Below are 70,371 nucleotides of genomic sequence, written 5' to 3' on the forward strand. Positions count from 1 at the left end.
TTCGTTTGTTTCGGTATAAGTTGATTACTAAAATAGTGTGAAATTCTACAGTACTTTAGGCAAGTCCTAAGTACAAGTTTCAGGCAGTCTTTTGTACTTGCCAAGTTTGTACCCATGCGGGTCTTTTCATTTTAGTTTCAACTTTTACCTCGGCGATTTATTTTCCATCGTTTGTTTATTTGATAAGTCTAGTAGTGCATGTTGATGCCTTCTAGATTTATCCTTTTACTGTATAAAAAGAAAACAATTTGTTGGAAAAATATCTGCCAATTTGTTTGTTTCGGTATTAGTTGATTACTAAAATATTGTGAATTTTTACAGTACTTTAGGCAAGTCCTAGGTACAAGTTTCAGGCAGTCTTTTGTACTTGACATTTAGCCGTTTTGGTTTTTAATTCATGTTAGGCCCACTTTTACCTTGATGATTTTTATATCGATTTCACTTCAAGTTGATTTACCTAATCATGTTCGATTCAATGGTCCAGATTATGGAGGAATTAAAATTAAAAAAAAAAAAAAAAAAAAAAAAAAAAAAAATTTTTTAAAGTACAAGTTTAATGTTTTTATTTGCTAACCCCTTTATATGATATTGAGTCTTGTACAAATAGTTGTTTTTCATTATTCATTTATTAAGGTTTTATTGTTCTGCAACTGCGCTTAGATACATTACAAGCCCTTCAAGTACCTCGTTTGTAGTAGTGATGAAAACAAATAACAACAGCCGAACAGGTTGTTATCTGTGGGAAAGGCACTACAGCCTTCTTGGGAATTTGACACGGTGCGAGGGTTGTCGGCTTCAAAGGTGGTGATTTATAACTTATGTCAACTTTTCGTTTTACGCGGCGGATAGTTCTTACTGATCAGCATCGGCTTAGTGATGTTGACTAATGGCTTTTGCAGTCGCACAATGGACCCCGTGCTTTTATTGGCTTACGGCAATTCGGGAAATACAGATCTGTTCCAAAACACTTTTGGTTCTACTATTTACTCTATTTCCGGAAAATTTTTGTCAACAACTGTAGGTGATACAGGGTGTTTTATCGAAAAGCGGCAGAATCAATGAAGGGAAAAATGAATTGTAAGAAAAGGTTCATCACTTTCTAGTTTGTTGTATTAGATTTACACATTGTACTGAGCGATGAAAGTGGTTATATAATGTAATGTTAAATATCAATATGCTCAAATACGTTGTCATGTAGGCTAACTGACTCTTACAGTTGGGGCCTACACTGGCTACAGTGAGGTCTTACAATTCTTGTTCATTGTCAATTAAGGCCGAAGCCTTTTACAGTTTATATTTATACATAATATATTGGATACATACTTCTTCCTTAATTGTAAATTTATATAGGTATATATTTACCAGCATTATGCCAGGCAAAAGGAATAAAGCCCAACAGTCCAAAACAAGTCAGGTGAAAAGACCACGTCGTGCACAGAACGGAACTGGAGAGTCCAATACCAATGATGCTGTGGCTGTCGATACAAGCACTCAACCCCTTGATGTTCCTCCTGAAACCTTGGCTGCATTAACCCAAACCATAACAAAGGCAGTCACGGAGAAGGTGTTAGCAGAGATAAAACCATTACTGCAACATCAGGGGAGTATCTCTGTTCATAATATGGGGGAGAAAAGGGAAATAATGCTTCCACTACATCAAGCAATAGCTTAACAGCAGGTCCTTCTGGGTCAGTTTGTCAAATAACAAATAAGTCAGTGGATGCAAGTATCTCAGGATTGGTATCAGGTGCTGTAATCGAACACAGTTCACAGATTGTAGGTACTGAACTTCCACCTGCAGCAAATGTCGGTAAGAAATCAGGTTTTGTAAGCTCATCAGTACCGATAGAGGCAACTGTTTCTGACAAAATAAAATCTAAAATTTGGTCAAAACAATATGTTGATATGGCTCTGTTGTTAAAAAAGGAAAAGGGGAAAAGTAAGTATTCTATCAAGGTAGAGGAACAGGATCAGACAGGTAAGGTGGTAATCCACAATATGCGATCCACAGATGACGACGAAGTTAGGGATGGTTCGTTATCCCTGCATGACTGGGTAACTGCGTGGAATAGGTATATGACAATATATTGCATTAAAGATTCACTTGCACAGCCAAAGCTTGCAAAACACATGGAATCAGTAAGGCAAATTGCAGAGGAAAAGGGGGACTGGAGAAAATATGATAAGGAGTTCAGGGAACTCATAGAACAAGGTGAGGTAGAATGGGGTGATGTCCATATGGAGATATATGTTAATGCTCGCCTCAAACAATCAGAAAAGAAGTCAAGCAAAATAACAGCAGACCGTTCGTCATTTGGTACGTATGAGGAAGTTCCTCAGGGCTCATGCTTTGCCTATCACAAAACTGGAAGGTATTGTAGGCTTGGTTCATCATGCAAATTCCAGCACAGATGTTATAACTGTGGTGGTTTCCATCCAATCTATATATGTAAAAAACCAATTCAACGGCCATTTCGTTTCTTGGACAAATCCAGAACCCAAAAACCATTTCAAGGAAATGGCACATCAACCAACACAGGTAATGCTAAATTCTCAAAGCCAACCTATCCCACAAAAGGGTCCAACTCCAGTAAATCCCAGTAAATTAGAGTACTGGTTGGTGGGGTATGACAAGGTAGAAACAGAATTTTTAGTTAATGGTTTTCGATATGGGTTCCACATTGGTTACACAGGGGAAAGTAGAAATACTCTTTCAAAAAATTTAAAATCGGCACTGGACTTACCAGAAGTTATTAGCAAAAAGTTAGAAAAGGAGATAAATTTGGGTAGAATTATGGATCCTTTCAAAGGGAAACAACTGCCAATTATAAATTGTTCCCCTTTAGGTCTAGTTAGCAAGAAAACAGAGTGTGAGTACTGTATGATCCATCATTTGTCATATCCGGAAGGTGAGTCTGTCAATGATGGCATACCCGAGGAAGAGTCATTTGTTCAATACTCTTCTGTAGAGGATGCTATTCAAAACATTAAGCAGTGTGGGAAAGGATCATATTGTTGCAAAACAGATATTTCTAATGCATTTCGAATTATCAACTTACATGCATCACAGTTTGAATACTTTGGTTTCACTTGGCAAGGTCATTGGTATTTTGACACATGTCTTCAGATGGGTTGCAGTTCTTCCTGTCGTATATTTGAAAGGTTTAGTACAGCACTTCAGTGGATTGCACAAGAAAAATTAGGAATTAAATTTATGACTCATGTATTAGATGGTTTTCTAATTGTTGACAAATCTGCGACAGAGTGCCACAAAAAACTTGTGGCATTTTTAACAGTTTGCGCCGACATAGGTGTACCTATGGCTAAGGATAAGACATTTGGTCCTAACAAGGTAATGACTTTTCTGGGATATGAATTAGACACCGAGATGATGGAGGCAAGGTTACCTATTGATAAAGTTAAAAAATGTAGAGATACAATTGAACAGCTTTCACCAAGCAGAAAGATTACTTTGAAGGACATGCAGTCAGTGATTGGTCTTCTTAATTTTGCGTGTAATGTAGTCTTGCCAGGTAGAGCGTTCTTAAGGCGACTTATCAACACTACTGTTGGCGTTACAAAAGCATATTATCGCATTAGACTAAACAAAGAAGTAAAAGCAGATTTATGTACTTGGTTAGCCTTCTTGGAAAAATTTAATGGTAGGTCAGTTTTCTTACCAGATAGGTGGGTTGATTCCAATGAATTAAAACTGTATACAGACGCTTCAGGATCTATAGGATACGGGGCAGTGTTAGGTGGGCACTGGTTCTATGGGACTTGGAATGATAATTGGAAAAAATGTAATATTACTCTCTTGGAATTTTACCCAATAGTGTTAGCTCTTAAAGTTTGGAGTCATATTTTTAAAAACAAATGCATTTACTTTTACACAGACAATTATGCCCTTGTGCATATCATTAACAAGCAATCGTCTAAGGATAAAAGTATAATGTATTTGGTTAGAGAGTTAGTGCTAATTTGTTTGCAGTCTAACATTTTGTTTAAAGCTAGGCATCTGGGTACCAAGGAAAATATTCTATGTGATTGCTTGTCTCGTTTGAAGGTGCAGCAGTTCCATCAACTTGCTCCTTGGATGGACAAAGAACCAACGGTGATTCCCAATCTGCCAACATTACCTCCTTAGAACCAGTCTTGAGGAACCTGTTGACTTCAACATTGGCACCAGCTTCCACTCAAGCATATAAACGGGCATGGTCTATTTATAGAAATTTTGCAAACAAATTTGATATGAGTAATGATCTTCCGTTGTCTCAGGAAACTTTGGCTTTGTTTATCTCTTATTTATTTGCTGAAGGTTATGCAGCCTCCTCTATCGTGTCATTTATTTCATCAATAGCATATATACATAAAATTAATAATTTGCCTGACAATACATCATGCTTTCTCATTCAGAAACTATTAAGTTCCTGTCGCAAATCAAGACCTTCAATGGATATTCGTTTACCAATAACCATAGTAGTTCTGCATAAAATTTGTGATGCTTTAGAACATACAATATTGAACATATATAAAAGGGCATTATTTCAAACAATGTTTTTATTGGCTTTTCACGGCTTCCTCAGAATAGGAGAGATAACATCAGTTGGCACTGCTAATAAGGTTTTACAAGTTTCACAGATTACTTTTCAAAAAAGTAAAGTTTTGATTCACTTTCAAAATTATAAACATTCTGATGGTAAAGTTTTTACTCTTACAATCAATTCTTGCAACTCTTTAAAATATTGTCCAGTGGGGGCATTAGAACACTACATTAAGATGAGAGGGAGGACCGATGGGCCCCTTTTTTGCTACCCCCAAAACACTGCAGTCACAAGGCAAGAATTTTCAAACATATTAAAGCAAAGCCTCATGTTTTGTAATTTGGATGTCAATAGATTCAAAGGACATTCCTTTCGAATCGGAATGGCCTCTTACTGTGCATCACGAGGAATGAGCGATAGTCAGATTAGATTCCTGGGTAGATGAAAATCGGATGCATTTAAATATTATATAAGACATGTGACACCATGTTGATATATGCTTGAGTGGAAGTGGATCCTCGGAGCAGATTTGTTTTGTTATTTGTGTAGGATCTCGACTTTGAAGTGATTTTCAAGAGTATTAACGTATGGGGGCATATTTATCCCTCATCCAGAACAATAGTGCCTAAGTCATTTGTTAATACTTAGGCTGGTAGGTGACAAGATCGCGTGCATATAAACATTTAAAATGGTGCGGAAGCTTACAGTGTTAAATATTTTCCAATATGGGGGCATATGTCTATCCCTCATCTAAAACATTGCTCGAGACAGTCCTTAAATGAATACCACATACATGTGAACTTAGTAAAAAACAGCGAATAAGATGATGATTTGCGACTATAAGGGCATATGTTTATCCCTTATCGGACATTCTACATAGTGATTCGTTAAATGAAGTTTGTTTAATTTATTTTATTTATTCATCATTATTAATTATCAAAACATTCTATAAAATCATCATAAAATACAGATGAAGTTTATGAACTTCTTCACCTTGCATTATGAGTAATCCTTTAGTTGCGGAGAAACACATGGAGATGGACTAAATAAATTGTAAATATGTGTGATATGAAAGTGAAACAGTGTTATTTCATATATAATGTGAAAATCAGTGCTGCTAATCATTAGAACTTCAAGATGATTTATAGTTTTTAATATGTTTTTGTAGTAGAGGTACTTTTATTTAAAATAATTAAAGTTGGAGTGATTTTAAATGAAATAAAATAAATATTAAATATAAATTAATTAAACTAAATAAACTGTTAAATATGTTATAAATGATAGTTTTCCGTTAAAGCTATATTCTTTTCTTTCTTTACTAACTTGGGTATTTAGTTATATAGTTATACGCCCCTTTGGATCCACACCTGTACATACACTTTTTATACATGATCACACGCATAGCTATTGGTCAAGTTTTGAAATGCTTAGTTTTCATTGGTTAGTGTTTTGGTCTTTGTGGTGTAGGGAGTTTTATTCAGTTTAGACTCTGAAATTTTGATTTTGAATGGAGAAGACGTAATTTACTTTGTTTGCTGACTGTTATTTATTTCCTAAGACCTTGAGACCTAAGACACTTCCAGAAATGTAAGTTTTTACTTGTTTTATGCTACAAAATATGTTTTCTATAATATTTAGTTAAAAATGTGGAAAACAACAGGCGCGGATCCAGGATTTGGAGTTAGGGGGGGCGCCAAAATTAGGCAAGGGGTCTGGGGGCCGCCTTGAGGCCCCCAGTGGGTCCAGGGCAAAGCCCTGGTGGGGGCTCAGGGGGCGAAGCCCCCGGAAGCTCCTGGATTCTAGAGATTTTGAAGGGTTAAAATGAGGTCTACCAAAGCCCTGGTGGGGGCCCAGGGGGCGAAGCCCCCGGAAGCTCCTGGATTCTAGAGATTTTGAAGGGTGAAAATGAGGTCTACCAAGTAGACATATTTGATTTACGCTAACTTTGACAATTTTAGGGGGGGGGGGCGCGCGCCGGGTGCGCCCCCCTTAAATCCGCCACTGAACAAGATATTTTACTTTTAATTGTTAACATATTGAGTTATCTGTCTATCTATTCAGATATTGATAAATCTGATGGAATTTTTCTTGTAAATTAATTTGTATATAAACCTAGATATAATTTGAAGTGAAGATTTTGATAATGAAGATAATTTAAATAATTATTTATTTTGAGAAAGGTATTTGTATAGAGCAAGTCCTTAGTACTATATTTATTGTACATAGGTAACACCATAAAATAAAGATATGTAAACTTGCATTGGAGACAGTTCAATTCCATAGATTGGTATGTCTATCTGTATATATATTTTTATGATTTGTAAAGAAATATCAAAGAAAGATAACTCTTCACAAGATTGTAAAGTGTAATTGCATTATAAGAGTTATTTCCCTTATATCATGGGTAAAATATATTTCATGTGCTATCATTGTGAATGATGATAATTAATTGTAATAGGGAAGACAGATAATTTGTTATATTTTATAATCGGAATGTTTAATTGAAATACTATTTTGTATATATTTTTATGACGCAATTTGTATATTGCAGGACTTCCTTATTATATTCCATTATTCCAATCAACTAAAGATATCATCAAAATGAACGTATAAATTATCAAGTGGTGTTTTCCATCATATGCCGGGAATACCCGCTACATTTTGTGCTTGTAAAATTATTTATTTAAAAAAAATGTATAAAAAATATTTATTCGTAATAGTGATCAAATTAAAAAAAAAGAAAAATACATTTTATTTTGTTTCAATTCTGGTAGACTATACATACAGGTATATCTACCTGTATCCCTAAGAGGGCCCCTTAATTGAGTACGTGTGATAATTACTTGTTTTTTTTTTTCGAGTAGCCATTCGGAGAATAAACCCAGAATTGAACCTGTCACGTAATGATTAACACTCTGACATTGCGGTTTATTCCCCGAACCCAATTCTGACTGCGGGACGTGGACAGACCTTATGGAAAAGGAATTCATCCCATATAGACAGCGTTCCTCTCAGAAACTGTACTATAGAGTAGGGAAATCTCACAACAGTGTTCATTAGTGTGTAATTAACATATCGGCAATATTTTGGTTAAAACTTATGAACTATATAAAGATAAGAAACAGTGTTAAAGACAACAAAATCTGGATTCTACATTGTAGATTGAGGTATATACCCCGGTACAAAGAAAAACCCGCTAATGAATTCCATTCAAGTAGAATTAAGCTAGGAACTAAATTCCGTGTGGCGGAAGATTTTTTTTTTCAAAATTAAAGAAAATGATCACGCAGTGTTTTTCCCTTTTGAACTATAAAGGTTTACAGTATACTGTTAATTTTAGATTCCTATTTACCATGCTGGTACTCATTAAGCTGTTTTTTTAGGCAGTGAAATAATTATGTTATATTGTTTTTTCTGAAATATCTATTAAATTATTTCTTTTGAATTCATTCAACAAAGTGTAACAAAGATATTAGAATATAATTATTATGAAATCTCGGGAAATAATTGAGCCAATTCTAACATAAAATTATACACTTTTTAGTACATGTAATATATAATATCTGATAATTTACATCATATATAGCCCCACTTTTGATGTTTTTTTTTTTAAATATTTAAGATTACTTTGACCCATTTGCTTAAATTCAGAAAAAGCTTAAACTAAAAAAAATCTTGCTTATTAAATTTTCAATGCCAGAAAAATAACATTTAATCAGTGCAGAAAGGTCAAATAATTGATTATGCGAAGCACTTTGAATAGTAATTTTTGATAGTCATAATTATAAAGTGTCTTTTTAAAAAAATACACTTAGAGTACATTTTGTTTCATGCTTTTTAAAATTGTGTAAAAACATTAGAGGGAAAACGTCGAAAATGTATTTTTAAAATGAAGACAAAATTTCAGTGCAAAAAACACGAAAAAATCATATTAAATGTACTGTATCACCAAATGAAGTATATCGACCTCCAGTTGATCTGATTTTTAATTAAGTTAAGTATGTAGAAACTAAAAAAATATAATAGGTAAAACAAGTTTAAGACAGTCACTTTAAATATCAGGATCGAACGTCGATAAATGGAAGTATGATTGTATTCGATTCAATAACTGTCAAATTTAGTACATAAAATCTAAAATATAAATTCAAGTCATTACGTCACACTAACAGAAATAGTAAATTTTAAAATAAACTTCCACATACCAATTTGTAAGTATTTTATTCTAGTAGTTCTTCAAAGAAAAGAAAATCAAACCAAAAAACATTATTTATATCCCTGAAATTTTCTTTCCACTCCCTGACGTTCTCCTAGGATTCCTATGATGTCGTTGTCCATCCACTCTCAGAGTTCCCTGACTATCCTGTCCACTCCCTTTCGTCCCCTGTCGTTGTCCCTGTTTACTCTAACTTCATCCTGTCGTCCTTTGGCATTTATTTTGGCCAAGAAAAGATTTTAAATATATTCTTTTTGCAAATTGGGAGTGAAAATGCCATTGACTTGAAAATTCTCAAGTTTTGTAAAGTTCTAAAGTATTAATTGTTTAAGTTTTGAAGTTATTCGGAAAAATCTAACTGCAAACATTTTATTCCGAAGATAAAATATATTTCCAAATGTGAAATTAAGCCAGGCGGTACATGAATGTATTTCATAAACCTTTTATTATATTTTTTCGTTTTTTTTTCATTTCTTTATCGTATTACTTTGACATTTCTTTTAACGTTATAGCTGATTATGTAAAAGAACTAAATTTAAATATTCTCGAGTAAATTATCAAATCTATGCATTGTACGTAATTTTCTTCATGCAGAAAATATCTTATACAAACGTTGTTCCATAGTTAGGAGAATTTAAACAGAAAGGAAGTTGGGAGCTTCAGTCGAACTTGAGAATTTATTTTAAATGGCGGTCTCAAAGAAAGAAACCCCTGTCAATGAACAGGAGAATGATACATGCCACTGTCCAATATGTCTAGAGAAGGTAAGAAAACCGAAGTATTTGTCGTGTTACCACACCTTTTGTGAGGCGTGTATTGGGACTTACATTTCAAGTACGGCTACACATAAAGAAAATGAAACATTAAAGTCAATCGAATGTCCCGTGTGTCGTACGTGTATCAAGGCGCCGAAGAATGACATTTCGGACGAGGAGTGGGCATCAGAACTACCCCAGAATAAACTCGTACTTAGTGTGTCTGTAGATCCCGAGCAAGATGAAAATAAATATTGTATGATTTGCAAACGACTGGAGAAAACCGTTTCTGCAAAATACTGGTGCAAAGCATGTATGGAAGCTATTTGTGAAGATTGCAAATCATTGCATAGAGCTGTGCCAATTCTGAAGAGTCATAAAATTGTAAATCTTTCCGACATCAAGGAGATGAACAATGAAGTTGAGATAGAAGAGTCTTGCAATTTGCATGAAGGGAAAATACTCGATGTGTTTTGCCACGATCATCAAGAGCTATGTTGTAGTGTTTGCCATGTCAAGCAGCATAAATTGTGCAAGCATGTGGACACAGTTGAAGATATTGCTTTTGAGACAGACAGAAATGCCATGCAAAACATTGCTTTAAAATATGGTGATCTGGAGAAGATTCTCGAAGATATGCTGTCAGAAAACCTAAATAAAACAGAAAAACTCAATACCAAGAAGCACGAAATTTGTATGAACACGGAAGAAAAAGTTGAAGAAATCAAATCTCTAATGGAGAATGCACATGCAAAGTGGCTTAAACGATTTGAACAGAATCATGCTGATTCCATTGGAAACATTGAAATTGCATCTGATGAGCTGAAACGTTTTTCCACTACAGTTCATGAAGTTAGGATGATTCTTAACTCAGTGTTAAAATGTGGGTCTTCAAAACAATTAGTCATAACAAATCATAAACTGAAAAAGCAGATTTCTGATCACATCACTCGTTTAAGGTCTTTGGATGTTTGGAATTTTTCTGAAGATTACAAGCAGCACAACTTGGATTTTTTTGGTCAGATTTCCAAGACAAAAGAGTTTGAAGACGTAAAACTGACTAAACAACAATCATGGATAGTGGAGAGAATTATGTGTAGTACTCCAGAAAAAATTGATGAAGACAATATTATACAGAGGAGAAAAACTATGGCTAGAAAAGACTGGATGAACGTTGGCTTTAGAAAATTATCACAAATCAACGGTTTGTCAGAAAGAGTATTTTATGGCTTGTTTATACATGACACAAGAATACTGTTATCTTTGACTAGCCCACCTTCGCTGAAGATTTATGATATCAGTAATTCCACTGGAAAATGCAAACACACTGAGGTGTGTCAGGATAAACCATATGGTCTTTGTCACTCCGGATTGTGCTTGAATGAAGTATTTGTTTCTTTTGAAAACTTCATCTGTCATTATCGAATTGAGTTCAACGGAGAAACTGCGAGTTGTTTAAAACTTGGAATAATTCACTTGAAAGAACCCATGATAGCTATATCCCGTGGACCAACAACAGCGTTTGCTGCCAATCGTTCTAAGAGGATGATCTGTTCATTGAACTTTTGCATAAATCATACTTCAGCATATAAACCTAGTGGATCAGTGCCTTTTGTGTCCTCGTCGTTGATATCAGACTTTCATTGTTTCATACAAGAAAGGATAGTAAAGGTTGTGGATAAGAATAACGAAGATATTCTTGACAGTCCTCGAGATTCAAATCTCAGGGGACTCACCTTTGACCTTCAAGATAATATTTTGGTTTGCGATAAGACATCAAAATTAGGACAGGTTAAGCATGGAGAAGGAGAGAGAAGGAATATTAGTTTGGCGGACATTACCGAAAGTTACAATGTAATAATGCATCCGACAGGAGAAAAGATAATGGTGTTAGACAATACAGCAAAATGTGTTGTTTACCAAGTATGCTAAAACTGGGTGGATTGTCGCAGTCGCAGTTCTCAAACTGTGAAAAAAATCGAATGAAAGGCTAATTAGCTAACAAAAGCTCACTTTGCACGTCTTATGCTGCAATATATTTGATACATTGCAATGAATAATAAACATATTATATGATACTAAAATACACATTGTGTTATATTATTTTAGGTATACTCATATATGCAAAGGACAATTTAATTTGTAAATTCTGCATTTTTAATACCAAACATAAAAATGATATATAGGCTATAGCCGCAAAAGCAAAAATATATAAGATATATTTCCTTCCCAATAATAGCAAGGAAATAATTAAATGAATAAGCAAGCATCCGAAGATAGGGTAGATTTTTTTTATAATTTGTTTAAACCATGATCCCTAGGGTGGGACTAGAATAGAGATCCCAACCATGGTCGTGCTAAAACTGTCTTAAAAATTAAAAACATAACATTGCGGAGAAACATGTGGAGATGGACTAAATAAATTGCAAATATTGTAAATATGTGTGATATGAAAGTGAAACAGTGTTATTTCATATATAATGTGAAAATCAGTGCTGCTAATCAATAGAACTTCAAGATCATTTAATATTTTTAATATGTTTTGTGCTTGTAAAATTATTTATTTAAAAAATATGTATACAAAATATTTATTCATAATAGTGATCAAATAAAAAAAAAAGAAGAAAAATACATGCATTTTTTTTGTTTCAATTCTGGTAGATTATACATACAGGTAAGTCTACCTGTAACCTTTAACGGGCCCCTTTATTGAGTGTGACAATTACTTGTTTTTAGCTCAACTCAACGAAGTTGGGGGAGCTTATGTAATACCCTCGGCGTCGGTGTCGGTGTCAGCGTCGGCGTCCCGGGTTAAGGTTAAGTTTTTTGGAGCAGTTTTCTTTTTAGTTACTCCTATGTCCTATATTGATAAGACATGCATAGAAGATGTTTCTAGTGGGTTTCATTGTACCAGTCTGAGTTTCAGATGCTGCAATTTCAGCAAAGGAATGACCAGGTTAATGTTTTTGGAGCAGGTTAACATTTTTGGTGCAGTTTTTGGTGTAGGTCTCATTTCCGAGTAACTATAAGCCGTATATTGACCAAACTTGCAGGGATGATACATCTAAGGATGCACATTACAAGGCTTGCTTCGGATGCTGAATCTGACTTACATTTTCCGGTTGAGTGAACAGGTTAAAGTTTTTGGTGCAGTTTTCATTTCAAAGGTACTATAAACCCTATAATGACCAAACTTGCATGAATGGTACATCTAGGATGCATATTACCCGACTTGCTTCGGATGCTGAATCTGACCTTCATTTTCCGGTTGAGTGAACAGGTTAAAGTTATTGGTGCAGTCTTCATTTCAAAGATACTGTGAGCCCTATAATGACCAAACTTACATGGATGGTACATCTTAGGATGCATACTACCCGACCTGATTCGGATGCTGAATCTGACTTACATTTTCCGGTTGAGTGAACAGGTTAAAGTTTTTGGTGCAGTTTTCATTTTAAAGATACTATGAGCCCTATAATGACCAAACTTGCATGAATGGTACATCTTAGGATGCATATTACCCGACTTGCTTCGGACGCTGAATCTGACCTACATTTTCCGGTTGAGTGAACAGGTTAAAGTTTTTGGTGCAGTTTTCATTTCAAAGATACTATGAACCCTATAATGTCTAAACTTGCATTGATGGTATATAGATGCATACTACCGACTTGTTTCAGATGTTGGATCTGACCTACATTTTCCGGTTGAATGAACAGGTTAAAATTTTGGGTGCAGGATTCATTTCCAAGTAACTTTGAGCTCTACAGTAACCAAACTTGCATGGATTATAATTCTAAAGGTGCATTCTACCAGGCTGGCTTCAGATGCTGAATCTGACATACATTTTCTGGATTAGTGAAAAGGTTATTTTTTTATACCCCCCGCTTGAAAAGCGGGAGGGTATATAGTAATCGTTAATTCCGTCCGTCCGTCCGTCCGTCTGTACGTCCGTCTGTCCGTCCGTCTGTTACGCTTTGGGGTACCCATCTCTTATCCGTAACTCCTCTCATACCACTGAATGAAATTTGATGAAACTTTCACAGAATCTTTATTACATATTGCCATTGTGCACCTCCTATTTTACTTTTTGATCCGACACATATTTTGGGTTTCCCGGCCACAGGAAAACATGGACTTTTTCACCACTTATAACCATAGGGGAGGCGGGGGGTATCATTTAGTGAGCTCATCGCTCACAGTACCTCTAGTTTATACAGGTTTCATTTCCAAATAAATTTGATCGATATTTTAAGCAGACTTGCATAGATGATACATCTTAGGATGCACACTAATGTTCAGTTGCTGAATTTGACATACATTTTCAAGATAATGGACATGGTTAAAGTTATGGGTGCAGGTCTATTACAAGAAACTATAAGGCTTATATAAACCAAACTTGCACAAATGATGCATCAAGGGATGAAAACTCTCAAAGTTGCTTCAGAAGCTGGATTTTAATTAGGTTTTCATGTTGAAGAACTAGTTTGAAGTTTTTATATAGGCCTATTCCAAAGTATCAAATCAAAATTTCATAAATTTTGCATTTTTGGATGTACACTTTTTGTTGGTTAATTGTGTGACTTTGCCTTACTTAAAGACAACATTCGTTGAGGTGAGCTCTGTAATCTTTGATTACCTATGTTTTTTTTGAGTAGCCATTCGGGGAATAAACCCAGAATTGAACCTGTCACGTAATGACCAAACACTCTGACATCGCGGTTTATTTCCCGAACCCAATTCTGACTGCGGGACGTGGACAGACCGCTTAGGGATTTGTGGAAAAGGAATTTATCCCAAATAGACAGCGTTCCTCTCGGAAACTGTACTACAGAGTAGGGAAATCTCACAACAGTGTTCATTAGTGTGTAATTAACATATCGGCAATATTTTGGTTAAAACTTATGAAGGATATAAAGATAAGAAACAGTATTCAAGACAACAAAATCTGGATTCTACATTGTAAATTGAGGAATATACAAAGAAAAACCCGCAATTGAATTCCATTCAAGTAGAATTAAGCTAGGAACTAAATTCCGTGTGGCGGAAGATTTTCTTTTAAAAAAAATTAAAGAAAATGATCACGCAGTGTTTTTCCCCTTTGAACTATAACTGTTTACAGTAGTGTTAATTTTAGATTCCTATTTACCATGCTGGTACTCACAAAGCTGTTTTTTTTTGCCGTGAAATATGTTACATTGTTTCTCTATAAATATCTATTAAATTATTTCTTATGAATTCATTCAACAATTAAATGTAACAAATACGAGGGTTGTCCCAAAAAGTCGTAGACAGGTAAAACAGTTTTGTTTCTCTTTGCTTTATTAAATTTCTTTCCTTGTCATAGCAAAAAGTACCATTTTATCATCATGCACTTCAAGTTTCATTATTATATCACCTCTTACAAGAAAATTATGAAAAAATAAAGAAAGAATATAAGTGTACACCGGCGCACGAAAGCAAGCGTAAATTACGTCTCTTATAACGTCATGATCTCTTTGTCTGCTTCACTAGCGGGTATTAACATTCAATATTTTTTTTAAGTGAAAGACCACTCTTGATTAACGGACATATTTAAATTCACTACTCTCCTTTTGTTTTTTACTTGTTTTTTTTAAAAGCAGATTCAAAATTCAGTAGAAATTTAGTCGAAAGATCGCCTTACATTGTAGGCAGCAGAGAATTCTAATTGTTTGACGTCGTCCGAGGTTCAGATTTTTCCAAACTGTCTGCGTTTATCAAACAGTACTCTACTTCTTACATGCCGTAATTAACTATTTTCGGTACAGAAGAAAAACTCTCATTGAATACGTGCAATTTAAAAATAATTTCTTTATTAAAATCTGGTGTGTAATGTCACATCTGTATTCTTTTTTTCCATCTCCGATGTATATTAACCATATCCAACACAATTTATTACATCTCCGTGCGCCGACTACGCGTTTGACGACGACATTTTCATCAAACTCAATTTCAACGATTCTATGAAAATCATGACACCAATCGTCTGTTTCTGATGATATTTATATGAAATTTTGACATAATATTACGATTTTTATTCTGGTTTCAGATATTTAAATTTGAGTTCAATGTATAATATAGTACGAAAGATTGATTGATTGATTGATTGGTGTTTAACGCCGAGTCGGCAATATTTCAGCCATATTTCGGCTAGTACGAAAGAAATAAAAGCAAATGTAATAGTTATATGCGTAAATTATTCCGAATTTTGTCCGTGCGCCGACAGGCCTTATCGGCCTTCACTTAAATCGTCCCAATATTATTAATATAAAAGATATGTATTTAAAAATTCACAATTCTAAAGAATATTGACTATTTTACTTTTTTCCAAAATTTGGTAAGTATTGGTTGCATGATTAAAAAATTATAAACATTGTCTACGACTTTTTGGGACACCCCTCGTATATTAAAATATATTATGAAATCTCGGGAAATAATTGAGCCAATTTTAACATAAACTAGGGCTAATTGTAACGGGGACCGTTACAGATGTTCCCCAAACGCTCCCCATGTCCCTTTTCGTACCATAGCTTTTCCTGTAACACCTTTTATAAATATACTAAGTATTTAAGGATTTCATTTAAAGATATAAAAGTTACAATGATATCAACAATATATCGTTTAACGTTTTGCATTGGCGCACACGTACATGTACATGCATATGCAAGATGATCATGACATGTTGGTTAAGCGATTAACACATCTTTCTATCCCGCGAATAATAGAAAAATACAGATATAAAGTTACCACATTTCAAGTATATATCATTTCTTGAAATACCTATTCACATTTAAATTCTCTACTGATTTTAACCTCGGGTTCAAAGTTGGTTTTATTCCTACGACAAGGCAGTGTTGCAGGTGTCATAACAGTATTACACTTTGGTTCACGTCAAATCATGGCTAACGGAAAATAATCCTGGAATCTTCCCTTCCGATTCAGGCATTTTGATACGAGACTGGAGCTGAATTTTTTTTATGAGATGAAAAACAACATGTAAACTTCCTGTATTGACCAGATTTATTTAAATTTAGGGCGTGCTGATTTTTCTATATACTGTCAAGAGTGGGGAGTGATTAGGCCCTGGACTAGATTTTCAAGCACCTGCTCGACTTCGACCGAAACAAACTTGCGTGCCTTGCTGGATGGCTATGTATTTTTTGGTACTAAAATCTTTATAAAGAATGGTTTTACAAGATCTGAAAAGGAAACTTCTCAGAAGTTTGTTTTGAATTAGTTACATCTACTCAAACTTGCACAATTTTGGTAAGAATATATAGCAGAAATTAATACTGTTGTGACACCTTAAAGTCGACTAAGGATATCTCGCCGATGGCTAACCAATCAAAATGAACTTAGTCAATTTTAGTTCCATACATAGAAAAGGGATTTTCCTTTAATCTGTTCAGATTTTTAAAAATATATTTCCTCTCTGGTCATTTTGACAACTCTGGTACCTGTGCCTAGTAAATTTTATATACTATGTAAATAAATATATACATGTAAAGGTTTTGGACCGGAACTATTCATTTTTTCCAATGCATAGGAGGCTACTTTCTGGGGTTTACAATAGATATTTATAAAGACATTCGTATCAGCTAATGTGACCAATATTCTTTAAGACCTTCTTATTAATATATTTTTCATGAATGCAAATACCTGATATTTTTTTTTACGAAGGAGCGTACATGTATATTGATTTTGAATTTCTGGGGATTCCGTAATTCTAAAAAAAAAAAAAAATCAATTAAATTTCAAAGTTAAATAAACAAAGGATGCTTGGTATTAAAATATTGTTTCAAATCAGTAGAATTGAATGCTATTGACGACATCCGAATAAATACATGTAAACATATAAGACTTATATACCAACTTTGTTCATCTGTACTTTAATTTCAAACACGACAGGATTTGTAATTAATTAAAATAAAAATTTCTATATACTTTGGAAACTCACATCAAATATTTCAATACTCTTTCCGCGAGCTCTTTTCTGCAGTTTCCTTGAAATGTTATGTGGGTCCGAGGTGTAATTTGAGCTTTACAGCGATTCTCTACTTTGTGTGAGGGGGGGGGGGGTTCTTTCTACCCTTGGGTTAAGGTCAAAGGTTAAGGTCGATTTCAAGTTCATAGGTCAAGGTCATTTTGGTAAATAGCTAATATCAACATTTTATTCAGGTTACTAGTGACCTTGACCTAAGTATCAAGGTCAAGGGTAAAAAAATCTGCTTCAGTATGTTACATGTCTTTACATTTATAAGTTCTTAATTCTGCATGAACATCAAAAGACTTAAGTATACTGTCGTTTAACGCATTGTGTGTGCGCGCATGTGCATGACGTCCATGCATTTACTTTTGATGGTAGAATAATGTAGGCATTCATTATATCTATTCATATTCGAAATTTCACCCTGTATTATTGAGAACTAAGAAAGTTTTAGGCATTTAAACTTTTAGCCAATCAGATTGCAGCTAACGTGCATGTGCGTGCGTTCATGATCATTCTTATAAATCATGCTGTAGATCTTCATAATGTATGACTATGTTCAAAATTTCAAAGGATTTTGTCAGAAAACAAAAAAGATATAAAGACTTTTGTTTCAACCAATCGGAACGAAGCGCACGTGCAAGCGCGTGAGATCTTGCTATTTTGACCATGTCATCATGTCTGTACTACTATTATATCCTTATATTATGAGTTTCAAAGCATTTCATCAAAAATTTAAAAAGTTACGCCTATATCAATTAAATCGGTCATTTCACGCGTTACACGTGTGCGCACATGCACGCACGTGCGCGCAAAATGACCTTCGTTCCGCACATCTACATAACATACCTAGTGACCCTAAAAAGGTTTCACCTAGATCGGATGAGTAGTTTACGAGAACACTCGCGGACAAAAAAAAGTACCGGAGAAGAAAATTCAGAAAAAAAAGTAAAAACAATATGTTCCCAAACTTCGTTTGGGGAACATAATTATACACTTTTTAGTACATGTAATATATAATATCTGATAATTTACATCATATAGCCCCACTTTTGATTTTTTTTTATATTTAAGATAACTTTGACCAATTTGCTTAAATTCAGAAAAAGCTTAAACTAAAAAAAAATCTTGCTTATTAAATTTTCAATACCAGAAAAATAACATTTTATAAGTGCAGAAAGGTCAAACAATTAATTATGCGAAGCACTTTGAATAATAATTTCTGATAGTCTGATAGTCATATTTTTAAAGTGTCTTTTAAAAAAAATACATTTAGAGTTCATTTTGTTTCATGCTTTTTAAAGAGATATATCCGTATTAGTGTTTTATTTTAAAAGAAATAAATGTATGTAGTGTCTCATCAAGTTGTTTACTTTCTGCAAATAAGGCTATTCCATTCCATCACTTTTGAAAGTTATGAAATATTATTATGTAAAATTTTTTTTTCTCTCCGAGACGGATAATAAACCGCCTTTTATTGAAATATTAATGATCACGTGGTTTCGCATGCTCACAGCAAACAATGGTCCAATCTCGTGAATGAACCGAAAAGCATAATGGTCTACTACGTTTTTATACGCCCGTCTTAAGACGGGACGTATTATGTTATAGGCTTCGTGTCCGTCCGTCTGTCCGTCTGTCTGTCTGTTAGCTTTTCGTTTCCGGCTCATAACTTTAATACTATTAGGCCTAGGATAATCAAACTTTGTCATCTGATGCATCTTGAGTAGAAGGTGTGTCACGCACAAAAAGTAGGTCGCTATGACCTTTAATTAAGAAGATATAGCCATGTATTGAAAAAAAACCTTTCCGGCCCATAACTAGAAAACTATAAGACTTACAATCATCAAACTTGGCCAGTTTATGCATCTTAGGTAGAAGGTGTGTCGCGACCTATTTCAAGGTCACTGTGACCTTTGATTTAAATGAAATTTAAAAAAAAAATGTGTCTTTTTATTATTCATTTACACATCCCAAATAATGTAAGAGTATTGCACTGTCCTTATTAAAAAAGTGTTAAATCAAGAAAATACTTATTTTTTTTCAAGCATAAACTTGACAGCAATCTATTAACAAATATAATGCATGTTAGAGAAATCCTACCTCTCCCATGAGTGTAATTATCAAGCACTGGTCAAGACTCAAGAAGAATTTTGATAACAGAAAATTGCATGTCAAATTAGAGAAAAATTAATGGGTTTTGAGTGTGAGGAGCTCGCTAATAGCTAGAGCATGGTGTTATCTATTCCCTTGAGTATCGGGCAAATGTGTGAGCCTGTTGGATTAAAAATAGCTCTTGCTGGCGAGCCTAAGTTTTGAAATGAATTGAATGAAAAGTAATTAAAACTAATTTATATTGCATAGTAGACTAATCTTATATTATATAAATTTGTTAATTTATAAAAACTAATTTTATGGGATTGGGTTGGAATCAGCATGTCCATATGAATTTTATATTAAAACCTGTCGGACATTAAATGTCAACCAAAAAAAATCTTTTGAGGATTTCATATGTTTTAAAAAAGTTATGGTAGATAGTGCAGACCCATTCATCTATTGGTATTAATGAGTAGACAAGCATCCAGTTAAAGATTAATTAATGAGTTCAGGCTAAGCTGTCTCAATCACTCTGATCAAGCTGTATGATGACCTTTGGGAATTAGACAGAAGAACTGTTGGTTAGTTTATAGCATATGTCATTTGATGGCCAGCCTTTTCTTTTCAAAATTAATTTGGTATAGATTAATTGAAGACTAACTTGATATTGTTTAAAGCCATATATGGCGTAACTGATCAAAAAAATATATTTTTGAAAAATACAAAATTAAGTAAAGAAATATAGTTGAAACATTTAAATTGAAGCTTTTCATACAATTCTGAACACGGAGAACACCTCGTTTCACCTAATAATACGATTTTATCTTCTCTGTAATGTATTATTTAAATGTTTTGTATTTTCTTCCGAGTCGGAGAAAATTCTGAGAATCCAAATTAAATTGTGATATCTTTTTAACGCAATTGATTTAGATTTTGTAATTTACGGAAAAGTTCTATCTTTATATAAAGTAATGATACAAATAATAATTTCTTATAATTTTAGTCCAATAATTTTCATTGTACATACGCCATATATGGCTTTAATATGATGGGCATTTGACAAGGTCTAACACAACCAGCATAGAAATCCATCAATGATGTAATATTTAATATAATTAATGCCTACATCACAGGGGATGGATAAATATTTTTAGGAATGGAAAAATCATGGAAATTTAGAATCAGGGTTGACGTGATTGCAAGCTAAACTGTTGAAGAAAATTGTAATTTTTGACGGGCGTATCATGCTGTGGCGCGGCACTTTATTACTACAAACACGTGAGTTAGGGATTGTCAATATGTGAGCACACCTCAGAGTTGGTTGCTTTCCGTACCGAGGAATAATCACATGCAATTGTCTTTTCACTAGCAGTACAGCACGGTGAAACTCTAAACAAACGGACCTGTACAATGGAGTGGGGAAAACTTTAATCTTTATCATTGTTAATCATTTTGTAGGCAAATATGAGCATGGGATTAGTAGATAAGAAATGTAAATAATGCATTAAGAGTGTAAATGCTTGGGAAAATGCATCAAGTCTTTCCGAGAGCGATTTAAAAATAACTAGCCTTTTCGAAAAACACATGTAGTATTTTATGTAGTAACCCATAAATGCATTAAATGCAACTCATTGAGCTGATTGGTTTATTTGTCAGTCATATTGGTTCCTCACTGAACAGACGTCACAAAAATATTTTCCTCGACCTGATGATTCTCGCGATGCTTTTCCTGCGCACATGCGCAGATCCAGAATAAACAGTCACTCCTTTATAAATTTGCATGAGAATATCGTGTTTTTTCCCGACCAGTACTTTTTTAATACCGAATAATATTTCGTCGAATTTGCAAGAATGCCTCATTTTTGATAGCTTATCATAATTCAGAAATTTTTGTTCGATTTCAGCTGTGCAAAAATACTGCTTAACACGGCACACATATCTTTAAAATTGTTTAAAAATATTGGAGGGAAAACGTCGAAGATGGATTTAAAAAAAAAATTCAGTGCAAAAAACACGAAAAAGTCATATTTAATATACTTATCACCAAATGAGGTATATCGACCCCCAGTTGATCTGAATTTTAATTAAGCTAAGTATGTAGAAACTAAAAAAATATAATAGGTAAAAAAAGTTTAAGACAGTCACTTCAAATATCAGGATCGAACGTCGTTAAATGGAAGTATGATTGTATTCGATTCAATAACTGTCAAAGAAAGTGGGCGCTTTAGATGGCGATTCGACAGGAATAGTGGCTCATAAAAAGAATAAAAATATATCATTGATTTATACATTTTTGTAAAAAACCTAGGCATTGACTGTGTCGTAGGTGAATGTAAAATGGGAAAATATTCAGTTGAATATGTTTGATTTTATTTTAATATGGACCTGAATATAGACGTACAAATCAAATGATGCAAAAATCGACAATTTTATAGCCGTTTTTCATTAATTTCATTGTTTCTGGGTCTTCTCTCCATAAATTTTAAATGCGTTATCAGTGTATTTTTAAACGTAAAATTTATTCTAGTTGTTAAATAAATGGAGAGGCGACCCAGAAATACCAAAATATAAACTTTTCCCATTCATTTTCTGACAGAAAATTGACAAAGTCCAATTGTATAGGGCTTTGGCTTTAAATGGGGATTTAAATACATAATATGTATAGTGGCCCTGTAGTACATTGGTTTGTCGCTGGATTTTATCCACGTCGTAGTTGCATTTTAGGTTCGAATACAGTGATTTTATTTTAATTATTTTTTTTCTTTTTGCTTGAAAATTTAGATTTAATAGAAAACATTACTACTTGAATATTAAAAGTGGCAAAGTATGTTTTATAAATTATTTTACATTGTTTTATTTTTCAGTGCGTTCACATTTTGTCATTTATAGTGCTAACGTTCCAAAAAAGAAATGAACATACAAGAATTTGTACATACAAGGTAACTGGTGATGAAAAAAATTATTTAAATATATCTAAAAGAAAAAAATAATAACTTCGATCGTTCTGTTACATTCAATATTTTCTGTGCATTTGAAAAATGAGCACAACAATTACATAGTGTTAGACTTCTATTATTTATATTTTATTAAATGTATCTAGCATAGATAATTTATCTTTCATGACACCTTTTAATTGAAAAATAAGTATTCACAAATAAACAAACATAAGATAGAAATTCATTTCCATGAAGTATCTAGGTTCATTGTATAAGACATGTAAATGACATGGTGTTTGGACATTTAAATCTCAATTGTTTCGTGTCAGTGATTCCTGCCTATCTTGTGCGCCCACTTTTTTTAGTGTACATAAAATCTAAAATATAAATTCAAGTCATTACGTCACGCTAACTTAAATAGTAAATCTTAAAATTAACTTCCACATACCAATTTGTAAGTATTTTATTCTAGTAGTTCTTCAAAGAAAAGAAAACCAAACCAAAAACATTATTAATATCCCTGAAATTTTCTTTCCACTCCCTAACGTTCTCCTAGGATTCCTATGATGTCGTTGTCCATCCACTCTCAGAGTTCCCTGACTATCCTGTCCACTCCCGTTCGTCCCCTGTCGTCCCTTTCTACTCTAACTTCATCTTGTCGTCCTTTAACATTTATTTTGGCCAAGAAAAAGATTTAAAATATATTCTTTTTGCAAATTGGGAGTGACAATGCCATTGACTTGAAAATTCTCAAGTTTTGTAAAGTTCTAAAGTATTAATTGTTTAAGTTTTGAAGTTATTCGGAAAAATCTAACTGCAAACATTTGATTCCGAAAATAAACATAATAAAGTATATTACCAAATGTGAAATTAAGCCAGGCTGTACATGAATTTATTTCATAAACCTTTTATTATATTTTTTCGTTTTTTTTTCATTTCTTTATCGTACTACTTTGAAATATATTTTAACGTTATAGCTGATTATGTAAAAGAACTAAATTTAAATATTCGTGAGTAAATTAACAAATCTATGCATTGTACGTAATTTTCTTCATGCAGAAAATATCTTTTACAAACGGTGTTCCATAGTTAGGAGAATTTAAACAGAAAGGAAGTTGATAGCCTCAGTCGAACTTGAGAATTTCTTTTAAATGGCGAGCTCAAAGAAAGAAACCCCTGTCAATGAACAGGAGAATGATACATGCCACTGTCCAATATGTCTAGAGAAGGTAAGAAAACCGAAGTATTTGTCGTGTTACCACACCTTTTGTGAGGCGTGTATTGGGACTTACATTTCAAGTACGGCTACACATAAAGAAAATGAAACATTAAAGTCAATCGAATGTCCCGTGTGTCGTACGTGTATCAAGGCGCCGAGGAATGACATTTCAGACGAGGAGTGGGCATCAGAACTACCCCAGAATAAACTCGTACTAAGTGTGTCTGTAGATCCCGAGCAAGATGAAAATAAATATTGTATGTTTTGCAAACGACTGGAGAAAAGCGTTTCTGCAAAATACTGGTGCAAAGCATGTATGGAAGCTATTTGTGAAGATTGCAGATCATTGCATAGAGCTGTGCCAATTCTGCAGAGTCATAAAATTTTAGATATCTCCAGCATAAAGGAGATGAATAATGATGTTGAGATAGAAGAGTCTTGCAATTTGCATGAAGGGAAAATACTCGATGTGTTTTGCCACGATCATCAAGAGCTATGTTGTAGTGTTTGCCATGTCAAGCAGCATAAATTGTGCAAGCATGTGGACACAGTTGAAGATATTGCTTTTGAGACAGACAGAAATGCGATGAAAAACATTGCTTTAAAATATGCTGATCTGGAGAAGGTTCTCGAATATATGCTGTCAGAAAACCTAAATAAAACAGAAAAACTCAATACCCGAAAGCACGAAATTTGTATGAACACGGAAGAAAAAGTTGAAGAAATCAAATCTCTAATGGAGAATGCACATGCAAAGTGGCTTAAACGATTTGAACAGAATCATGCTGATTCCATTGGAAACATTGAAATTGCATCTGATGAGTTGAAACGTTTTTCCACTACAGTTCATGAAGTTAGGATGATTCTTAACTCAGTGTTAAAATGTGGGTCTTCAAAACAATTAGTCATAACAAATCATAAACTGAAAAAGCAGATTTCTGATCACATCAATCGTTTAAGGTCTTTGGATGTTTGGAATTTTTCTGAAGATTACAAGCAGCACAACTTGGATTTTTTTGGTCAGATTTCCAAGACAAACGAGTTTGAAGACGTAAAACTGACTAAACAACAATCATGGATAGTGGAGAGAATTATGTGTAGTACTCCAGAAAAAATTGATGAAGACAATATTATACAGAGGAGAAAAACTATGGCTAGAAAAGACTGGATGAACGTTGGCTTTAGAAAATTATCACAAATCAACGATTTGCCAGAAAGAGTATTTTATGGCTTGTTTATACATGACACAAGAATACTGTTATCTTTGACTAGCCCACCTTCGCTGAAGATTTATGATATCAGTAATTCCACTGGAAAATGCATACACACTGAGGTGTGTCAGGATAAACCATATGGTCTTTGTCGCTCCGGATTGTGCTTGAATGAATTATTTGTTTCTTTTGAAAACTTCATCTGTCATTATCGAATTGAGTTCAACGGAGAAAATGCGATTTTTTTAAAACTTGGAATAATTCAGTTGAAAGAACCCATGATAGCTATATCCCGTGGACCAACAACAGCGTTTGCTGCTAATCGTTCTAAGACGATGATCTGTTCATTGAAGTTTTGCATCAATCATACTTCTACATATTATCCTAATGAAGCAGTGCCCTTTGTGTCCTCATCGTTGATATCAGACTGTCATTGTTTCATAATGGATGATATGTTAAAGGTTGTGGATAAGAATAACAAAGTGATTTTTGAAGGCCCTCGAGATTCAAATCTCAGGGGACTCACCTTTGACCTTCAAGGTAATATTCTAGTTTGCGATATGACATCAAAATTAAGACAGTTTAAGCATGGAGAAGGGGAGAGTAGGGATATTAGCTTGGCAGACATTACCCAAAGTTCCAATGTAATAATGCATCCGACAGGAGAAAAGATAATAGTATTAGACAATTGCCAGAAAGGCGTTGTTTACCAAGTATACTAAAACATTGATTTGTCGCAATGCTCAAAATTGTGAAAAAGGAACGGGAGGCTAAATAGCTCACAAAAACTCTTTTCGCAGGTGTTATGCTGCAATATATTTGATATTTCAATGAATAATAAACATATATATGGTACTGAAATACACACTGTGTTATATTATTTTAGGTATACTCGTTTATCAGTCATTCTACAAAAAAACAGGACCGATTAAGATTTTTCTATATGTCGCTTACAAATATACCGTTCTAATATCTTGAATATAAATTTTATGATCGATTTCAATCGAATGTACCGTTCACGGTAATTCAGTCGCTAGAGCGCTCGCTCCGTGATCGGGAGGTCGCGAGTTCGTATCTCGGCCGCGACTGACCTAGTCGTTAAAATTGGTAGCAACTGTTCATTCGCTATGCGCTCGGCACTTGAAGTGAAAGTTGCGGGTCCTTCGGATGAGACCTTAAAAACCGAGGCCCCATGTCAGCGGCAGGCGTTAACACGATAAAGATCCCTCACTGCTCAATGGCCCTGAGTGCCGAGTAAAGGTCAAAATTTGAAGCCCTTCACCGGCACACGGTGACATCTCCATATGAGTGAAAAATTCTTGAGAGGGACGTTAAACAATATACAATCAATCAATCAATCGTACGTCTGAACATACACACATTGTGTGTGTGTGTGTGCAGTTAAAGTTTCGACAAGAAAATAATGTAATGTTGAAAAACGAATTCAAATGCAGATCTTCATGTCGCTTCATTTATTTACAATTTCAAGATGGTATTCTCAGCTGTAAAAGAGTCCCAAACAGTTTGCAATAAATGTCAAAAAAGTTTTTTTCATCCTATATAAAATGAAATCAAATCACTTCTCGCAAATAAATGCATGAATCTTCTTTCATGCGAAATCATTGCATGTCGCAAAAAATCAATTAACTTCCGTAACCATTTTTTTTAATTTCACGAACAGAATGCAGATTTTAAAAAAGAACTGAAATTTATCTTAGAGTGACCACGGAACCTTATATCTTTGATTCAAGTAGCGAGTTAGCTATTATATACGATAATTACATTTTCGAAATAACAAAATAAATTACAGAAAAACTTGTCTCTCTTTAAATTTCAATTCCGTAACAGTATTTCAGAAAAGGACAAGATAGGGTAACAGCCAAATCTGGCCCCTTATTTGATATAAAAATCAGAACACTGTTAAAATAGTGATAGTTTGTAGTTAATAAATAAAAATGATGCTAACTTTAAGACAAGCACTTATTTTGATTGAAAGCTTACTTAGGAGCCACTAGAGGGTGCTGAAATATGACATTTTCCCGAATTTCCTCAATTGTGGTGGAATTTCATCACATTTGGCATACATTTCTCTTCGGAAAACATAGAGCACAAGCTTGCCTACCTGAGATTTTTACACAAATGCTGCATCTGATATCAGTTTATAAAATATATTAATTTGATAGATAGGCAAGCGTGTGCTCTATGTTTTCCGAAAGAAAATGTGCTGTAAAATTAATAGAAATTTGCATAAAAATGAGAAATTTCGAAAATTGAGCTATTTCCTGACCTCACTGTGACCCCTGTATATTCTAAATCCTAAAACCAAGACTCATTTTGTGGCAGGGGTGAAAACAGGTTTCCATGGATAAACTGTTGGATCATTCTGAAACACACCCAAAATCGGGGGCCAAATACTCGTCTTACCCTATCTTGTCCTTTTTACATTCAATGTTTTCAATTATTTTATTGTTTAAGGAGCAAAATGCTTCATACTTTTGTTTAATTTCCAAAAACAAGCTTTGATTTCAACTATCGCCGATAATTTTTAACCTTTATTGGGCTTTGTGGAATTAACTTCCCCTAACGTTACTTTCCGTAAATATATTTTTACCGAAATTTTAATTTAATTTTAATTTAATTTCAGAGTCATGCGAAAATTCATGAATTGTATTTTGGCGTTCCATACTGAACATTAGAAACAATAAATGGTCAAATTCAGCGTTATTTAAAAAATAATGCGGCTTGATCAAGCAATCCGTAACCGTACCTTAAAATCAATGTTTTATTAAAATCGTTGTAAAATTTGAACGATGCCAGATTTGTTGACACTTCTTTTTGTTAAGTTCACTGACATGTTTTTTTTAAGAGAATAATGATGTTCTGACACTGTTTTTTGAGACAATTATTGTATTATTTTTCAAATTTTATATTTTGAATTGGTCCATTTATCGTAGAATGACTGATATGCAAAGGATACCCTATCAAATATAAACATTGTTTCAATATTAATTCAATTTGTGAATTCTTCATTTTTTTAAATCTTTAATAAAGTTTAACAATTGTGTATGAAAAATACCAAATAACAAATAAATATTCCCGGGGAATGAATGTGGCTTTCGAGAAAAATAACTAAATGAAAAATATTAAGAACTAAGTGAGAAAAATATAGAATTCAGAATCAAAATTTAGTTACGAAAATAGGGTGAAGCAACTCCTGATATTTACCTTGATGCAAGGTTTGGCTCAGTAGAAGCCCAGACCACGGCTGTGCTCGGGTTTAAATACTGTTCTTAACAATAGAATGAAAGTGAATGTTAGCCGTAATGTGATTTGATAATAAATTTAGAAGTAATCAGTGTAAAGTCTCGAAATAAAATACGTTTGGAAATAAAAGATAACTCTCTTCCGGTATCACGAATAAACAAATTGAATACGAAGATAAAGAAATTACGTAAAGAAGTAAGTTAACCTTAAGTTAAATAAATAATGTAATGGAAATAATTCATAAATGACCGAAACTACCACAATATAATTATAAATATAAAATAGCCACATAAACAATAATATAAAAGATATCTTTCCTTCAAAGAATAGCAAGCAAAATGATCAAATGAATAAGCGAGCATCCGAAGATAGTGCAGATTTTTATAATTTGTTTAAACTATGATCCCTAGGGTGGGATTAGAATAGAAATTTCAACCATGGTCGTGCTAAAACTGTCTTAAATTAAACATAAAATTGAAAACAACAAACTCAATTCAAGCTCAAATATTAAAAAAACTATAACAACTTAAAAGTTGCATAGACTCAGATTTGAAGTTAATATTTTCTTAAATGATATAACCCAATATATATTGCAAAAGCAATTCATCTCGAAGTTTTTGAAACATCTGAGACTATTGAATTTCTTATCGGATTAATGATTGACACGTCCTTGCAATATCTCAAATTACGAGGGCTGTTCAATAAATAATGTCCTCGGTGCTCAGAAAGAAGTAAAAGACGATTTTCAATTATTTATTCTTCATGATTTTATTATTTAATCTCTTTTAAGTAAAATACATGTCCGTAGCATTTTCTATCCAATTTCTGATCATTTTTAGAACTCATATTTAGGTATGTCCCTCAGTATACTGGAAAATGGCAGATCCAATGATTTCCCGGACTTGTTTCTTACTTCTAAAAGGTATTTTTTCCAAGTCTGGAAATTGAAACAAGTCAAGAGGTCAAAGATCTTGCAAAAATTGTTAATATGAAAAAACATTAACTTTCTGTTTATCCCGAAAACCCCTTTACTCTTCAGGACATGCGGGTTTGGGCGCTGTCTTGAAGAAAATCAATGTAGAAAATTCCTGATTCTGGGTCCTTCCACTAATAAACCGTTTGATTTTTTGGCCAAAAAAGTGCTTTCTAGACTCCTCCAGAAATTAAACTGTCTCTCCGAATACGATTGTGAACAACATTACCACTAATGTTTAAGAAAATTACATATAAATCTGTCTTTGTGCTCTTGCATACCTGTGCACTTTTCAGACATTCGCCGTTTTTATCAAGTACATCTTATGGAAAATTTTGTTTTTAGGGTTTTAAGCGATAGATTAATGTTCCAATATCTGTTTGAAAATAAAACAAACGTAGATAACTACAATTACTGATATTTTAAAAAAATTAAAAAGACTTTTGTACACGCTGTCATTTTCACTCATTTTTCAAAATATAGGGTGACCTTTAAGTATCAAGCTTTTTTACCGCCAAACGTTTCTTAAATACAGTGTAAAATACCCCCGATGTGATGTCTATCAAATTTGCTATGTGTCTTAAAGTCAATCATACAGCATCAAATATTATTTGTTGAAATTTGGCGAACAGTACATGAGTTGTTATAATTTTTGTTGGCAAGGAGGGTACCCATTTTGGATGCCCATTATATAATTTTTTATCATTTAAATCCAACTGCTCTTTTGTCTATAAAACAGGCATTGGTTGCTCTAAATGTCACATATTTCGGTTAATATTTCTTTGGGATTTTTTACAAGTTTTACGGCAGCTTTAATGAAGCTTTTATTTTCACTCTTGTTTACTGATTCTTTACCGTTCATTTATAATGCAGTGTCTCGAAAAGCCCTTGTTTCACAGCTTCTCATGATGAAACTATGTGATGAAAAGTGGTCACATAAACTGTTATAAATTCACGAAAGATGCAATAATGAGAGAAAGTCAAGTTTTATGTCATACGGTATCTGTAATGTATGTCATATAGTTCAGGACATTATTTATTGAACAGCCCTCGTATAATTTCATTCTTAATACTTAAGAAAAGTGGCATTATTGTATATTAATGAAAATATATTAAAACTATAGTCTAAAAATTCAGGGTAAAATGTTCGAAAGGTAAACGGTTTAGGCCTTTCAACTATTTTTAAAATTGCACATATGGTAAAAAACATTGTATAGATAGATTTATAAGTACATGAAATTATCAAAAAAGATGATAACTTATGCATACGTTTAATTACATCATTAAAAAATTAATTATTTATAATTGACTTTTCCGATGTTGTGTTTAAAGACAGGTAACTCAGGTGTGAAAAATGGCCAACTTAGTGCCGATTTATGAGCTATCGTTTATAGGAATGATATATAGGCTGCTACAGCATTGGTATTGCTTTATACACAAAAGGGTTCCTTACATTGTTTTGTACACAAAAAGTACTGAACAAGAGAAAGAGCATGCCTTCACTCTTCCTGAAATGACAGGGTCAAATTAATGGGGAACAGACTATATTCAATAGTTTTAACTCTCTTTGACGATTATTATTATGAATTTAATGTCATGTTTTCTGTGTTCGCGCTTTTCGCTTCCTGTAAAAAAATATTAATATTTTTACAAGTAAATGCAACTTCATCTTATTTGTGTAGCACGAAGGGGAACGACCGAGTATAAAAATTTAATTAGGTTAGAACTGAGAAGGAGGGTAGATTTCAATTTTTATTTTAATTACAAATATTTAATTATATGCATTAAATGGTGTCCGCAACTATACAGTAAATAAGTTTAACATTGGTGCTACATTTTAAAACCACTGGAATCTACTGAGAGCAAAGAAACACTTAGGAAATGCTAAACAGTTAGATTCCCCGAGCCTACTCTAAACAAGTTTCAGCAGTGAGTTATCGTTCATAACACCTGCCCTTAGCGGCAGTTGAAAGGCCTACATGTAGTAAACGTGCTCATTGTAAAAAGGTCAGTCCGTGTTTAGTGGTGTGTACAGACTTTAACAATTGAACACACCAGGTAAATCGTAAACATTTACGATAACAGAGCGCTCTCTTGTCCTGTTTACAAAACCAATTTATGTTTCATGGGTGTATTTAATTTGTTAAACACTGTACAGAACACTGAACACTGACTGACCATACTAGTGAGGGGAGTTCTATTTATGAACATTTCTACTTTAAATTTTCTGGGAACGACTTTACTTTACCGGTCCCCAGAAAAACGCGCTAAAATGTAGTGTCGCCGAAGGCGACTTCAGTATATATGAGATCGCGTGAGCGATCGAAAAAAATTTAAATACAAGGTTTTTCGGCCTTTTGACCCCAAAATTGAATTCTACGGTTAAAAGTTTGGTTTAAAACTCTGTTTTTAAACAAAGTTTTCAACCTCGTTCTCTGAAAAAATTAATAAATATTGTTTATTCATGGAAAAAATCGACACAGAATTATTCTGAACGAAGTGCGTGCGGCGCATGCTTAGTGTCATTTCTTTTGGTCTTTGCCAATCTTCCATGTAAACAAACGAAGGAAATGCCTATGAATCTGATTTATGATCTTTGAAAAATTACAGAAACAACTAAATTTCTTAACTTAACTAAAAGAACGATTCACTAACCCTAATCCGTCGGATGGTATGCAAGGACTAGGACGTTCAGACGATATCTCCCGGGCAGATGCTAAACTAACCCTAATCAGTCGAATAATGTGCGAGGACTAACCCTAATCTCTTGGATGGACGCGGGACTTTCCCTAATCAGTCGAATACTAGTGCAAGAACTAACCCTAATATCTCAGGTGGGTGCAAGACTAACCCTAACCAGTCGAATAGTGTGCAAATTTAACCCATTTCAGTTGATTGACGTAGTTGTTACGTCATAGTCCAATGAGCGCGAGGATCTTGCGGATCTGGGGACCGGTAAAGTAAAGTCTACCCATTTTCTGTATTATAATTTTAATATTTTTCATTAATACACAACAAAATCGCCACTTTTCTTAAGAATTGAATTATAATTTGTGAAAGTCCAAGGATATGTCAATCAAACCCAACCAGAAATTCGAAGTTTAGATAACTTCGAGATGAAAAAAGATATTTATAATATTTTTTTGTGAAATGCGACTGTATAATATGTGTGGTAATATTAAACAGAAAATTTGGGAAAATATTAACTTCAAATCGGTGTCTCTGCATCTTTAAATTTTTTTTTCCGATAGGATATCAAAATCTGATTAATCAGGGAAGAAACAAAATTCAGTAAATACGTCAAATATTCAAAATGAAAAACAAACCTTAGTGTATCTTCGTGTTTACTTGATGTGGATATCAAGCAGAAAAGAAAACTTTTAATAGGTATATATGATTAGAATGAGTTTTCAAGAATCATAAAATTCACATCCAATGATACATTGTTCAATGTTGTTCAGACTTTGGCATTAGGCTAAATTAATTGTTTATGTATTTTAGTGTATCTTTGAAAGCTGTCTATTTCGTATTGGCAATTTAGTGGACATCCGGATTTTAGAAGGAATGCATAATAATTAACTATATAACAATAATTTATTAAAAAAAAATTATTTGCTGCCTCGAAATTGTGAAAGTCTAATATTCCTCTACACATTATTCCATAACTGTTGCGTTTTGGTAGTTGTGATGATTAAAATGTTGCAAGTTGCTATAGTTAGCTTGCTGTATGAATTTGAAAAAAAAGATATGCATCCAACTTGACTAAGTAGATATACTTTTGTAGATTATAATATAGGCAAAATTTAAACCCAAAGCAATTGTTTCCAAATCAAAATAAACTTGCACAGTTTTCTGCACTGAAGTTGACTTACTGGACTTTTGATTTGCGAGAAACACTGACTTTTACAGTTGACGGTTTAAATTAAACATTTAAATAAAATTATCGTTATTATTATTTCAGGTTCGTCATTGCTGAAATGTATCTTTTGAACCGACTTTTGAACTGAAATACTGTTCGTTATATCTGTATGTACTGGTATTTCACGATGACTTTTTATAATGAAACAGCTCAGGTTCCGCACGATACATGCCAGTCATTAAATCATATCATCAAAATTATACTAGGCAAACGTATAAGGTATTTTATTGTCAGCTGTAATCTGTAATGTTTGCATTTAAAAAACCCTTTATGTGTCATTCTGTTTTATGCATTTCCTGTTGTGGACTATATCCACCCGTAATATGAGTAGTAGTGTCAAGGTAGTGTTCATGATAAGCGCACTGGTTGCGTGCCTCTCCTTATTTTTTTTGTCTGTTATAGGACTGTTTAAGGTAAGCTCACTGTCAAAGATAAAAGTTGTTTTTTTCTAACTGTATGATGAATAATATTTCGAAAATCTGTCAATGTGTTTATGACCAACAATACCTACATTGTATATGATAGGAAAACATCTTTAGCAATTGAATTTGTTTTAAAAAATTGTTAAAACAAAGCCTAAAATATATTTGCACTATGTACAATAAACAAATTATGCAGTATTGGATTACCCTTCACTCAAAATATATTTTAGCGGGTTAAAAAGCATCTGCTCGATAAATAGCTTTTTAAACTTGTTTTTCTTATCCTCACAACAGATTTGGAGGGGATGAGTAACGCAATCTTGTATGTTCGTTTGTTAGGGAGTTCTTGATGTACGAAATGGAAGTGATGTTATTAAGCATCGGGATCGATGCCGAATGTTGTCTTGTTTTAAATCTATGCTCTCCTCTTTGAGGTGCCCTTGTTATTAAAATTTGATATGTTACATGTATTTGTTTACTTTATCCAGCGCGCACAGTACAACTATAAATTATAAGTATTCCGACCACTAAGCTTGACATTAATTTCATTGGAAAAAACCCAGAACGATCTCTCTGCAGATATGAATCAGTTCAAATAATATAACAGTAATAACAGTTCTGATTTTCAACACCATTTAGTGCTTCTATCCTTTCAAAATTGATAATATAATCCAATAAAATGTATTTTTTCACTACTAGTATTCAAATAGAGGTACCTGATGATGATAAGGTTATTTAAAATCAAAAAGAATTCAAATATAATCAGCTTATTCAGAGATAAAAAATCAATTGTAATCATCAACAAGATTATAGGATCTTTAAAAATTAATGATGGTCGGGCCTGTCAATTGATCACTGATTTCGTTGGTAGATACATGTACAATTACACATCAACAAGCAGTTGATCTCACCTCCGTTTTCAAAGGACTGCGTCGATTCATTCTAGTAATTTGCATTTGTACATGACTGAAATATCACTGTACGCTGGCATCACATTTTCTATGTCAAAACTCCCTTCTAAAACACTTCAACATTCATTGGAAATCATACCCCGATATTGTGCTATATAGTGCTGGCTTTTTAGCAAGTATTACCTTACATTTTATTTACTTTCTTTTCTAAATAAATGCATTCAGCGTGTTATACTTTATTCCTTCTGAAAATTTCATTAACTTTGAATGTACGATTTTTGGAATCAACACATTTAGACATTACTAGTAAAGCATACTTTCGGTTTGTTTACAGAAGATATCAAATAAAGATTTATGGAAGAATAAAACTATAATAAAAAAAATTAAATTTTCTAAAGCTAATTAAATAATGATTCGTTTTGAATTTGCTGATTTTTTATATAGTAATAAATTAGATATGACTTTCAAGCAATATGTAAAAAATGCAGGTTCACGAATTTTATTTTCTTGTTTTTTTTTTTTTGTTTTTTTTTTTTAAATTTTTCATCTGGTCATCATTAATTCCACAGAGTTTAAACTCTGAACACATTGGTGCATATCTAAGAAAGGAATATATATTTAGTTTTCTGAAAAATACTGTTTTCGTACTATTTCTTAAGACATCTTTTATTTGCTATTCATATTTGCAATTTGCAACTTATATTTTAATCTATATAGAAAGACTTTATATTATATGCGAAATGCCTGCAAAATGCAATAAATTAAAGGTTGCAAATTTCTGGATTTTTTTTAAATGCTTAGGAAAATTCAATTTAAGGTTTTCAACCCGAACTTTAATGGATGGGTTAAAATGCGGAAGAAATGATAGAGAGCAATCTTGTCCTTAACAAGAAGATTTAAATTTTAAATATTTTACTATTCTAGAAACTAATGGAAAAATTATTTGTGTGTAAATCAATTTTGTGAGAAAAGTTCAAACAAGCTTGAAAAAGCTTTTTGGTTCATGGGGATGTGATTTCGTTATTGAAAAGGAAACGAAATACTAGTACTATGATCTGAAATTGAAACTTACGCTTGTATACATTCAACATTTCCACCAGGATTAGGTCACTAACTGACTGTGTTACGAATTCATCCCGCTGAAGACCTTCTTAAATATTAAAAAAAATATATGCATATTATGAAAATATGAAGTTTTAATCCAAAAAGAATCAACGTAAAATATCGTAACAAGAAATTTAAGTAATCAAACTACCTACGTAAACCGTTTCTTCGCCGCCATTTTTATTTACAATAACAACGCTTGGAACGGAATCGCGTGTCCGATTTTCATATTACTCCTTGACGGCGACGTAATATGGAAAATTTCTGGGCGTCATGTGATAAGCTTTTATCCAATCAGCAATCTATTAATTATAATTTGTCTGAAGAATGTATTTCCGTGTTGTATTCTGTCCCTTTGTAACTTTTAAATAATCATTTGAAAAGGCCAAGGAAAGTCCAGTATTTGAATTCTAGACTCCAGAATATAGGCTCAGATCTGTGATTATGGATATTGAAAATCATAGGCTTTTAAAACCCGCACGTTTTACGGGAAAAAAACGCAGCTAAAACAATCCGTCTTTTCCTTAAACTTCAATATGCAATTAAAGGAATTGACGCAGTTAATATAAGCGATATTCTTAATCACAAAAGGATTCACTCTTGTATTTCTGTATTTCAAGTTAATGACTACACCTTGTATTTCCTACAAATATACATCGACCATTGCTTCCAAACTTTTCAATTGCAACAAAACTTTACATGACCTGGATACTGGGTATCTCAATCGTGTTCAATTTCTTCTTCACCCTATAACTATAGTCCTGCTGGACACGTTATTACAGTTGTCATAAATATAGTTAATAATGAAAACCTAAGATTACTTATTTTAAAAGGTCGTAAATATTTAAAAATTACGCCAGACGATAGGCAAGATATGAAAAAGAAGACGTTGACACCTTGTCAGAATGGATTAAATGTATGATATCCATGTTAAGGTCACGCATTAAAAGATTGAGGGGCAATATGAAAACCATCTATCCTTCTGTGTTCAATAAACCAGTGGTGTAAAAAGAATTAGATAGATAACATGATTAGTACGTACTGGTACCTGCAGACAAAGCAGGTAACAACATTGTCTTCGTTTGTAAAGCTCATTATATGAATTGTATTTTAGAAATACTTCGATTTATTTCTACAAGTGGCAATCCTACCTTTGCTAATACTTCCCTTTCTAAGGAAGAAATTTTTCAAAATCATATATCAGTTTTAAATATTTGTAATATTTCACGGAGCCAAAATGAATTTGAACTACCCTATATATATTGAATTCCAAAACTTCATAAAAATCCTTACAAACAAAGATAAATTGCGGGTTCCAGTAAATGTTCAACCAAGCCTCTTTCGTTACTCCTCACCAAGATACTGACAATTGTGAAGGAAAAACTTCAAGAATACTGTTCACCGATATATTCTAGAAGTGGTGTGATCAGATGTGGATACTCAAACATTCTAAAGAACTTTTAGACAATTTGAAATTTTACCAAAATCAACAGCTTAAAACTTACGACTTTTCAACTTTATACACAACCATTCCCCACGATGAATTAAAGTTCAGGCTTTTTGATATCATTGACAGCTGCTTTTTCAATAAAAATGGAACTCGTAAATTTACTTACCTGGTTATTGGTCATTGCAAAATTATTTTGTTAAAACGCATTCTGATTGCACACATAAGTACTCTTGAGTTGACATCAAAGAGATGCTTGAATTTCTGATTGACAATATCTTTGTAGTTTTTGGAGACCAGGTCTTCCAACAATCTATTGGAATTCTCATGGGTACCAATTGCACTCCGTTATTAGCAGACCTATCTTTATTTTCATATGAATTTGTCGAAAATCTTATGAGTGAAATGAAAAAAACACATGTTGTGGCCTTCAACTCGACAGTTAGATATATCGAAGACGTCTTGTCAATTAACAATGGTAATTTCCATACCTACGTCGATATGATAAATCCTGATGAGCTTGAGATAAAAAATACCAGAGAGTCTGACACATCTGTTTCATACCTGGATATTTTACTTTAAAAGACGTAAATGGTTATCTAACAACCAAGCTATATAATAAACGTGATGACTTTAATTTTTCTATCCTCAACTTCCCTTACTTATGCAGCAATATACCTTCATCACCTGCATACGGAGTATGTATATCTCAACTGATTCGATACGCAAGAGCATGTTCTACGTATGAACAAGAAAGTTGATAAAAGAAGAATATCAACAGTCTCGTTTAAAGTCATCATTTCGTAAGTTCTATGGTCGATACAATAATCTTGTTAGCAAATACAATTTATCATTGAGTCAAATGCTGAGTGACGTTTTCATTACAATTATTTGACCATTATTTAAACACTAAATTGACAACGTATTTTCCCGTTATATCTCGATCATGACAAGGAGCACATGGCGGGTGTGACCGGTCAGCAGGGGATGTTCACTCCTTCATGGCACATGATCCCACCTCTGATGTTTTGGAGGTCCGTGTTTGCTCTGCTCCTATTTTGTATTGTTTTATGGACTTAGAGATTGTATTCTGTTCATTATTTCCATATCTTTTATTCATCCATCAGTATTTTTTATATAACAGTCACTTCCAATCATAGCATACAAAATGTACACAATTATGTTTATTTTCTCATATACTATCTCGTTTATTCTATCTTATAACGTTGTGCCCTTTATTTTCTTTATATATTGTATGTCAAATTTGTATTTAAAGTGGCATGTAGGCCCCAGGGGCTGGATGTTGATTGTTATTTTATACAGTTTGCAAAAAAAATTAATTATGTACATATGTCACTTTATGTGTATAAATTTATATGTATATACATGTCACAATACATTACTTAATTACTTACTCATAGATGTTTCATTTGAAAACGACTTTTTATGTCATATCTTCGCTCAGTGCTCAGTGTTACTATTTGATCAGGGTGAATTGATGAAAAACTTATCAACAAAAATAAGCATTGATTCTGCAAACTTTGTCATTTTTTGCCACAGCAAGAAAAGGAAAGTTAGAAGAGACATACTGATAATGCAACAATTTAATATTGACAACGAATATCTTTATTTCAGCTTAAATATAACTTTTCACATCTCATTTATGCATTCTTTCTAATAGCCTTTGCTTTAAGCTAGTTAGCCTATGAGCCTGTTTCGTATTTGAATAAAAGTTTTCTATGCCAAAACTAGTTCATATATTTCTTAAACAACATAGGATTACAGTGTGTCTAGGGCTCTGTCTCTCCATCTCTTCAAGCTTGTAAAATTGATTAATTATTTTGGTCAATTTTATGTTAATTTTCAGCCTAATTTTTCGTCTCATAAACTTCAACCAATGATACACATTTTGATCTATGGATTGATGCATGTAGCTGTTGGCTCTTGATTTTCCATGTATACGAGGGTTTTTAGAAAATTTTGCGGATACGTTTTATCGTGAGCGCTATTTTTCCATGAAACAGGTAAAACTACATGTACATGTATATATAATAGTCAAATTAATCATTTTTCAGATAAAAAGCCAAACATGATGTTGAAACAAATCCTTTTGATTTTCTACGTTCAGAATTACATGTAAGTTGCTTTTCTCCTCTTTCTTATACAAATAAAATAATAAATGTGTATACACATACAAATGTATTTATGAAAAAACGGTAAAAAAGTTGACAATTAGAAGGGATAATTACTTCTCATTAGAAGAAAGGAAAAAGATAAAAGGTACAATTTCTATTACCTTAAATTGACTTCATTAAACCACCGTATATAGTTTTTTGATTTTAGTTGCCATTTCATATATTTGAATAAATGTTAATAGTCTAAATTGACACACTCCATAAACAAACACAAAATTTCATTTTTTGTGGAGACAATAAAGAAAAGAGAATATAAAAGTTTTTTCAAAAGCAAAATTATATCTCGTTTTCCTCAGAAATATTGTGAATTCCGAAATGCTGTGCAACTCAAAACTAGCGTTGCAATGGCCCAGAACCGTGTGTCAACCAAAACGTTGCCCTGGGCAAAATACGGTAAGTACGTACATATATAATTTTTTATTTATTTTGGTTAGTCAACATTAAGTTTCCATTGTATTTTATAATGAAAACGTCAACATCGTAAAATTAAGGAAGCTAATGAATGCCAAGATAATTTAAGTTAAAAGTAATACAATTTTTATCGACGGAGAATGGGTCTAGATCTTACTATTACATTACTTCAGATCTTATCTATCTAACACAAAGTTATAATTATGCAATTGAGCTATAAGATGCCTCAATATCTAATACATAGTTATGTGACGCTATTTTTTTTTCAAATAATTCTAAAAGTAGAAATGAAGATATTGACACAAATGGATTTTTTTAAATAGCAACATCGTATAACATAAATTATTTAAAGGATAATCATTATTATACAGAATATTTCTTTCATTTTTGGAACTCTCAAATATCATACAATTTTACTTTTTTTAACGGCATTTAGATATAATTATGCCGGGTATGCATGTTTAATCTGTTTCCACGCTGCAAATACGTATACTACATGTAGTTTACAATATAATGTTAAACTTTACTTTTGTGCAGAATTACCACCAATCATTTGTATATCTTTGTCTTTTTATTATACGATGTTTCTGAGGAAACGAATGGCTCTTGGCTTATTTCTGTCATTTTCGAGTAGTAATTTATAATGACAATAATAAGGCTTAATGATGTGTATTACCAATTGCGTGTCTTAACTAACTTTAATGCTTTGAAGTAAAAAAATGTTTTTAAAAAATGCGTAACACACATCATTATTAGAAGTCTTTTTCTTTTCAGCGAAAGTCGAAATGTAGAGATGACGTTAAAGAATCATTAAACCAAAACGATGGAAAATTCAATAGATTCACAATTCATGGCCTCTGGTAATTAAAAAGGAGTTCAACAACTTATCAAACGACATTTATTAGGCTATTAGATTGACAAAGCATTATAAAAGGAACAGTAATATCGATTTCCGTGAAGTATACATGTATATATTCTTATATGCACGTCATTCCTTATTTCAGTATATATTAAGAACTATTTCAATAATTCTTTTTAACGTTATTTTTCAGGGAGGACGGGGATGATTGCAATAACAGCAGTCCTGAATTTGATATAGACAAGGTAATTTCTTTCATGAATTTTAGTTATTTATAACATGTTTAAAAAAAGAAATTAAAATGAAACTACCCCTTTCCTGTGTTTTTAAAGTTACTTTGATGATTTAATACCTTTACAGTACATCTGAGTTAAAATTCATATTGAATTTGTCATATCACAATATGATTGGTCAGTTTCTGTCTCTCTGTAACCTTTTGAGGTTTGAAAATTTCAAGAACAAGTCGCGCAATTTAAATCAAAGTTACTACAAATCAGTCCTGGGTAAAGGGATTCGTAGTTTTGAAAAATGAATGAACATGCCCTCTTCAAAGGGAAAATACTTGATAGTGAAAAAAAGTTTATGGCATTTTAAATTCTATTTTCTTCGAATCAGGTCGAAAATATGAAAAAAAAAATACAGGTCGCAAATATGAAAAAAAATACATGAAAGCTATTCATGTAGATTTCAGTTTATTTAAACTATACCCCGCGGGTAGTTTGCTCGTCTGCTTGTTTGTTTTTAACTTCAATCTCAAGATTTTTTCACTCATATGGAGCCACTAACAATTGCCGGTGGAGAGCTGCGAATTTTGTCTTCTATTCGACACACAGGGCCATTTAGCAGGAAGGGATCTTTTCATGCTCCACATACTGCGATACGGGACATCGGTTTATGCGGTCTGATTCAAAGGACCGGTTTGTTACAAAGCACTTTGAAAAGTTACGCACTTTGAAAATAGTTTTCAAAGTGCGATAAATTTCCGGACCAATCTAACGCACTTTGAAAAAAATATTTTTTTTTCAAAGTGCATTAATATCGACCATATTAACGCACTTTGAAAAAATGTAAAGATTGATCAATATTCATACAAATAATTGGTGTAATAAATAACAGATCGTGGTTGGATAACATTTTTATGATAAAGTCACTTTAGGACCAGAGATATTGACGTTTAAAATATTTGAAGTTTTGATAAAAAAAAAGGAAAAGGGTCTTGAAAAAAAGAGTGACGATTGTTTAAGATAATTCTAGTCTTTGATGAGTAGATGTAAAGGGGGGACTAACAGTGGACAGCTTTAAGCAACTTAGCATTTATCATAATAAAAAGGGGGAAATTTGATTGTTCAAAACTATGAAAATTCTTTCTCTCTCATACGTTTTACTGTACTTCAGAATTTCTAGTTTTCATCTGTTTTAATTAACTCATTTAATATTGAAAAGTTTTCAACGTCATACCAGTTAGGTAAATACATAGTTATATAGCATAGACATCGAAACCGGTGAAGGGCAAGGGGAGGGGGCTAAGCCCCCCACTTATTTTGGAAAGATATATACATTGTATTAGCATTGAAAATGCAGCTTACCCTTTTTGGGTTTATTGCTCCCCTCCCCCGTTTGTTACCGACACCTGTGTATTGGAAAAATAAAGATTTAGACTGAGGAATTTTATACTCACCTTCTCCTCTTTTCGACAGGAATAAATCATTTCTTTTTTTTTGTTTAGGGTTAGTTTTATGAAAGATATATAACAAATAAAATCTTTCCATTACTAAAATATGATTTATTTTTTTCAAAATGCGTTAAGTGTCTCCATAGTAAAATATATTGATGTAGACTCTAAACGCACTTTGAAAATTTTTTTCAAAGTGCCTTGATTTTGTCCCAATTTTTACGCACTTTAAAATTTTTTTTAAAGTGCGTAATTTTTTCAAAGTGCGTTGCCACACCGGTTTCTACGTCGCAGAACAGGATTCGAACATGTGACGTAAGGATCAACTCCTTATTCCGCGACTCTAGAACAGACACCCGAACCACTCCGCATTGCGGTCAGTAGTTTTTTTTCAAACAGGCAGTCATGCATGCTTATCATATTTATGTATTTAGTTTATTTAATATCCAGGAACAGAGAAGAAGATTTGCAAAGAATTAATGCATTTTCACTACAAAATCAATAGAGCCAAGTCCTAACACAAGAACCTTTTTCATATTCTTATTTTTTTAGAGACATTCTTGCTCATCATAACTATATAGGGTGAATTCACCATGCATCGGATACCCTTGTACTTCAACAAGTTCTAGCGATATCGCTACCGACGGAAAATTATCAAAATGGAGTTTAACATTTAGTTTGTGATTAAAATAACAATTTAGGACACAATTATATGCTGTTTACTGTGAAAATATCGCCAAAAATCGAGTTTTTAGAAAAAACTGAAAATTCACCATGGATCGGACATTGTTCACCATGCATCGGACAGACGGTATGGAGACCGGAAAAATATCAAACCTTTATCACAGTGCTTTAAAATCCTTGATATGGATATATTTTCATCTTTTATCTCAGAAATAACCCTCAACTTTAATTTAATCGACGATATTATTGCACAAATGTAGAACGTTTCTCGAGACCTCACTCTGCCTTAGAAATGCTTTAAAATGCTTATAATGTCGTAATTCGCGCCTTTTTTGTCATGGTTTATCATGCTCTGGTTTGTAGAAATAAATTGAGTAAAATTCCAGACGTCATATATCGATAACTTGTATTTTGACTGAAAATATAGAGTTTTTATTTTCTTTTTCCGCAAAAAACAGCTGTCAGCTGGGTTCTGTATGAAAATGGTAGTGCTTACCTTTGCATCGAAAAGTGTCCGATGCATGGTTAATTTGTGTCCGATGTACGGTGAAAATAGCATACTAGTAAAAACCAGCTCTAATAAGAATTAAACAAATATTGAAGTGAAATTTAATTATAATTTATGTAAAATTACCAATCCCTGACAAAATTCACCAAAGTCCGACTCGTTCCGTGGAAGTTGAATTTAAAAGAACGATAACTCTAAAAATTGCAAAATCATAAATTTCGGGTTATTCCCCTTTGATGATGTAAAATATGACGTAACTTCAAGGCCATTTGTGGGGTATTTTTATCCCAACATGATAAACACAATCGGTATTATTAAAAAATTTCAATCTTCATCTTTATGACAGAAACAAGTAAATACACAGAACTCTTGGGATGAAAGAGAGTTTAATGCCTAAAGTTGTCCGAAGCAAGGTTTGTGTCCGATGCATGGTGAACTCACCCTACTTAGTTAGTTTATTTAATATATAGGAGCAGAGAAGGAGATTAAAAAAAATAATGCATTTTTCAAATATAATTAATAAAGCCTAGTACTTATACCAGAATCCCTGAGCCTAGGACCATGAAATTCCTGAATTTTGAAAGAGGCACTATGTACGTAGTTAATTTATTTAATAACCAAGAGCAGAGAAGATTTTCTAAAGAAATTCTGCAATGCAATGTCTCTTTATTATCTACCGGTATATAATCCCACCAAAGCACCATAACCCCTTGACCGGTAGGCCCTGCTTTCCAATTTTTGTAGAAAGTTCGATACTTTTTACAATTATGCCTATTTGACTGCTTGATGTCTAGGAGTAAAGAAGAATTAAGAATTCGGTTGCGGAATATTTTGCTAAAATGTTCAGCAATCAAATTCTGTAACTTTGAATTGACTTCTTTCTTTCAGGTACAAGACTACAATGAAAGCCTTTGGCAAAATATGCCAAACCTGCTTGGCAACAATACTGATTTCTGGTAACTGAACATTTTTAGCAATTGGTATGGTTTGTTTTCTTAGCGACAAAAAAAAAAAAATACCTCATGGATATGTACAAAATTCATTTTCAACAATTTTCTAAAATATTATCAAACTAGTTGACAATGACTTTTAATGAAAATAATATGTCTCTATGAAAACATTAAAAAGCAAATATTTACTTCTAAAATTATATATGAGATTGATAAGTTAATTTTGAGAGGACTAAAGAATTGAAGAGAATTTACTTACGTAAATTATTTAGAATTAATGATTGATTGATTGTATATTGTTCAACGTCCCTCTAGAGAATTTTCACTCTAGAGACACCACCACTTGCCGGTAGAGAGCTGCAAATTTTGTCCTTTACTCGGCATTCAGGGTCATTGAACAGGGAGGGATCTTTTTTGTGCCAGCACCTACTGCGACACGGGACCTCGGTTTTAACGGTCTCATCCGAAGGACCAGTCTCGAAGTCCTACAGTGGGATTCGAACACGCGACGTAAGGTTTGACTCCTCACTTCGCGACTCTGGAGCAGACGCTCTAACCGCTGCGCCACACGGGCGATTAAAATTAATGAAAATTATAACATTTGAAACCATGAAATTTCACCTTTAAAAATAGAAATTTAAAATTACATGTCTACGAGGGGTGCTCAAAACGTTCGTGAACTAATTGAATAACTTCCATGTAATAAACAATATTTTGTTTCAGTGTTGATTTTATTTTAAATTAGCCTTCTCTAATTTTAATGCATATCTGACACTGTTTTGCTCATGCGCGAATCACGTGATATAGGCAGTCACGTGACCCCCTCCATAGCCTTCTGTCACAAAAGCTGAAAGTTTTTTTTCTGACTTTTATTATTCTGCCATTTGCATAGTTAACCGCTATTTCTGATACACCACGCAAAGCACTGGAAACAGTTTATACTTTTATTTACATCTTGTAAGTCTGCATGTTAAATTTGATGACAACGCGTGATGTATGATGACATGACGTATAACGACTGACGATGGTGACTTACAATGGAAATGTATAACGGTAAGAAGCTACAAAATAACAATAACTTTCATAAATATAATGTTTCACAGCTCAAAAAATGTTACAAGTTCATTTAAACACTAGTAAATAAAACAATTCACCTTCAAAAATACAAAAATACAATAGTCTAGCCAAGCAAATAAATTTACAAACTTGCAGAAAGAATTACAAAGTTTACACTTAAAAATAAATAAAGAATGTCCATATGTAAATCTGTATAGCAATAAATCTATAATATGTTACAATTCAAATAAATTCTTGAACCAAATTATCAAAAAGAATAATTAAAAACTTACATTTGTGACTTGGATACCCCAACAATCTAATGGCGTTAAAACTGCAAGGACAGTGAATTTTCAGTCAAAGGAGATGATTTTATATACCAGTTTACAAAAAAAAAACATTTGTGTGTCGAAAGTCCCCCTTCTCACGGTACCGATGCCTATGCTACACCCAAATATATGTATTTGCATAACTAGTATGATGTTGTAAACTTTCAATAAGTTTTAGTTTACATAAAATGTATGCAAACTTGAAAAATTTAAGTACAGTAAAACATTTTATGCTTCCTCCTTCCTTTACCTCAACATAACATAAACACCATATATGTTGAAATTGTAATTTATTGATCAAATAAATCTTGATCATCAATCCAAACATGTAGTAGAAACAAATAAAATTATCAACCAAAATATTCCTAAAACTACATGCAATTATACTGTTCACAAAAATAAACAAATATACAAAAGTGTGTACAAAATGCAATCAGTACTTCAAAACCAAACACTCAAGAGTTTACTTTTTCATACAATGAACATAGCTAAGTTAAAAATTGACTTTGAATCTGTCTCGAAAAACAGACAGACATACACACAAATTTACACACATAAATACATATACGTAAACTTAAAAAGTAACATGTATGGGACTAACAGATAAGTTCAAATGTTAATAATCAAATAATGGGCAAAGGTGGGGTCCATTAGGAGATAAAGAATTTTCAAAGTATGGAAAAATCAAATTCGCACACTTTCACATCCTGAAGTTACCTTATCACCGAAAAGTTATCCAAAAGATTCAATAATTTTTCATAAGATTTGCAAGAAAATAGACTAAGCCATACACATTTTATTCAAAGCATTTTAATATGGTCGATTTAACGCACTTTGAAAAGAAATTTTATTTTTGCAAAGTGCGTAAGCTTGGTCCCAAATTTAATGCACTTTGAAAATCTTTTTCTAAGTACGAAATTTTTTTTTAAAGTGCGTTGTAACATAGCACTCTCGTTTTCAATCTATAAGCAATTTTTTATACACATAACCTTATATGAAAAGGACTATGGCTACAAAACTTGCATTGCTTTTATTTCGTATTGGGAAAATCATTTTTTTTTTTTTTTTTTTTTTTTTTTTTTTTTTTACAAAATATCGTGCTCCAAATTACATCTTGAGGTGAGATTAATTTTTCATTAATAAGCTTTATTTTTTAATTGAGTGTTTGTAAAGGTTAGTTTATTTAAATGATTTTAATCACAAAAAATGAAGTGCATTGATGGGAAGACATTTTTGAAAGATTCCAGAAGATGTTATTATCATATCTTGTTCTTTGGATTCCTTGAATTCCTTGAATTGCGGATATGATTATTTTTCTTAGAGTCTTGAAAAGACTAAAACATCAATATAAATATTTTAAAAAGCACACGGTAGGTGTGGCCGGAATTGCATCTGATTCCACCTATGATGTTTAGAAGATCATTCCTGCTCCCAACTGAAATTATTTGAATGGATATTTGAACTTTCCTATCGATCGTTCCAAATCTCGATCTTTAACCTTTTATTTGTAGGGAGCACGAATGGAACAAACACGGGAACAAAACAGGACTAGAAATTGGTGAATACTTTAACACGACCCTACAACTCTATGATAAATATGGTTACATGGCAACAAGGTAAGAACTCTAAGTATTTCTTTTAAAAAATGATTAAAAGCTATAAAGCAAGTTAGGCAAAGCAACTAATAATTACAATTAAAATATGGAATTAGGCAGTGTCTATATAATAAAAAGTGCAAGACTAGTGATGTATACGTACAAGGACATGAAGATGAGGATCATTATTATCATCATCATCATCATACATGTAAAAACATTGATAATCGATATATAGTTAGATAAAAACAAAAGAAGGACATTGTGTAAGTTCTTATATTATCCTGATCTACATCTATATCTATCTTTATATAAGATTTGATTTATATATATACATGTATATCATCAAATATTATTCTCTATTCGGATCGTTGATAAAAAGAATATTGCACATTATTTTAGTCTGAATGTGCAAATGTATAGAGATTGCTAGAAAAAGTTTTGGTAGGGATATTCATATTATTGCTTTTTTTATAGATCTCTTCTTGACGATTGTTTTGCCCAAAATACTGAAGTGAATATTGAGGTTAGTTTTATATTGACTCATGTTACCTACTGGTAAGGCAAGCAATTGATGTCTCTCTCTCTGTATATTTAATGTTTTTACTCTGAACATTTCATATCTTCCAAAACTGACACATTGTTTAAGATAAAGAAGGACGACATATTTTATCTGTAATCTCCTTGTACAAAAAATTTATAAATTTTAAATTTCTAATATAGAATCAACACATGTTCAACTGGCAAATTTAGCAGAGGAGTTGGTTTGCTAATCCTTTTTGGAAAAAAATAACACACATAGATTGTGACACATATAAAAGAAGAACTGGATCAAAAGATTGTAAAATGCACCAGTTTGTTTTTTAAATAACGCCTCTCTGGGAATGAGAAGTTTTCAAATGGGACATGAAACAAATAAGAAATTAATCTTAAATCTGTTCAACAAACCTAAAGTGATTTATATGAGCGCTTTGGCCAATGTACCTTTGCTTAATCCTAATTACTAACTTGTTTTTATAATGTAAGTAATGTTTCCGTTTTTAGACGGTGACTATATATAACCACATGCTATTGCTGCTGGTCTGGGCTCTGAATAAACAACATGTAAACACACGTGGACCCCAGCGGAGATTTTTGAAGAGTCAAAATAATAAAAGTAGACTTGTTTCGATGTATGAAAATAAAATGTTCATAGTTAACAAATACTTTCAAGTTATTTCAAAGACATTTCGTTGATGGACACAAAGCCTAATTTCTGATATTTGCCATTATCAATATTTCCCGCCTCATGAATATTCATTGAGTTACGCCGAACTACAACTACTTGTACACCAACCGACTCGTATTTTCGTATGCAAACCATAGAAGTAAATTCGTACATATTTTTTTTCGTTTTTTCTCACATGTGCGAAAAGTCATATCGTACACACATTGTGTTAGTTTAGAATTACAATTATTGACAGAATATTTGATGAAAAATATTTGTAGATAATTGTTTCGCTTTCCAACTCCGAAATCAAATAATTATAATTGCTAACCAATACACGCGCGGCTATTTCTTAAATACTATTTTGTGGAATTTTTATACAATTAAACTTAAGTACTAGTTTATTATAATTTAACTAAGTCTTTTGGTTGTTTGAATGAATTTGGGAATCAAATCAAATCAAAATCAAAAAAATCAAATCCACGGGTAAAACAAACAACTATAGGAATAGGGAAAGACGCTGTCAATGTTGACAGCCAATATATAAGATAGCTATTTAGTTGAATGATTGTAAACATATTGTCCATAAATCTAATACAAATAAATCTTCACAAGGTCCCATTGGTGCGTGAGATTGGTTCCTGACTGTCACAGTATTTGAAGAATTAAGGGAAACTCAACTATGTGAATCAGTGAAATTCCTTAATTTAAGAGGGAGTTATCCAATATGTTATTAGCAAAGGGGAAAAGACACTTTGACATTATCATCCGTTTGTCATAAGGCGACACACTACATTGTATAAAATCTTATAATTTGTTTATTTATGTATATTTCAGTTTGAAGTTTGATATGTTTTTTTAATGAAAAATGTGCTCAAGAATAGTAAAAATTTTATATCACAGTGAGAATTTATAACACTTTTTAGTACAAAAATATAAAGAGCCATAGCGCATTTGATAGTCACTTTTGCCTAATCCACTAGTGATTTTTTTAGTACATTGTTTAACCAAAATGTTGTCATACAATATTAGTTAATACATGCCTTAATGCAAATCACACAAAAATGATATTTAAACAGTCCAAAACTATTTTAATGACAAAAGGCATAGCTGCTAGCTTGTTTTATTCTTAAAATATTCTAAAAATCTTGTTTAGAATAAGAGCATTGAATAAGTAAAATGATTGTCATGTAACAAAATTGCATCCATGAAAATATATAATTCTGGTCCACAAATGATTACATACATGTAGTTGGATTTTGAATTGAAGAGGCATATGTATCTATAAATAGAAACAGGTGATTTCCTTTTAAATACTTGAGTCGGCCGTATTGTGAAAAAAATGAAATAAACTTTTATAATTTCCATATCATTTTACAAATTCTTACAACATTTTATCTTATTTAATGCTTGTCGCCATTTGAAGTAGCGGGTTTGCTCCGGAGTCACGGACCTGAAGGAATCTATCCTTACGTCGCGGATTCGACTCCCACTGCGGGACATGCCATTAATTCAGATCCCATGTCGCAATAATTGCTAACCAGAAAAATATCCTTCGCTGCTCAAAATTAATTCTCAAAATGGACGTTAAACAAAATCATTCATGCCACCGTCTTTCAGTACTCGCAATACTTTGATTCTATTCAAATTGCTCAACATAAATCTGAATATTGCAAACGTCCTTATTTGATAAGGAAGTTACAATTGCAAGTATGTACTAGGATTGTCTTTATATGTTGATAATTAAACAACCGTTTGCAGGAATTTGATTTTAATTTACAGATGAATAAAAGTTTTATTCGTTGAATAAGTACAGTGTAAAAATCTTTTTTTAAAGCTGGTAAAAAACTATATAAAAATGAATTGTACAGCCATGTATTTTCTTTAAAAACATGTAATTTAACATGTAAAAGCAAAAAAATATATCCGAGAAAAAAGGAAAGAAACAGGAACAATTGTTCAAATAAAGATAGAATTCTTGAAAATTATAACTAGGGAATCTGTAATTTTTTTTGGTATACGGAAAAGAGAATAATATTTTAAAAACTGTTCCTATTTTAGTCATGTTACTACTTTCGTATGGATATTTATTTGTGATTCGTTTTAATACAAAAAGAAAAGTATATAATATAATATTTAATTATGAAAATAGATTATGTTTATAATAATTAGATCGAAAATTTAAGTATTACGTCTTAGGAAAAGTAAAAATTAAGATAATGAATTTGACTTGACCTTTTTACGTTTTCAAGATTTTTCTGATTTTGGTAAAACAGTCCTAAGGAAATGAACTTTTCCGACTCTGTTTTTTTTTTAATCCATCATAAATATTATATTCTTAAGCTTATGTCATATACGTACATGCATTTTATTAAAAATTTTACTTAGGTATCACAATTTTGAGTTTAAAAATGGCATTGACATGTGACTTTCTGTCAACGATCTGCATGAAAGTACTTTCCACTTATAGCAGAAACAAACGGAATTTCTGGCTTTACCTTGAAATATTTTTATCATATTTTCAGGGTTTATCGAAATGCATTAATTATAGATACAGGGAGTATTATCCCTTTACACAACTTTCCGTTTAGTTGTACTTCACTCCAAAAATGCACTTGTGGCGCAAGCGCTTTCCTAGAGTCCATCTCCTACTAAGATAGCAGACATACAGACAACTCAGATCCAGACCTATCCTATCATGTTAACACCTGGAATGATACACGTAACACCTGTATTAAGTTTCATAACTTTATTAATGACACTTTGAGCACAAAAACACAAATTTATTACAATAAACATAAATGGATATAAAGAAGCCGCAATTTTTTTTGTGGGGGACTGGGGATACCTACAAATGTACCAAAATAACAATGGGCTCACAGGGGGGCCGAGTGTAAGCACAAGTGCCCGAACCGAACGGTCACAACGTTATGGACCAGTGTATAATGGACTGCCCTTCTCCAGCGCCACCTGGTGTACCCATTTACTTTACCAGACTATGGCCTCCCCCTGCTTGTGCGACGTGGTGGTGGAACCAGCCATGACAGGCCATGAAGCACGGATGTTATCATATAATGTTACTTCAGACCACTTATGTGCTACATCTCCTTATGTATTACATACCAAAACGCCACCCCCCCCCCTGCTTTGAGGCAGGTGGGGAGACAACCAGTTTATGGTGCCACTTGATCCCAACATACACAAAAGTATCCCCCAGTCCCCATCCCCCCATCCCGGAATTGTGACAATTAGAAAGTGTTAGAGGATGAGGTCCCAATTATGATTTTTTCCCTTTTATAATTAACTAGGCTTCCCTTGTTATGAAAGAGGTGTTTGTGGTAGATAACTTACACTACATGCTAATATTTTTATCATAATTTCAGAGTTTATCGCAATGCATTATACCAAACCAGACAATAGAAATTGCAGTATACAGGGTAAGTTGCCCTGTATTAAATGCTTTATTATGCTGTAATTATAATGTCTTAAAATTTAAAACACTATTTCAAACACTGTATTAATGTAGAATAATTATAAAGAAAACCTCATTATTTGATTGTTTGATTTTAATTGCATTCATATGCAGTAGAATTTATTGAAAACCTATTCATCAAAATAGAACACTTGCTGTGGCTCTAACATTCAACTTGATATTTAGATGTTTTGTCGACATTTTACTCTTTTAATAAAATTATTCGATATATACATCAACTTGATATGTAGTATCAAACTTTAAACAAATAACACCGTGGAGCTAGGTTGATATATGTATGAGATATCTGGATATCTAGCTTGAAAAAGTTTAAGGTAATTTAACGAATAAGTATAATAAACTTGATGACTTAAACTTTTCATCGATAACTTCTCTTCATCTTATCGTGTAAAAAGTGAGTTATGTCCAAGACACGATGTAGTTACGATATCGACACATTACTTTTTTTATAGTTTACTATAATAGTTCTATATTCTCATGTGTATATTATAATTCTTTTTGTTTTAAGACTATTTCCTTACTGTTAATATCCTCGATATCGTGCTGATATCGAATCATGGTTGCTCTAGGAATTGTGATTTCCATCCTTATTATGGTGTTTTTAACAATTGTTACTTAAACATTTCTTGATAAATCTTTCCCTGGTGTGTCGATATCGTCGATATCGACGATATCGCTTCGATATCGAATCATGTTTGCTTAGCCCTTGGTAAATACCTTCCCTGTTTCTTTGAATGTGTTTATGTTTAAATACTTTACTTTTACGAAGATTTTACCTGCCGTCGATATCGACGATATCGTATCGATATCGTATCATGATTGTTAAGAGCATATTACTTTATCAATCTTCATCCTAATATAAAAACTTTATTTTTACATCACTTCTGTGTTTAAAAAGTTTACCTTACTGTCGATATCGTCGATATCGACGATATCGTGTCGATATCGAATCATGATTGTTAAAATATTTTCAAGAATTTTCACACTAATCCAATATCTTACTTTTAATCTAATCTAAAACAATAACAACCCTAAAATTTTCTTTATCATATTAATTTATTTTTATATCCAATAAGGAATCAATTTGGACTTCACTTGTGACTTTCTAAAATTATGTTATACCTCAATGTGAAAATAAATTGTGCAAATAGGATCGATATCGATACGATATCGTCATGATATTGTCGATATCGATGACATCGACATAATATAGAGTCTCAAATACAGCACCAGGTATTTCCAATTAATAGTGCTGATTACGATCGATATCGATACGATATCAACATAATATTGTCGATATCGTCGATATCGACATCATATTTGTTCTTGGACATGTTATAAAAAGTGCCTAATAGTATATCGTCTGCAGGGTTTGTACCAAACTTTAGAATGTTCTACGTATGAACACTTTCCAAAATGAGGCAAATAAATGACAAATTTGTGGATAAAGAATATATTATAAACAGACAGAGAGCATGTAGGACCAGTTGACATTCCTTACTCATGCATGCCACCAATCTCAACCTATGATGATTTAAGAGATCAGCATTTACTCTTTTCCCGACACCTGTTGTTTGTGCTTGCTTATTTTCCATTTTCTTTATAATTTATTGTTGTTATCTATTATTTTTGTTGTTAAATGTTTATATTTTAGGCAAAGTTACCCGATGACAACAGAGCTAGGGTTCGTATTATTCATGATATTGTTCAATGCATCTTTTTAAGGACTAAATTCCCTAAACTGTGGATACCAATTTTTAAAAACAATGAATATGAGAAAAGAATTTAAAAACCACGACAAATGTAATGTTCTCATGCTTTTAAAAATATTTTATGCTTATACTATTAATATGATAGATTTCTTCGTTAAAGTCGATTCTGGCCTCTTTTATAGTGTTTATAATGTAGTTTAAAATTTTATATTCCATGTTTCAAAGACACAATCCCATTTGTGTTTCTAAGAATTAAGTTAGAAACTTTTTTCCAATGCGAGCATATATTTTTTTTTAGTAAATCTGATATCATTTTACAAATTACACAGTAATCAAAGATTTAGCATCACTTTAAACATGTTACAGTAATACTCGTCTAAAATGAATAGGCATTTTTCATGTAAAGAAAAAATAAAAAAAAATAAAAAATTTTTATATGAAAACTAATGTGAGATTTATATAATGCTTTTTATATAGTAAACAGGTACATAGTATTAGTCTTTTAAAGCTAGTCATGTTTATGATTTGCTTGACCTAGTTCTTTTTTACCTATCAAAGGTATATAAAATTATATTATAAAGTACATGCATATGGCTTAATTTCAGGATTATTTTATGGAGATACGGATTTGTTTTAACAGAACTTTTCATTCTATCGATTGTGCCCCACCTAAAAATTCAAATATAAGTATTAGATTACCACCCGTTGGCACAATTACTAAAAGATCCGCAGCAGATGTTTCTTTTGTGGAGACTGACATCACTGATGAATTCGATGAGTGTCCATTACAACCTGACAGCTCTCAAGGAGCAATTGCTTTTCTCGCAAGAAAACTAATGTTACTTCCCTTACTTCATCTAGGAGCTTGTATCTACAATTGACAAAAATGATAGATATACTGTTGAATACAATCTACAATTTTTTTTATATCAATATGCTTTCAGTAAAGTTTCAATCATTATATTTGAGGAAATAGCTAATTGCAGCCCGGAGGACCGGGCTGCTCTATACAGATAAGTTTAAGTGTTGGTGTATAGTGATTGAGGTGGGACAAGTTATTCAGAATTAAAGGTTTTCTAAACATTAAATAGATTGTTAATTAGAAGGTTCTTACGTTTTAAAAATTACGAAATACATAATATATTTACTTGCATAAAGTGAGTCTGTAAGGTTATGTATGTTTTTTTATATTTAATATACGAGTATAAAGTTGCTTATCATTTACTATTTAAAAAACGACAGGTCCCTTTCTTTTACTTATCGCAAAAAAACGTACTCTACACAGTTCGTGTTTTATATTCTTAAAGTGAAATACATTTTTGAATATAGATGGTGCATTTGTCTGATTTCAATTTTTATTTTATGCAGCCAACATTTACTTGAGGTATTAATAATGTTTAAAAGGATATCGTTTTCGTTCAATTTTCATCCGACTATAAGTTTTTATAAAATATTCTCGACTATCGTCTTCATCATTTAGACGCAGCCCTTTTTCTCACATATCGAAGCGGTTTGATGATCAAAACTAATTTCCACTGTTTACTTTATTTATTTCCCGAGCGGCAATTGCAGGTTAAATCAATGTTTTCTTGTTCTACAATGTTATATATTAAAAATAATGTTGTGTTATCTAATTCATTTCTTTTGATTTTCATCATTCAAATAGTTTTAAATGAATTAATAATATTATACAATTAATACAATTCCTCTTAGGTAAATACTAATACATGTTCATTTCAAAGAGCTACAAAGAATATTTGACATTCATGTATCATTTAAATTAATTGATTTTTTTTATTATTTTTTCCCATTTCCCACAGTTATAAATCAAATCATACAATACATTCTTTAAAAAAAGTTTTTCACAGCATTCATGGTTTTAAATATATAAAAACTCAAACTTGTAAAATACATGATAAGCAGAGATTTAAACATCTGTGATCATTTTGAACATACTAAACAATGGTAAATTATGTAAACAACATTGTTTTGGGTTTAATTACAGTACCAAAATGAAAACAATGAAAATAAGCTGACTTTTTCGTATGTTTCTGTTCATATTTGATATAATACATGTACCATGATTTTTATTTGTATTTATAACCCTTATTGCAGTGGAAAAGTGTATATAAAAAGACTCCATCAAATCCCACTGCTACTTGTACTGAGGGCCAGGTCACCCTCTAGTATGGGTCCTTCATTTACCCCGGTATATGTCTGAAAAAGATTATAATGGTATTTCAGATCTAAAAGGAAAGAAATTTAGTTTTTTCACATGTATTTAAAATTATTATTATTATTATAAAGAAATAAAAAAGAGGATCATAAAAAGAATATGCCATCTTAATGGTACACTTTATTTCGTTGTAGCATATTAAAATTGCTTATCTGATATTGTATTTAATAAAATTCTGATTGTGAACGTAAGTTGGAGCCTTGCTTTTAACTTCTCTTACGGAATTGGATTCTCGAATTTGGACCACCTTCCCCTCTTTTTAAAAATGATACTTCATGCCTTCATTAATCAGAAAAATCTTTATTTCTGGTCCTCTGGAAAACCAGTTCTACTTCCACGTTTGCGCAAAATGGTCATGGTTTGAGAAATCATGATATATTCAGGCTCGTACATATACATTGGCATCCTCGTTCTGTATAGAATGTTCGGTAGCAAAGACTTGTTTAAGTAGCAAAGACTTTAACAACTATTTCTGAAAAATTATAATGTGTTGTATTTAGATAGAGACTAATGGACATCCTGATAACTTTTTAAAAAATATCTCTTACACAAACAAGTTATATTTGCAGCACCCTTGAGAGCTTGCATGCATTTTTAGACACTTTTTATTGGAATATGTGCACAGTCTCAAGATACTGTAATGCGCTCTTGGAGCATGTACGAGATACATCTTCACAAAACATGCCTTGATCTTTCGTTCACAATTTGACCTGAATTTGTAAGCACAAAAATTTTCAATGATAAATTGGGTGTAGATAATTATCATAATTATACATGTACATTTTTACATAAAAAATTATGTATTAATACATTTTTTCACCTCAATGAATCTATTTCTCAGTCATCTAAATAAAGGGTGTTAGAAAAATAGTAAGCAAATTGAATTACATTGTTTTTTTTTTCATATTCTTAAAGAAAACAATTAGGTTTTGAACTTTATATACACAAAATTTTTAATAACCATTAGAATATTTGTTGGAAGTTATTTATTTGACTGTTTGACTGTATATTGTTTAACGTCCCTCTCGAGAATTTTTCACTCATATAGAAATCTCCACTTGCCGGTGGAGATCTACAAATTTTGTCTCATGCTCGGCACTCAGTGACATTGAGCAGGGATGAATCTTTTTCGTGCCAGCACCTACTGTGTCACGGGACCTCGGTTTATACGGTCTCATCCAAAGGATCGGTATCCACGTTCCACAGCGGGATTCAAACACGCGACTCTAGAGCTAAAAAAACATAATGAACACGGCTTACCTTTTTCAAATATTTTGGACAGGCACGTTGTGGAGTGCATACCAGATAGGGGAGCATAGCGGCATAGGGATCACTATACCCGAAGTCTGTCTACATGTAGCTGTCTGTCTGTACGTCACACATTGTATATCTTTGTATCTCAAGAACTGTAAGAGATATGGACTTGATACATTGCTTGGCAATATGGCATTTGTAAATTGTAATAGTTACCGACCTCGTGACCTTTGACCTTGTCCTTTGATCACGTTCACTAAAGAATTAAAAGTGCCAATAAACAGCATATTTTTGACATATAAGGGGTACTTTTGTGCTATTCAGCATTAACACTGATTGTCATAAAACATTATGAAAAATGCCAGCGTTACAATTCACTTTATCTTTGACCTACTTTAAAAAGAATATCCCAACAGTTTAATTACAAGAAAACTTTACAAGCTGAATAGCACAGAGGTACCCCTTAAATGTCAATTGTCAAATGTTTATTGGCACTTTTAACTCTTTAGTAAACGTATTTCTAAAACGAGGTAAACTATTGACAAGCAGGTTGATGAAATAAGAATATCAGCAATCTCGTTTAAAGTCATCATTTCGTAAGTTCTATGGTCGATACAATGACATCGTCATCAAATGCAATTTATCATTGAGTCAAATGCTGACTGACGTTTTTCATACTAATTGTTAGTCCATTATTTATACACTGATTTGGCGATGGATTTTTCCGTTATTTCCTGATCGTGACAATGTGCACTCGGCGGGTGTGACCGGTCAGCAGGAGATGCTCACTCCTCCATGACACCTGATCCCATCTCTGATGTTAAGAGGTCCGTGTTTGCTCTGCTCCTATTTTGTATTGTTTTATGGACTTTGAGATTGAATATTGTCCGTTATCTCCATATCCTTCTTCAAAGGACAAGGTCAAAGGTCACGAGGTCGGTAACTAATATAATTTACAAGTGCCAAAATGCCAGGCAATAAATGAACAATATGTATAGCAAGTCCATATCTCTTACAGTTCTTGAGATACAATGATACAAGGTGTGACGGACAGTCAGACAGCTAGACAAACGTCGGAAAGAGTGATCCCTTAGTACCGCTATGCTCCGCAGGTGACACAAAAACAGGCTGTGTATGAATATTGTCAACTTGTTTTCGAAGTGAAGAAATTGTGGGTCTTGAATTTACAAGGTACTTTCATAAATATTTCTCTGTAAAGTCATGCAGCCTTTTAAGAGAAATTGAGTTATATTTTTTTAAATTTTACTTTTCGGGTGTTTTGAAGAAATGTTTTCGAACACGAACCTGTTCCTTATGTCACTTAGCTGCTTGAAGCTGATTCTCCAAAACCGAAGTCTTTCCGCCGGGACTATGCAACCTATAAAAATGTTAGCCGGGAAATGTATTGAATGTGTGTGGAAGTGTGATTCTTACATGGAAATAAATCAAGGTAACTAATTTAAAACAAATCTTTATTAATGCGGAATTCATTTTCCTTCTGACTGGAAGTTGAAAACTTAAATATCAAATTTAAATTATTCATAACATGAATATTATTTGCTATGTAAAAATGTTAAATATCGGATGTCTTATTGCTATCTGTTTTTTGATTCTTCTTGTCCGCCATTTTAAACATTAGAATGTTTTAAATTCTTTTCTGATTCAACAATTTTTGGTATACAGTGTCTATCTGTGAAGTTAAACATTTTCAAGGTCAATGCATGCCTCTTTGGGTCTCAGGATATGGACAACAAAGATAGAAGCCTTGTTGGATACGAAATTTGAACAAAACGCTCCTGAATCGATCATTAGATAACTATATATAAATCCACAAAGCACCATGAAAAAATTATAGAGCATAGACTAAAAGTGGTTTACAATTTTGCATATTGATTCCTATACTAAACCTACTAGTATTTTTTTTTTTAAATCAGGTTGTCGTGGAAAGATTGTGGCATTTCATGCTATTCTATCTAAAAAAAAAAAATAAACAACATACCTGTAATTACACAATCCTCAAATTTGACAACGTATTGACCAATGAGGGAGAAGGATGCAACCCAATCCAACAACAGGAAAATTCACAGAACCAGAAGATGGCGTCTACTCGTTCTCATTGACTTATTGTACACACAAAGGCTTGTAGTTGGACTTGTGGATGCAACAATTCGGGCCTGTATATCCAACAATAACCTTGCAAGCACATGGCAAAACATGTCCGGACATCTCGTCGTGAAACTGAAAAAAGGTAATCAATTCTGGATTAAAACATACGACTCAACATCCAAAGTGACAAATGAAAATTTCACATTCCTTTCAGGTAACAAGTTATCTGGCTGTTGAGATATGTTTTTAATATCTAAAAATAAAAATAAACCATTGTTTAATTTTTCAATTATTATTATGTCACCCCGAACGACATTTTGCGATTGTAAGCATGTTTTTGTTCTCCAGGCTATTTCTCGGAGATGGCTGGGACGATCTTCATGAAACTTTCCTCAAAAGACAATCACTGGTTGTAGTTTAGTTGTGTGGTCATTCAGTTTCAAAATGGCTACGTTGTCAAGGAAACGTGTGCAAAATAGCGAATTTTGTCCGGAAGTGTTCTCTCTTGTCCTTTGAACATTCATTATGAAACTAATAATAATGATTAGTAATTGTAGTTGTGTGATACGCATTTAAAATTTTCAAAAAATCGATTGTTGTCATAGTAACCAGGGGAAAGTGAAAATTCTTAAACTTTGATTTCTAAATCAAAGTACTGAAAGGACTGATACGAGTTGATGGTTGTCCAAGCTTAGGTAATGGGTATTGTTTTAGTGATGAAAAAATTAAAGTCTTGTCCATTTCGGGGCAACATACGCTACTGCTTGCAATAGCAGCATTTCTAGTTTTATTTTCTGTTTCTTTCATTTAATAAGGATTAGTTCTATTTGAAGATAACTTTAAACTATTCACTGAACCAAACTTCTAAGTGTTTACCTAACATTTTTAAGTTTTAAAGAACAAAGGCATACAATAAATAATTCTTTAATTCATGGTGAATGCTGCAATATTTCAATTCGATGCTGCGTAAATTTCTTGAAAGTATTTCGTCAGAATTTTAAGCAAATTGTCAAGGAAATGATTATCCTCAAAATGAAAATTCACTCATAATATTCTCTATGGAGGAAGACCACTGATCGCTTTATTTACTGCAAGAAACCTTTACTGTTGGAAACCATGTGCCCCTCAATAGAAGATTGACCCATTTACTGTCACACTTACTGCATAGATCTTTCTAAACCGTTGAGATTTTGTGGAGGGAGGGGGAGCTTTGAAATTCCTTACAAAAAGCTCAAATGTGTTCAATGGGATTCAGATCCGGGGATTTGACAGTGCATCATTACACAGAGGCCTTTTAGTCAATATGCTTGCACTGCTTTGAGGATGATTAAGATTGCTCGAAATATAAGACTTGAACGAGCACCTATTATCATTAAAATGTTTGTTGTCATGTTTCTAAGATTGTTTTAGGACAACTTAACGCTGTTTTAACCTGGTGTGACACAAAACCTTGGCCTCAGACGAAGATCAAGGTCACTTCCGGTTTGGTTCAATTTTGTCCAAACTTTCAAATTGTCATAAATTGGCTATGAAAATGCCACACAACCTATAGAAAAATGTGTTTTGATACTGATTGTAAATTTTTAAAAGTTATATCAAGGACAATTAAAAACTAAAATAAAAGTGAGTAAAACGTGGTGCAAGGATGGTCCAGATATCAATATTCCAAAGGCTCTCCCTTCTTTCTCAATGGTCATTTTGACAATGTTCTGTACTTTTTAGTGAAACCAGTTTTAAAAATTTGATATTATGATAAAAAAAAATATGCTTATTACACAAAACACGTGACACAAAATAGAAATTTATTGTTATTGAGCTTCGTCACGGAACATCGGTGATATCTGATTTCTTTCGACAATTGTTTAGAAGACGCATTTGTTGTAATAGTTTGAAAATATCATACCATTCCATAAAGTAGTTTTTAAATAAATACATTTGAACACTTAGAAGTTTTGTTAAGTGTATTGTGAATAACTAGTATATTTTACAGATATTTAAAAAGAACGTAACCAATAATTCCGAAAAAAAATTATCAAGCAAGATAAAAAATGGTACAAAAAATATTTCTGATTTTCACTGATTTTTGTCGTCTGTGCGGAACAACAGTTAGAGCGTTTGCTTGAGGGACGCGGTGTAAAGAGTTGAATTGATCCTTACGTCCAAGGTTCAGTTCTCGTTGCAGGACATGGAAAGAACTGTTTTCTAAGGTGGGAAATTTCACAATGGAGTCTTTCCCCTTCCTACTTTCTCAGACTATTTCGACTAAAAGTAAACTGATTTCTTAATGAAAGTCCCGAGTGTAATCGATTGATCAGTTTTGGTATAAAATCTTGCATATAAAGTGTAAATCAATGCGACACCTAAATTTTTACTCTTAGCAAAATTAACTTCCACATACTTTTTGTTAATATTTGTCTCGAGATATTTTTTAAAGGGGAAACCAATCTTTTTGCAAAGAAAAGCATATTAGGTTTGTCGACTCTACCCCAGCGGTGTAATAGTATGTTTTATAGGTTAAATGTTCTGGGTAATGTTCACTTCACAATTCTACTTTCAAGACTCATATGCTCTTGGTCAGGAATGCAACAAATATTATGAATTCCGTTAAAGATTACGCCAGGCGATAGACCATTCTGATTGTACACACAAGTACTCTGAAGTCGTCATCAAAAAAGATGCTTGAATCTCTTATTGAGGGTACCTAATAGTATGTTGCTTTTGGAGACCAGGTCTTCCAACAATCTTTTTTAAATTCCCATGAATACCAATTGCGCCCTGTTATAAGCAGACCTATTTTTGTATTTACATGGAGCGGAGCTTGTGCAAAATCTTAGGCGTGAAAAGAAGAAAACACTTGCTGTGGCCTTCAACTCGACATTAAGATATATCGACGACGTATTGTCAATTGATAATGGTAATTTCTATTCTTATGTCGATCCGAAATATCCTGGTGAGCTTGAGATAAAAGATACCCCAGAGTCTGGCACATCTGTTTCATACTTGGATATTTTACTTGAAAAAGACGTTAATGGTAATCTAACAACCTAGCTCAATGATACACGTGATGACTTACTTTTCTATCGTCACCTTCCCTATCTTATGCAGCACACGGCGGGTGTTTTTGTATTGTGCACTTTTGATAATGAATACTGTTCGTTTTCTCCATATGTTTCATTGACTTGACTGAAATTAATAAAGAGGACTATATTTAATTCATAGTCAACTCATTCAAATCTAATTTGTAGTATAAATGTCGATTTCTGGTTTCTACTGCTAATATATTCCTCAATTACCTATAATAGTTTACCTCAAAAATTTATACTCCTTTAAACTGTGAACATTGAGATATTTCAATCTCTTAGCGTATAAATCTTTTAATTGTTACAGATATTTCAAATGTAGAAATTTTAGAATAAAAAAGTAATATTTTGTTTCACCAAAAATTATTTTCAAGAACGAAAATGAAAAGAAAACTCTTGTAGATGAATGCATTTTATTGTACAAGCGCAGAAAACATGTGATATTCTGATTTCCAGCAACCTGTCTATTTAGAACAACCCCTAAAAGGCTTGATCGCGAAAATTAATTGTCGCGAATAAGTTTACTCAGGAAAAATCGAGAAATAAAGTATCTGCCAAATAAAAGTTGGTTTAGAGTAACTAAGTGATTTCTCAATAAAAAAATCATTTTGGTGGTGAATGTTTTTCGAATTCACCCAGATAAATAATAAAGAAAAAGTGTGTGCCTTTTTTTGAGTCGAGTTCAACTATTGACAAATGTTACAATGTTACTGACACAATTGATGACTTTTTCATGTGTGGATATATTTGGATGGATTGGGAACATATTTCTAGATCTAGAATGTCTAATATGTAGTTACAAAACATCTTGATTTCAAATTAAAGTAAATACCATGATTTCTATCTATATGTAATCTACATGTAATCTCATATGGAACTTAACTTCACATATAATCAAAGAAAAAAATATATAAATATATATTTCATTATTGGACTTGGGATGGTGACCCGGTGTAAAGACGAATAATGACCCCCATCGAATAATGACCGGGGGTCATTTTTCAACGACAAAAAATGCCCCCCCCCCCACCCGTAGAAAAAAAAAATCATTTTTTGTAGAAAAAGAGTCCTAGGGGTCATTATTTTATATGTTAGTCCTATAAAAAATTGATCCCCATTGAAAAATGACCCCCTTTAAAGTAATACAAAATTTATAACAGGTGAAAGGGAAAAATATGCTGTATATTATAATTGTTCTTCCTTTGAATTGAGTAATTCATGCATAAAATTGTTAGAATAGATTTGATCTTTGATCTTCTTAGCACGTAGGGGTAATAAAGACTTCTGGGTTTTAAAACCAATTTATTTTAAAAATACCAAGTCACTCCAAGTATTTTATAGATTAAACAGTGTTAGCAAAAAATAATGAAAATAAAAAAATTAATTAATAAATTACTTTAAAAAAATAATTAAATAATTTATGAAAAAAATAGGTAGATAAATACTTTCTGAAGCAATGATTAATTAATTTTTCAGAGTTATATTTCAGAGTTTTGACAGAACTCAATAAGTCTCTTCACAAATAAAAAAAAATACTAAAATGTGTTTCAAATCTTGTTAAAAATTTCACAGGTAAATAACTCTGTGTACTTAATTAATAATCCCACATCTTAGGTAACCATACAGTGCTCTGGGAGGGTGTATACTTCTTCTTTTATCTTCGTTGCCCGCGTGGCGCAGTGGTTAGAGCGTCTGCTCTAGAGTCAAGAAGTAATTATATAAGGAGTCAATTCTTACGTCGCGGGTTCGAATCCCACTGTGGGACGTGGAGACCGGTCCTTCGGATGAGACCGTATAAACCGAGATCCCGTGTCGCAGAAGGTGCTGACACGAAAAAGATCACTCCCTGCTCAATGGCCCTGAGTGCCGAGTAAAGGACAATACTTGCAGTTCTCCACCGGCAAATGTAGGCGTCTCTATACGAGTGAAAAATTCTCGAGCGGGACGTTAAACAATATTTATACAGTCAATCAATCAATCTTTTTGCTTCAATGAACATATACAGGGGTGTACTGGGGCATATACTTGGGTTTACCGCAGAGTCTGTAGGAAACAGTAGCTATACAATAGCATACTGTAGGCGTATCGGGGCCTACTGTATGTAACTGTGGCATGCTGGGGATACATACAGTGGCATGCAGAGATTTACTGTATATACAGAGCTGGCATACCGTACAATACTATAGATTGATTACTGTGAACATGCTGTAGGTTACAGAGAAAGACAGGGGATTTTCATACGGACAGGGGTTTTAAAAGCCAGTAGTGAAAGTTCCTCATTTCTCTCTGCCGAAATATTGACAAATTAGTTTTAAGCAATTAACAATCAATCAATTTATCTTCATTTCTCTGATAAAGAAGCAAACCTAGAAAACCAAAGATACTACATGTAAATGGATCAAACGCCTGCTGGAGATGAAATTTATGAATATATATTTTGTTTTCTTTACTGACTCCATTGAAACGTTGGTTCAGAAAAAAAATGTTGGGAAAAAGTAGGAATTTGTAGCAGACGAATTAATATCGGTGCGTTCAAAGAAGTAATTTGTTCGAATTAATCCTATTTGACAATGAAAGAGAATGAAATTTTTATCCCCCCCCAAAAAAAAACAACAACATTACGTTAAATCAAAATTAAAAAAAAAAAATAAATAAAAATAAATAAATAAATAAATGAAAAGAAAATTATAAATAAAACTCTATACCTTTCAATAATACCGAAAGAGGCTCTAGATAAAATATTGAAATGAAGTTAAGCCTTCACACAAGTACTATCATATCATAATTTACTTCGCCATGATTAAAGCATACTTTATGTACTGACTCGGGACAGGAAATTAAGGAAACAACGTTGTAAATGCGTCCAATGATTTTATTTATGAGGATGATGAGATATGAGGATGACAATGACGTGGAAATTTGACTTCAAGTTGAAGTTGACATGGAAATGACGTTGACATAGAAGTAGACGTAGAAATGACGATGACTATTACATAGACGATTTACTACAAAAAGTGCAAAGAAAAAATACTATAAATACAAGATATTTCAAGCAAGTTACACATGATAACACATCCTAGCAAATAATCATGATGTATTACACGTTCTAGAAAATACTTCGATACACAAAACTGTTGTCAAATTGTAAACAAAGAGGCATAACTCTTCTTGACACAAATCATGATAGAAAAACATGGCAGAAAATAGAGTTATCTCCCGTACGTAATAATGTGCACATATCCAGCGAAATTACATGTATGTATGTCAATAATGTACCTAACTTACTGATTGCATGATAATTATTACTCCAACATTAGTGCACATGTACTTTCAACAATAACTTTATAGCAAGATTCATAAAAAATGCTATATTTACCGAGATGAAAAATATACAGTGTATACAGCTAAATGATTTACATTGAAAAACTCACCAATTAGAAGTTTCCTCCGGTGAAATAAATATCAGTACAAAGATTGAAAAACATTGCAAACTAGCAAATGGCAAACTGGTAACAATTGCGGCACCAAGCCCTGCCGCATTCTGCCATGATAAAACGGGCTCTACACAAAAAATTACTGTGCCCCAAAAATGATGACGTCACATCACGCTAATGACCCTAAAAAGTCTAGTTACCGAAATGGCCGTAACACTTTAAGTACCAGTCCACATAAAAATCAGACAAAGGGTGATATATGAGGGTTCTCAGAATTTGATGATTTTTCACTCATAGATTTATTTTGAAGTATGAACAATGTATGTAAAATGAAAAATGTTTTGAGTCATTGTAACCATGGAAACCCGGCCAAAGAAATTTCCTTAGCAACCGGCGGATTTTTCAGTGTTGAAGGACAAAAAATCACCTATCTTTGAGGCTTAAAATAACAGGTAAATGCCATGAGAATTATTCTTACTTATAGGTGTAATAAAGATACACATTTATTGTGTTCTAATAATGTAATAAAAATATTTAGGTCTGAAGTCAGTTCTGTGGTAGACTTTGGAAGGTACACATGTTTTACAAGTTTTGCTGATTCAGCATTTTTCGTGATTTTGGCAATATTCAAGGCCAAATTTTAAAAATGGCCAGATTAATACAGTTGTTGCATGTATCTCACATAAAAGCAGAGGTATTTCTCTTTTAGAATTTGAAGTCAAATCCATGGGCTCTTTTGAAAATCGAATCTGTTGCCTAGCAACAAAAATGGGCTTCCTTGATGCATTAAATGAGAAACAATGTAAAAAAATTACGGAAAAATCAAATGAACGGTTATTTATGATAAACGAGATACAAATTTTGAAACAGTATAATTAAATTCGATCTCCCTAGCACATTTTTTAATATTACATAATTCTTGATCTCCATAGCAACGGCAGTTTTCCATAGCAACAAGGCAAAGAAAGGTAATTTTGGCGTGTATTCGTGTAATCTTATTAAGACTTATTCAAAATAAGTCAGAAAAATCCGGTTGAGCAAAAGTGACAATGAAATGTTGGTTTTATTATTGTTATTTTTTTGGTACTTAATCAACCCATATGGCAAGGATTCCGTGCACATGACAACCAAAGTTCCTATGTCACCTGTAAAACAGATTTGACTTTGGGATTGTATTGTTTGTCATGGAATTGGATATTCAAGTAATATGCTGATAATTGCATGGTGATAATTCGGAAAGACTTTTAAATGTTGTATCAAGTTATTAAATATTGTTCAATGACTTATTTCCATAGCAACAACACCACTCGTCTCCCCAGCAACGATACAAAGAAAGTTTGACGCATATTCATGTTACCTTTTAATCTTTATCTAAATCACGTCATGAAGAAAAAAATGATGTTGAAATGTTTGTTTCATAGCCGCTCCCCATGTAATTCTATAAATGACGTATGATAAATATATATAGGTCTACCCCTCTATACTATAAAATATCCAGTTATTTTATAGTATAGAGGGGTAGACCTATATACATACTGTAAACCAACTTTTATTCGCGTGCGAGAAATTTTCGCGAGGTTCGCGAGAGCCTCGTCATCGCGAATATTTCCAGCGAACGGGTTCTTAAAGTCATTGTTTCTATTAAAAACAGTTTCGAAAAAGGCTTGATCGCGAAAATTAATCGTCGCCAACTAGTTTACTCCCGGTAAATCGCGAAATAAAGTCGTCGCGAATAAAAGTTGGTTTACAGAAGTACTTATCATACGTCATTTACAGAATTACATGGGGAGCGCCTATGGTTTGTTTTTCGAAAGTATTTTTTAACTCATTTAATCCATAATAACTATTTCTAGCACATAGAAAACAATTGTACGTTTTCAGTATAGGATACCCTGTAGTCGTTATTCATAATATTGAAAGATTAGGCACTCGTCACAGATTTCTCAGAAAGTATTACAATTTATGAATTCATTCCTCATGAGAATAAATAGATAAATTAAATGAATTTAAAATATGGCTAGTCACACAAGTAGAAACTTTATTTTTTAATGTTGTTTGATGAGATTTGCATTAATGTAGTGCAAACATATTTCAAAAATTATGCAAACGATGGTCAGAGGGTCATCATCATGTATGCAGTTAGTTCATTCTTAAAATGGAAATATTATGCAACAAAAACAAAACAATTGACATCGAACTCATCCATGTAACACGGGGCCCATGGGCCACATCGCTCTCCTGAGCACTGTGGCTAGGAAAAATCAATTCAGTAAATGCCTAAGTGGTCCCGATCATAAAAGAGGGGGGGGGGATGATTTGAACAAACTTGAATCTATGCATACTTGAATCTACACTAACTAAGGGTGCTTACATATTTTTTGATTAACTCTGGCTTTATTCCAAATAAGTTATGTACTTTTGAGGTCCCACCCAATCCTGGGGGTCATGATTTTAACAAATCTTTATATAAACTACCTGAGGATGCTAACATTTGAACAAGACCAATCAAGATATTTATATATTATTTTCTTATATATTCCTATGTAAAACTTTGATCATCCATTGTGGCTGTACCCCCGGGGGTCATGATTTGAACAAACTTGAATCTACACTATTTGAGGATGCTTCCATATAAACATGACCAATCACGGCTTTGCTGTTATTAAGAAGATTTTTCCTATATATTCCTAATGTAAAACAATGGTCGTCCATTGTGGCCCCACCCTACCACCGGGTGTCATGACTTGAATTAACTTGAATGTACACTACCTGAGGATGCTTCTGCATAAGTTTCATCTTTCCTGGCCCAAAGTTTTTACATTTATTTAATACTAGTAATTTATATTTATATGGTGGCAAGAAGTATAAAATTCAAGTCCACCCCCTCCCTTCCCCAAGTAAACTTTCGAGTGCTGAGCTGATTTGTTTTTACCTAGCCCATGTGCTCAGGTGAGCGATGTTTGAGGTTGCTCCCACTACTTTGATACGCGTTGCTATGGGACTGTTCTCTGGGTAATAGCGTTTGAAGCTCCAGAGCTACAGATTCCTTGTGAACTGAATAAGTGTTAGCTTCCGAACAACAAGTTAAAGATACAAGCTTATAAATATCTTATCTTTTGAAAAATGGAAATTATCTCAAATGAACACAATATATGCTAGATAAACATTACCAGGGTTAAGGGTTTTATTAGGTGTACACAATTTTGTGTGCTTGTTCATTTCATATTAATGTTTTCTTTCCCTGTATTTAATTTCCAGTATTTAGCATAGGATTTCCGACATGCTTAAAATTTCAATTCCGACAATTTTATTTCATTTCCGACATTTTTTGTATTTCTTGGATATCTGCAGGATCCCTTTCTGACATTTTTTTTGCTTGCCAAACAGCTGGAAAATAAATTTCAAATAAATTTATTTCATGTTCAAAAAATAAAAACATATTTATAATTCAATACATACTTATACAAGTAGCAATAATACTTATATTAATATCTTTCCCTGTGCTACATGTACAGGCGTACCGGTAGTTGTGATGTCTTCGTATTATAGGACAAGATAGGGTAACAGCCGAATCTGGCCCATTATTTGATTTAAAAATCAGAACACTGGTAAATCTGGATAGTTTGTTGTTAAGAAGTTAACTTGATGCTAACTTTAAGACAAGCATTAATTTTGATTCAAAGCTTACATGGAAGCCACTAGAGGGTGCAGAAATAGGACATTTTCCCGAATTTCCTCAATTCTGGTGGAATTTCATCATATTTGGAATACATTTCTCTTCGGAAAACATAGAGCACAAGCTTGCCTATCTGAGATTTTTACACATAAACTGCATCTGATATTAGTTTATAAAATATATAAATTTGATAGATAGGCAAGCGTGTGCTCTATGTTTTCCGAAAGAAAATGTGCTGTAAAATTAATGAAAATTTGCATAAAAATGAGAATTTTCGAAAATTGATCTATTTCCTGACCTCACAGTGACCCCTGTATATTCTAAATCTTAAAACCAACATTCATTTTGTGGCAGGGGTGAAAACAGGTTTTCATCTGTTGGATCATTCTGAAAGACACCCAAAATCGGGGGCCAAATACTGGTCTTACCCTATCTTGTCCTTTAAAAAACATTCTACTGTCTTTTGAGAATTCCTTCAACGATGATTGTTTTTTTCCTATGGCCGTGTAAAAAGCGGGGGGTAGGGAGAAGCTATTAAGCCGATACTTAGCTATAGAATACTATTGAAAACTTCACCACAATATACATGTGCCCCTCAATAATAATAATATCTGACGATCTTCTATTTTTTGGTTTGTTTGCCAAGGAATTTTCGGTTGTTGATAGTGCCCAAACTGAAAATGTATCGTTGTAACCTCCATCCCACCCCCGATATTGCTTACTAAGGGTCTTTATTTACCAGAAGTTGTTTCTGTATGCCTTTTAATTTCCATCCTTGCATATCTGAGTTTAAACTTAAAACTGCACTTTAAAAGGAAGGTGTGCCTCTGAGAATTTCAGGTCACCTGAGTCTTTCAGGTGACCTATTGCTATCTCTGTTCGTTCGTCGTCGTA

At 32.8% G+C, this 70,371-nt stretch overlaps 5 protein-coding genes across 6 annotated transcripts; all 5 read left to right on the top strand.

Moving 5' to 3' along the window:
• Positions 1 to 922: 922 nt before the first annotated feature.
• On the top strand, positions 923 to 2,792 carry LOC134269265 (uncharacterized). The gene is made up of 2 exons (XM_062751466.1): positions 923 to 1,077; positions 1,351 to 2,792. Exon 2 carries the CDS (start codon positions 1,906 to 1,908, stop codon positions 2,602 to 2,604), a length of 699 nt encoding a protein of 232 aa, XP_062607450.1. The 5' UTR covers positions 923 to 1,077; positions 1,351 to 1,905; the 3' UTR covers positions 2,605 to 2,792.
• A 2-nt stretch (positions 2,793 to 2,794) lies between these two features.
• On the top strand, positions 2,795 to 4,147 carry LOC134269270 (uncharacterized). The gene is made up of 2 exons (XM_062751470.1): positions 2,795 to 3,758; positions 4,011 to 4,147. Exons 1-2 carry the CDS (start codon positions 2,795 to 2,797, stop codon positions 4,145 to 4,147), a joined length of 1,101 nt encoding a protein of 366 aa, XP_062607454.1.
• A 5,262-nt stretch (positions 4,148 to 9,409) lies between these two features.
• On the top strand, positions 9,410 to 11,595 carry LOC134269266 (tripartite motif-containing protein 5-like). The gene has a single exon (XM_062751467.1). It carries the CDS (start codon positions 9,444 to 9,446, stop codon positions 11,442 to 11,444), a length of 2,001 nt encoding a protein of 666 aa, XP_062607451.1. The 5' UTR covers positions 9,410 to 9,443; the 3' UTR covers positions 11,445 to 11,595.
• A 12,106-nt stretch (positions 11,596 to 23,701) lies between these two features.
• LOC134269271 (uncharacterized) lies at positions 23,702 to 25,702 on the top strand. Its single transcript, XM_062751471.1, has one exon. The coding sequence runs from the start codon at positions 23,702 to 23,704 to the stop codon at positions 25,700 to 25,702; it is 2,001 nt and encodes a 666-aa protein (XP_062607455.1).
• A 7,769-nt stretch (positions 25,703 to 33,471) lies between these two features.
• On the top strand, positions 33,472 to 54,820 carry LOC134269276 (uncharacterized). Of its 2 annotated transcripts, XM_062751476.1 has the most exons (11): positions 33,472 to 33,549; positions 39,096 to 39,156; positions 39,512 to 39,608; positions 40,401 to 40,486; positions 40,679 to 40,730; positions 44,238 to 44,305; positions 47,196 to 47,300; positions 47,757 to 47,805; positions 51,870 to 51,923; positions 53,634 to 53,663; positions 54,297 to 54,820. In XM_062751476.1, exons 2-11 carry the CDS (start codon positions 39,110 to 39,112, stop codon positions 54,570 to 54,572), a joined length of 864 nt encoding a protein of 287 aa, XP_062607460.1. In that variant the 5' UTR covers positions 33,472 to 33,549; positions 39,096 to 39,109; the 3' UTR covers positions 54,573 to 54,820. The 2 variants fall into 2 exon arrangements, with proteins under 2 accessions (XP_062607460.1, XP_062607461.1); XM_062751477.1 differs by lacking the exon at positions 53,634 to 53,663 and having other exon boundaries at positions 33,473 to 33,549.
• The last annotated feature ends 15,551 nt before the right edge of the window (positions 54,821 to 70,371 follow it).

The sequence above is a fragment of the Saccostrea cucullata genome, unplaced genomic scaffold (assembly GCF_032062105.1).
Source record: "Saccostrea cucullata isolate Sc308-1 unplaced genomic scaffold, CSIRO_AGI_Scuc_v1 ctg1018, whole genome shotgun sequence".
Taxonomy (NCBI): Eukaryota; Metazoa; Mollusca; class Bivalvia; order Ostreida; family Ostreidae; genus Saccostrea; species Saccostrea cuccullata.

Coding starts and splice junctions, on each gene's coding strand:
- LOC134269265 (XM_062751466.1), top strand. CDS start 1,906: ATGGCTCTGTTGTTAAAAAAGGAAAAGGGGAAAAGTAAGTATTCTATC.
- LOC134269270 (XM_062751470.1), top strand. CDS start 2,795: ATGGATCCTTTCAAAGGGAAACAACTGCCAATTATAAATTGTTCCCCT. Junction 3,759..4,010: donor AGGATACGGGGCAGTGTTAG/GTGGGCACTGGT, acceptor TTTTGTTTAAAG/CTAGGCATCTGGGTACCAAG.
- LOC134269266 (XM_062751467.1), top strand. CDS start 9,444: ATGGCGGTCTCAAAGAAAGAAACCCCTGTCAATGAACAGGAGAATGAT.
- LOC134269271 (XM_062751471.1), top strand. CDS start 23,702: ATGGCGAGCTCAAAGAAAGAAACCCCTGTCAATGAACAGGAGAATGAT.
- LOC134269276 (XM_062751476.1), top strand. CDS start 39,110: ATGATGTTGAAACAAATCCTTTTGATTTTCTACGTTCAGAATTACAT. Junction 40,731..44,237: donor CTGAATTTGATATAGACAAG/GTAATTTCTTTC, acceptor TCTTTCTTTCAG/GTACAAGACTACAATGAAAG. Junction 47,806..51,869: donor ATACTGAAGTGAATATTGAG/GTTAGTTTTATA, acceptor TCATAATTTCAG/AGTTTATCGCAATGCATTAT.